The 72089-nt window shown below is 38.5% G+C and overlaps 2 protein-coding genes across 9 annotated transcripts; one reads left to right on the forward strand and one right to left on the reverse strand.

Annotated features, from left to right (window-relative positions):
* The first annotated feature begins 11858 nt into the window (after positions 1–11858).
* On the forward strand, positions 11859–22769 carry Rsph4a (radial spoke head 4 homolog A (Chlamydomonas)). Its single transcript, NM_001162957.1, has 6 exons — positions 11859–12586; positions 14815–15049; positions 15761–16498; positions 18254–18398; positions 19710–19827; positions 21084–22769. The coding sequence occupies exons 1-6, from the start codon at positions 11904–11906 to the stop codon at positions 21313–21315; spliced, it is 2151 nt and encodes a 716-aa protein (NP_001156429.1). The 5' UTR covers positions 11859–11903; the 3' UTR covers positions 21316–22769.
* Positions 22770–25889: 3120 nt separating this feature from the next.
* Zup1 (zinc finger containing ubiquitin peptidase 1) lies at positions 25890–58042 on the reverse strand. 8 transcript variants are annotated; one of them, XM_030245303.1, is made up of 12 exons: positions 57879–58021; positions 56496–56612; positions 55677–56246; positions 54684–54793; positions 50398–50508; positions 46906–47027; positions 41837–42005; positions 36904–37092; positions 36569–36734; positions 34760–34911; positions 34149–34369; positions 25890–26123 (listed from the first exon to the last, which is right to left on the reverse strand). In XM_030245303.1, exons 5-12 carry the CDS (start codon positions 50477–50479, stop codon positions 26076–26078), a joined length of 1149 nt encoding a protein of 382 aa, XP_030101163.1. In that variant the 5' UTR covers positions 50480–50508; positions 54684–54793; positions 55677–56246; positions 56496–56612; positions 57879–58021; the 3' UTR covers positions 25890–26075. The 8 variants fall into 8 exon arrangements, 7 of the variants coding, with proteins under 7 accessions (XP_030101163.1, XP_006512931.1, XP_006512932.1 ...); XM_006512868.4 differs by lacking the exon at positions 54684–54793 and adding an exon at positions 57231–57365; XM_006512869.4 differs by lacking the exon at positions 54684–54793 and adding an exon at positions 57231–57365 and having other exon boundaries at positions 57951–58012.
* Positions 58043–72089: the final 14047 nt, after the last annotated feature.

Genomic DNA, 72089 nt, shown 5'->3' on the forward strand with positions numbered 1-72089 from the left:
TTTAAAATTCAATGATTTTGGAAAAAGAACTGATGTGAAAATTCATTAATGTTCTTAATTTTAATTATTCCTAAATTGGAAGCATCTCATTAGGCCCTCACTTTATCTAGCTAGCTATTTATTTATTTTGTAAGTTCCTGCAGCGCTTTTATTTTTCTTTACACTATGACTTGTTGCTGGGGCCTAAGGTTCTCACTGAACAGTAGAAAACCAAAATTTGTCATTTCTAAAAGAATTGAGTACAAAAAAAAAAACCTTACATAAATTGAAAGGATGGATACATATACAGGTGTCGATGCAAACGTTCTCTACTCAGGGCAAGTAACAACCCATGGCGGTCAGGAGGGAAAAACCAGAACGGAAACTGGTCCTAAGGCTTGGACTTTCCCTCCCTGTTAGACTAGCAAGAAGGAGTGGTAACTGGTTCAGGAGCCCTTGCCAGCCTCGGGAAACCTGGACATCTGCTGTCGGTTAATACCTTGCACAGATCACTATGTGGAGCTCACAGAGATCCACCAAGCTGGGGATTTCTCTTCCACAGTGTGCTCTCCCCAGCCACCAAGTGACCAAGCCACATGAACTAAGGACTAAATCAAGAAATGCACAGGGTATTAAACATATACCAAGGGAGCAGTTAACTTGAATACAAGGTCAAAAATCAGCAACAAGTTCTACGATCCAGTGCTGATATCAGATACAAGCTTCAAGGACAAATTTCTTTTTAAAGGCTTAGTCCAGGTTCATGAGGCTAACATGAGTTGTGTACATTTGCCAGGGCAAATCGATACTTCAGAATCAACTCATACAGCAGATGCCTGGCACCTGCTTAGTCCATCTAGAAGCATTTGCAGTGGATGATGGAGGGTTCCCGACTCATCGTTGTCCTGCTTGCTGATCCTCATTTGCTGGCAAGTGGACAGTGAGGCCAGGATGGAGCCGCCAATCCAGACTGAGTACTTGTGCTCAGGGGGAGCAATGATCTTAATCTTCATTGTGCTGGGTGCCTCCATCAGGCAGCTCATAACTCTTATCCAAGGAGAAAGATGCCGTAGTCATTGTCAATGACAAGTGCAGTGATTTCTTCTTCCATTGTGATCCACGAAGGATAGGGCAACGGAGCAGCGAAAAGAAGTGCAGTGTAAGTAGGCAGCAGAGTGTTGCCCTTCACTTTTTGTATAATCATGAACAAATAAAAACCTATGATCTTTTCCTGATATATTTTCTAAATTTATGCTGTTATATAATAGGCTCATAATGGAGGGAAGCAGGGAGTGATATAAATAATCTAGTCCTATGAGACCACTCTCCATGAAGGAATAACCAGACCAAGCCAAGTTGAATGAATCAATAGTAATATTTAATTCATACCTTTCTACAATGAAGAATTAATTTCTACTGCATAAGATATTAATATGAAGTAACTGGAACCAAAGGGATGAAAAAAGAAACTAGGGAAACAAAAATAAGAATAAGCCCTGGTCATATATCCAGAAAATGTCCCAACCGGTAAGAAGGACACATGCTCCACTATGTTCATAGCAGCCTTATTTATAATAACCAGAAGCTGGAAAGAACCTAGATGTCCCTCAACAGAGGAATGGATACAAAAAATGTGGTACCTAGAATAACACAAGAACTGTGTTCATTCAAATGATGACACCATTGCATACACTAGCAAGCGTTTGCTGAAAGGACCCTGATATAGCTGTCTCTTGTGAGACTAGGCCAGGGCCTAGCAAACACATAAGTGGATGCTCACAGTCAGCTATTGGATGGATCACAGGGCCCCCAATGGAGGAGCTAGAGAAAGTATCCAAGGAGCTAAAGAGATCTGCAACCCTGTAGGTGCAACAACATTATGAACTAACCAGTACCCCAGAGCACTTGTCTCTAGCTGCATATGTATCAAAAGATGTATCAAAAGTCGGCCATCACTGGAAAGAGAGGCCCATTGGACACGCAAACTTTATATGCCCTGATACAGGGGAACACCAGGGCCAAAAAGTGAGAATGGGTGGGTAGGGGAGTGGGGGGGGGGGGTATGGGAGACTTTTGGGATAGCATTGGAAATGTAATTGAGGAAAATCCAAAAAAAAAAAAAAAAAAAAAAAAAAAAAGAATAAGCTCTGGTACTGAAGGCCTTTGAAGAACAGAAACACAGTCACCAAAACACAGAAACACAGTTCTTGTGTTATTCTAGAGTGAGAAACATTTAACTTTCCTAACCAAAGAGGAAATAGTCAGAGTAAAATATGATATCAAGAGTACACTAAGCTGTAGCCTGTGGTATCACACTCACATTTCATTGTAGAAAAGTATGAATTAAATGTTACACTCTGCTGCTGACTTACACTGCCAATCCCAATAACTTAAATTCAATCCTCAAGACATACAGAGTGGATGGAGAGAACTAGCACCTACAAGTTGTCCTCTGGGACAATGTGTTTGTGTGTGATACAAAAATAAACAAATACTATGCATAAATGCATAAAAAATGAAAATAGGTAAAATGTAATGAAGTAATTTTAAAATCTGAAGGTATGACACCAGCAAATGTAACCTTCTACTACAAGACTAGCTGTTCAACAATAGTCTCAGAGTTTGGTGGCTGCAGATAGGATGGATCCCAAGGTGGAGTGGTCTCTGGATGGCCTTTCCTTCAGTCTCTGCTCCATATTATTTTGTCTCTGTGTTTCCATTAAACAGGAACAATTCTGTGTTTAAATTTTTGAGACATGTGGGTTAACCCATCCCTCAATTCAGGGTCACGCCTACCTACTGGAGGTGGTCTCTACAAGTTCTATCTCCCCTTTGTTGGGTATTTCAGCTAATGTTATCCCCACTGAGTCTTGGGAACTTCTAGGTTCCTTGGCATTTGGGACTTTCTAGTGGCTACCGCTAGTTCTCCATCCCCCACTGCTACATATTTTGATTCATTTTCCTGACCCTACATACTTCTCTACTGTTCCTTCCCATACCTAATCCTGCCCCCCTTTCCCCTTTCCCTTCTATCCCTCTCAGGTTCCCCCCCTTCCTAACCCCTGTGATTATTTTGTTCCCTCTTCTAAGTAGAACTGAAATATCTACACGTTGTTCTTCCTTCTTTTTAAGCTCCATATTGTCTGTGAGTTATATCATGGGTATTCTGAGTGTTTGGGCTAATATCCACTTATCAGTGAGTACATACCACATGTGTTGTTTTGTGTCTGGGTTACCTCACTCAGGATGATATTTTCTAGTTCCATCTATTTGCCTGTAAGTTTCATGAAGTCATTGTTTTTAATAGCTGAGTAAGACTCCATTGGGTAAATGTACCACATTTTCTGTATACATTCCTCTGTTGAAGGGCATCTGGGTTGTTTCTAGCTTCTGTCTATTATTTTGAAAGGCTGTCATGAATATAGTACATCATAGATCCTTGTATTTGGAGCATCTTTTCAGTATATGCCCAGTAGTGGTTAGAACTATTTCCAATTGTAGGAGGACGTGTTGATATTAAAGTCTGTTTCCCTAATTGGTTCTTTGTTTGGTCAAAAATAAGACCAGGATCCAATTGCTGGGCAGAAGGGACAGGTAGGACTTCCAGGTCCCGGGAGGAAAAGAAGAGGCAGCAAGAAGAGGGGCTTTTCAGTCAGGCTTTGTAAGAAGCATCACAAACCAATCATTAAGATCTTAGGGAAGCTAGAACCAGTGGCCTCAACCACCAGTGGATATAGTCAAGGAAGTTCAAGGAGGCTAGCTGATAGGAGCCATTAAGCTTAGGGCAGGAAGAGAGATGAGAATAATAAAAGGGCACACATTTCTGGGTGGAGGTATTTTAGCCCAGCAACTGTGTTAGTAGGCCAATTCTAAAGTAATAAAACTGTCTGAGTGTTTTCCATCAGTGAAGCAAAAGTGGGTAGAGAAGCAGGTTTGGAGCTGGAGGCTTGGCAAAGCTAAGCTGGGAGGAACAAACGGGAACCTGGAGGGGCCAGAGCTCAGGCAACAGCTCCAGGGTCAGAGCTCCTAGCAAAGGCAGGAGCATGTTTTTAAAACTACACTCAACATCCAATTTTCTGAGGAACCACCAGATTGTATTCCAAACTGGTTTTACCAGCTTTCAATCCCACCAGCAATGGAGGAGTTTTCCTCTTTCTCTACATCCTTGAAAGCATCTGCTGTTCCCAGAGTTATTGATATGAGGTGGAATCTCACAGTTGTTTTGATTTGCATTTCCCTGATGATTAAAAATGTTGAACATTTCTTTAGGTGCTTCTTGCCCATTTTATATTCCTCACCTAAGAATTCTTTGTTTAGCTCTGTACCCCATTTTTAATAGGGTCATTTGGTCCTCCAATGTTCTTTGTATATTTTGGATATTAGCCCTCTATTGAATATAGGGTTATTAAAGATCTTTCTACAGTCTGTAATTTGCCATTTTGTCCTATTGACAGTGTCCTTTGCCTTATAAAAGCTTTTCAATGAGATCTATTTTTCAATTGTTGATCTTAAAGCCTGAGCCATTCATGTTCTGTTCAGGAAATGTTCCACTGTGCCAATACGTTCAAGGCTTTTTCCCATTTTTCTTCTAATAAATTTAGCATATCTAGTTTTATGTGGAGGTCCTTGATCCACATGGCCTTGAGCAGGAGATAAAAATGGATCTATTTGCATTCTTCTACATACAGACCAGCAGTTGAATTACCACCATTTGTTGAAAATGGCTTTGGTTTCTTTGTCAAAGATCAAGTGACCATAGGTGTCTGGATTCATTTCTGGGTCTTCAATACTATTCCATTGATCTACATGCCTGTCTCTGTTCCAGTATCATGTGGTTTAACATTATTGTTCTGTAGTACAGCTTGAAATCAGAGATGGCGATTTCCCCAGAAGTTCTTTTACTGTTAAGAATAAGGTTTTGTATCCTGGTTTTTTTGTTTTGGCTTTTTGTATTTTGTTTTTTATTTATTTTTATTTGTTTCTTTGTTATTCCAGATGAATTTGAGAATTTCTCTTTCTATCTCTGTTAAGAATTGAGTTGGCTAAAGAAAGACATGCCCATGAACATACAAGAAGCCTACAGAACTCCAAATAGACTGGACCAGAAAAGAAATTCCTCCCAACAAATAATAATCAGAACAACAAATGTACTAAATAAAGATAGAATATTAAAAGCAGTAAGGGAAAAAGATCAAGTAACATTTAAAGACAGGCCTATCAGAATTACACCAGACTTTTTACCAGAGACTATGAAAGCCAGAAGATCCTGGACAGATGTTATACAGACACCAAGAGAACACAAATGCCAGACCAGGCTACTATACCCAGCCAAACTCTCAATTAACATAGATGGAAAAACCAAAGTATTCATCGACAAAACAAAATTCACACATTGTCTTTCCACTTCAACACACCACTTTCATAAATGGACAGATCGTGGAAACAGAAACTACACAGGGACACAGTGAAACTAACAGAAGTTATGAAACAAATGGACTTAACAGATATCTACAGAACATTTTATCCTAAAACAAAGGATATACCTTCTTCTCAGCACCTCATGGTACCTTCTCCAAAATTGACCATATAATCGGTCACAAAACAGGTCTCAACAGATTCAAAAATATTGAAATTGCCCCATGCATCCTATCAGACCATGATGGACTAAGGCTGATCTTCAATAACAACATAAATAATGGAAAGCCAACATTCATGTGGAAAATGAACAACACTCTTCTCAATGATATCTTGGTCAAGGAAGGAATAAAGAAAGAAATTAAAGACTTTTTAGAGTTTAATGAAAATGAAGCCACAACATAACCAAACCTATGGGACACAATGAAATCATTTCTAAGAGGGAAACTCATAGCTCTGAGTGCCTCCAAAAAGAAATTAGAGAGAGCACACACTAGCAGCTTGACAACACACCAAAAAGCTTTAGAAAAAAAGGAAGAAAATTCACCCAAGAAGAGTAGACAGCAGGAAATAAACAAACTCAGGGGCAAAATCAACCAAGTGGAAACAAGAAGAACTATTCAAACAATCAAACAAACGAGGAGCTGGTTCTTTGAGAATAGCAACAAGATAGATAAACCTTTAGCCAGACTCACTAGAGGGCACAAGGACAGCATCCTAATTAACAAAATCAGAAATGCAAAGGGAGACATAACAACAGATCCTGAAGAAATCCAAAACACCATCAGATCCTTCTACAAAAGGCTATACTCAACAAAACTGGAAAACCTGGATGAAATGGACAAATTTCTAGACAGATACCAGGTACCAAAGTTAAATCAGGATCAAGTTAACAATCTAAACAGTCCCATATGCCCCTAAAGAAATAGAAGCAGTCATTAATAGTCTCCCAACCAAAAACAGCCCAAGACCAGATGGGTTTAGTGCAGAGTTCTATCAGACCTTCAGAGAAGATCTAATTCCAGTTCTTCACAAACGATTCCACAAAATAGAAAGGTACTCTACCCAACTCATTCTATGAAGCCACAATTACTCTGACACCTAAACCACAGAAAAATGTAACAAAGATAGAGAACTTCAGACCAATTTCCTTTATGAATATTGATGCAAAAATACTCAATAAAATTCTCGCTAACCGAATCCAAGAACACATAAAAACAATCATCCATCCTGACCAAGTAGGTTTTATTCCAGGGATGCAGGGATGGTTTAATATACGGAAATCCATCAACGTAATCCATTATATAAACAAACTCAAAGACAAAAACCACATGATCATCTTGTTAGATGCAGAAAAAGCATTTGACAAGATCCAACACCCATTCATGATAAAAGTCTTGGAAAGATCAGGAATTCAAGGCCCATACCTAACATGATAAAAGCAATCTACAGCAAACCAGTAGCCAACATCAAAGTAAATGGTGAGAAGCTGGAAGCAATCCTTCTAAAATCAGGGACTAGACAAGGCTGCCCACTTTCTCCCTACCTATTCAACATTGTACGTGAAGTCCTAGCCAGAGCAATTCGACAACAAAAGGAGATCAAGGGGATACAAATTGGAAAGGAAGAAGTCAAAATAGCACTTTTTGCAGATGATATGATAGTATATATAAGTGACCCTAAAAATTCCACCAGAGAACTCCTAAACCTGATAAACAGCTTCAGTGAAGTAGCTGGATATAAAATTAACTCACACAAGTCAATGGCCTTTCTCTACACAAAGAATAAACAGGCTGAGAAAGAAATTAGGGAAACAACACCCTTCCCAATAGTCACAAATAATATAAAATACCTTGGCGTGACTCTAACTAAGGAAGTGAAAGATCTGTATGATAAGAACTTCAAGTCTCTGAAAAAAGAAATTAAAGAAGATCTCAGATGATGGCAAGATCTCCCATGTTCATGGATTGGCAGGATCAACATTGTAAAAATAGCTATCTTGCCAAAAGCAACCTACAGATTCAATGCAATCCCCATCAAAATTCCAACTCAATTCTTCAACGAATTAGAAAGAGCAATCTGCAAATTCATCTGGAATAACAAAAAACCTAGGATAGCAAAAACTCTTCTCAAGGATAAAAGAACCTCTGGTGGAATCACCATGCCTGACCTAAATCTGTACTACAGAGCAATTGTGATGAAAATGACACGGTACTGGTATAGCAACAGACAAGTAGACCAATGGAATAGAATTGAAGACCCAGAAATGAACCCACACACCTATGGTCACTTGATCTTTGACAAGGGAGCTAAAACCATCCAGTGGAAAAAAGACAGCATTTCAACAAATAGTGCTGGCACAACTGGTGGTTATCATGTAGAAGAATGCGAATTGATCCATTCCTATCTCCTTGTACTAAGGTCAAATCTAAGTGGATCAAGGAACTCCATATAAAACCAGAGACACTAAAACTTATGGAGGAGAAAGTAGGGAAAAGCCTCTAAGATATGGGCACAGGGGATAAATTCCTTAATAGAACAGCAATGGCTTGTGCTGTAAGATCAAGAATTGACAAAAGGGACCTCATAAAACTGCAAAGCTTCTGTAAGGCAAAAGACACCGTCAATAAGACAAAAAGGCCACCAACAGATTGGGAAAGGATCTTTACCTATCCTAAATCAGATAGGGGACTAATATCCAATATATATAAAGAACTCAAGAAGGTGGACTCCAGAAAATCAAATAACCCCATTAAAAAGTGGGGCTCACAGCTAAACAAAGAATTCTCACCTGAGGAAAACGGAATCACTGAGAAGCACCTGAAAAAATGTTCAGCATCCTTAATCATCAGGGAAATGTAAATCAAAACAACCCTGAGACTCCATCTTACACCAGTCAGAATGGCTAAGATGAAAAATTCAGGTGACAGCAGATGCTGGCAAGGATGTGGAGAAAGAGGAACACTCCTCCTTTGTTGGTGGGATTGCAAGCTTGTGCAACCACTCTGGAAATCAATCTGGCAGTTCCTCAGAAAATTGGACATAGTACTGAGGATCCTGCAATAACTCTCCTGGGCATATATCCAGAAGATGTTCCAACTGATAAGAAGGACACGTGCTCCACTATGCTCATAGCAGCATTATTTATAATAGCCAGAAGGTAGAAAAACCCAGATGCCCCTCAACAGAGGAATGGATACAAAAAATGTGGTACATTTACACAATGAAGTACTACTCAGCTATTAAAAAGAATGAATTTATGAAATTCCTAGGCAAATGATTGGACCTGGAGGGCATCATCGTGAGTGAGGTAACCCAATCTCAAAAGAACTCAAATGATATGTTCTCACTGATAAGTGGATATTAGCCCAGAAACTTAAAATACCCAAGATATAAGATACAATTTGTGAAACACATGAAACTCAAGAGGAACCAAGACCAATGTGTGGACACTTTGCCCCTTCTTGGAATTAGGAACAAAACACCCATAGAAAAAGTTACAGAGACAAAGTTTGGAGCTGAGACAAAAAATGGACCATCTAGGGACTGCCATATCCAGGGATCCATCCCATAATCAGCCTCCAAACGCTGACACCATTGCAAACAATAGCAAGATTTTGCTGAAAGGACCCGATATAGCTGTTGTATGCTGGTGCCTCGCAAACACAGAAGTGGATGATCACAGTCAGCTATTGGATGGATCACAGGGCCCCCAATGGAGGAGCTAGAGAAGGTACCCAAGGAGCTAAAGGGAACTGCAACCCTATAGGTGGAACAAGAATATGAACTAACCAGTACCCCGGAGCTCTTGTCTCTAGCTGCATATGTATCAAAAGATGGCCTAGTCGGCCCCACTGGAAAGAGAGGCCCATTGGTCATGCAAACTTTATATGCCCCAGTACAGGGGAACGCCAGGGCCAAGAAGTGGGAGTGGGTGGGTAGGGGAGTGGGGGGGAAAGTATGGGGGACTTTTGAGATAGCATTGGAAATGTAAATGAGGAAAATACCTAATAAAAAATATTAAAAAAGAAAAAAAAGAATTGAATTGGAATTTTGATGGGAATTTGAATTGAATCTGTAGATTGCTTTTGGCAAGATGGCCATTTTTACTATATTAATCCTGCCGATCCATGATTATGGGTGATCTCTCTATCTTCTGAGATCTCCTTCTGTTTCTTTCTTCAGAGACTTGAAATTATTGTCATACAGATCTTTCACCTGCTTGGTTAGAGTCACACCATGATATTTTATATTATTTGTGTCTATTGTGGAAGGTGTCATTTCCCCATTTTCTTTCTCAGTCCATTTATCCTCTGAGTAGAGGAAGGCTCCTGATTTGTTGAGTTAATTTTATATCGAGCCACTTTGCTGAAGTTGTTTATCAGCTGCAGGAGTTCTCTGGTAGAATTTTAGGGGTCACCTATCTTATCATGCACAAATAGTAATATCTTGAATTCTTCCTTTCCAATTTGTATCCTTTTGACCTTTTGTTGTCTAAATGTTCTGGCTAAAACTTTGAGTACTGCTATATTAAATAAATAGGAAGAGAGTGGGCAGCCTTGCCTTGTACCTGATTTTATGAGACTGATTCAAGTATCTCTCCATTTAATTTGATGTTGGCTATTGGTTTGTTGTATATTGCTTTTATTTTGCTTAGGTATGTGTCTTGAAATTTTTATCTTTCCCAAACTTTTAACATGAAGGGTTGCTGTATTTTGTCAAAGGCTTTTTCAGCATCTACTGAGATGATCATGTGATTTTTTTTTTTTTGGTTGAATTTGTCTATATAGTGGATTACATTGAGCATTTTCCTTATATTGAACTATCCCTGCATCCCTGGGGTGAAGCCTACTTGACCATGGTGAATGATTGTTTAATGTGTTCTTGGATTAGATTTGCAATAATGTTATTGAGTATTGTTGCATCAATATCCATAAGGGAAATTGGTCTGAAGTTCTCTTTCTTTGTTGGGTCTTTTTGTGGTTTAGGTACCAGCATAACTGTGGCTTCTTACAACAAATTATGTAGTGTTCCTTCTGTTTCTATTTTGTGGATTAGTTTGAAGAGTATTTGTATAAGGTCTTCTTTGACTTTGGCTAATGAAAGCTTGCTTCTTGAAGAGAAGATGGCAACTCCATGGAAGGCTTGAGGGTTTCCTCAAATATATTTATGATACAGAACTAAGAATTTTGTATCTGAATACTTTTTATTTATACACTTGCATTATGTCAAGGTCATATGACATTGAGCTGAAGAGATAAAGCCAAATAAAGAATTTGTTAGAGATTCGCAATATTATATAAAACTTATAAAGTTAAACTTGTAAATGACACTGAAATTAAGGTCTCAGAAACTTATTGAGGGCACCTATAGGGAAATACAGAAAAACAAATGTGCATTTGCATTTAGAGTCATGCTATAGTGTTGAAGAACTCTTAGAACTTAATTTGAAGCATGATGGACTTTAATTTGATCCATGAATTTAGCTCCTCAGAAAAGAAAAGCAAAGCTGCATATTTTGATAGACTAGGTAATCATTTTGGTATGATTAAAGATCACTGGGCTATAAATGTTTGTCTCTACACCTAACATGCCCATCTTTGGAGCATTTGTGAAGCAGGTAATAGCTACACTCTAGTTTAAGTACTGACAACACTGAAATAAAGAAAGCAAACAGCAGAATAGTATGCCAAGCTCTTCCTTGGGTCTTTGGAAGCAAACATGGGTGTGTTTCCAACAGAAAACTATAGTTTCGAATAAAACTATCTTTAAAAAATGTAGAAGGCTATGGCATCATGTCCTAATAGGGAACGTCCCTGGAATGCAGAGGCCTTTGGTTTCATACTTACCACCCAAATAGTAGGGAAAAGAGAATGAAGAAATGCTGTTTGACTTTATGCATTTATTCTCCCATTCTTTTTATTTAAATATTTTATTTATTTTTATGTATATGAGCACTCTATCTGCATGTACAGTTACATGCTGGAATAGGACATCAGATCACATTATAGATGATTTTGAGCCATTATGTGGTTGCTGGGAGTTGAACTCAGGACCTTGGAAGAGCAGTTAGTGCTCTTAACCGCTGAGCCACACTTTATATACATTACTCATACTTCATATCCATAACCTAGATCAAACTGTCAGACCTTTAAAGACCTCCAACACCGGATCACAGTTCCACCTTTGCTCTCATCTTGCAGGTCTTGGTTCCCAAAACAAAATAAAACAAACAAAACGAAAGGTAGGGTTCGGATTGGCTGAGCTAGGAAGAGGGACAGAGACTTCACCAAATCACAAAACTAGTCCCCTCCCTAAAATCCTAGCAACAGGGCTGTTTGATTTTTACACAGAGACTGCCAGCCTGGGGTTGCTATGGAGACCGGACGCTTGCAACCTGTGGAGGCAGGTTGATTAGGAATTGATTACTTAGAAGATCTCAGCAAAGTCCCGTGTTGTTTCCTTCCATATCGTCACGCTCCGTTCACGTGACTTATTTCTTAACTCCTATGGAAAACTCTACCTCTCTGAAACAAGAAAAGGAAAATCAAGAGCCAGGGGAAGCAGAGAGATTATGGCAAGGAGAGTCAGACGTTTCTCCCCAGGAGCCTGGTCCCCCATCACCTGAGTACCGGGAAGAGGAGCAAAGGACAGACACCGAACCCGCACCCAGAATGAGCCCCTCTTGGAGCCACCAGTCTAGAGTCAGCCTGTCTACGGGAGACCTCACCGCTGGACCAGAAGTGTCATCCTCCCCTCCCCCTCCTCCTCTGCAGTTTCATTCCACTCCTCTCAACACTGAAACTACTCAGGATCCTGTAGCTGCATCACCCACAGAGAAGACCGCTAATGGAATCGCTGACACCGGGACACCTTATTCTGATCCTTGGGAATCATCTTCTGCTGCAAAGCAATCAACTTCTCACTACACAAGCCACGCCGAGGAAAGTACTTTCCCGCAGTCTCAGACACCCCAACCTGACCTCTGTGGGCTAAGGGATGCCAGCAGGAACAAGTCCAAGCACAAAGGGCTGAGATTTGACCTTTTACAAGAGGAAGGCTCAGACAGTAACTGTGACCCAGACCAGCCTGAGGTTGGAGCCAGTGAAGCAGCCCAGAGTATGCTTGAGGTGGCCATTCAGAATGCAAAAGCCTACCTGCTGAGTACCAGCAGCAAGTCTGGCTTAAATCTGTAAGTATCACAGTGGGGGTGGGGTGACAACAAAGGGGGTGGGCAGGAGCAGAGTAAGGTATTTCTGTGAAAATTTGTTGGAGGCAAAAAGAGACTAGAATCTGAAAGGATTTCTTTTGAAAAAGAAAGTTACTGGGTGTGGTGGCAGAGGCTTTTAATTCCAGAACATAGATAGGGAGGTAGAGGCTAATAGGCTATAGGCCCACCTATTTGCACAGCAAGTTACAGGTCACCCAGGGCAACACAGTGGGACCCTGTCTAAATGTAAAAAGTTGGTAGACAGACAGACAGACAAAAAGGAGTAAAAATAAAATACAAAGGTAGTAAATTAGTGAGATAAGTGCATTTGACACGTAAAACTGGGCCCCTGGTAATAATTGTTTTAGGTCTTTGAAGACCCTAGACACATAGGTTGGCTGGTTGGTTGGTTGGTTGGTTGGTTGGTTGGAGGGGTGGGGTTGTTCTTGTTTGTTTGTTTTGTTTATTCTTGGCTTAGAAGAGATTGTAAAGTCATGAAATCTAAGCATGTTCCCAGGATGTTTGTAGATTGTATAATTGCCTATAGTGATAGCGTGCATTCTTGTAACCAATTGAAAACTTGTATAGCTTGATTTTATGTTCATTCCCAGGCCAGTGCTATGGTGACCTTCCATCCTCGTTTTCTTAAGATTGTCCTAAGATTTGAGCACAGAAAGTCCTGCATCTTGTATTCTACAAGAAAGCAGAAAACCTGATTACTTTTAAAACATGCTAGGTCTTTCTTTTAAACATGTGGTAACCAAGTATCCAGGTATGGTCTTGATGTCCATTGCAGCTTTAACATGAGAACTCGTAATAGTGTAGCTTTCTAGAAATTCTTGCTTCTAAACAACTGAACTGTGTGTCTAGGGTTTTCAAAGACCTATAAGTCTGGTGCCTGAGAAATACAGATTGCCTCTTGTGAAAAGTACAATTAATTGGTGAGAGGATAAATGAAGTTCTACTAATTTAGTTGTGAAATGGAAAAGAACAAAATGCTACATTCACCACTTCAGAGGAAGATCACACATCTAATAATATTTGTGCGGCACAAATCGGCCTTGGTGGAGGAAAAATAGAAGGACACAAAGTTCGGTGGTAGAGGAGGGCGTGATGGATCTGAAAGAGTTGGGAAAGGGAAGGTGAATACAGTCAAACACATAAAGTTCTCAAAGAACTAACAAAAATAGTTTTAAGAAGGGGGAAAGTAAATAATTTGATGACTTATCTTTTAGTGTATGTGGGTAGAATGGCAATATGAAATGCATTCTTTGGGGTCCTAAAAACATTGTTACTTTCAAAATATGATGTTGGGGTTGGAGATTGGGATCAGTGGTTAAGAGCACTAGTTGTTCTTGCAGATCAAGATTCAGTAGGCAGCACCCAAGGTATGCACAACTATCTGTCAACTCCAGTTCCAGGGGGTACAGAGATACAATAACTTCTGACCTCCTCAGGAACCAACACGCAAATGTTGCACACACATACAAGGAAATGCATAGAAAAACACTCAAATAGATTAAATAAAATAGATTTGTTTTTTTTAATGTAGGAGCTGGAGAAATGGCTCTGCAATAATGAGATTCATGTTCTTTCAGAGGACTAGAGTTTGGTTTCCATCACCCATATCAGGCAGGTCACAAGCAACTATATTGCATATTACAGATCTGACATGTTCTAGTCTCCATGGGCACTTACTTTCACATGCAAATACCCACATGCATAGACATAATTGGAAGAAAAGATTTTAAAATACATAAGATAGTAAGGATATAGCTCTTAAAGAGTTAGTGGGATTTGGATATCTAATTATATTATATTTCACATAAAATATAATATATTTGGATATCTATAGGCAAGGATGGAGAACAAAAAAGAATTTAAGGTAAGAGAGTAAAAACTGTTCATCACTGATGGTATATAGCTTATAGCTAAGAGATTCCATTTTGAGAACTGAAATGTGAAAATAACTGATTTGTACTGTATATCATGCTACTATGTTCTCCTCTACTATCTTAAATATCTACATCATATTAGAGAACTTACTTAAACAAATTCTAGATTCCATCTGGAGTGATAGACAATACCTTCACTTAAATTCTCTTAAGAGTTCAAAATTTTTAACTTCCCTAAAACCCAACTGGATTCGCATCAAATCTTGTTTAAGTGTTCATGATGTATATGTTATCTGGGATTTTCTATTTACATAGATATGACCATCTTTCTAAAGTGTTGACCAAGATACTAGATGAGCGTCCTGCAGATGCTGTTGACATCATTGAAAATATAAGCCAAGATGTGAAAATGGCACATTTTAATAAAAAATTAGATACACTCCACAATGAATATGAGATGCTTCCAGCATATGAAATAGCAGAGACACAAAAGGCACTTTTTCTCCAGGGACATTTGGAAGGTGCTGATTCAGAACTGGAGGAGGAAATGGTAAGTGATTACCAACTATCCCAATACGATTAATGAGCACTAGGACTCAGAGATGAGTGGGGTTCGCTTTATGAACACACCATTCTAATGCTCTCGAATAGTAGTAAATGATGACCAACAAGATGCTACTAATGAACACTGGCATCTCAAGGGCAGGTGAAATTTGCTTTATAAGCACACCAATTAATTGTTTTAAAGCTCTATAAATAGTATTTGAACCCAATTTTTCTGACATCCCTTCAAGCCTTTTATAATCAATGCATTTCACTATAATCATGATGACTTCTCTCTTCTTTCTTTCTTTCTTTCTTTCTTTTTTTTTTTTTTTTTTTTTTTTTTTCCCGATACAGGGTTTCTTTGTATAGCCCTGGCTGTCCTGGACAGGCTGGCCTTGAACTCAGAAATCCGCCTGCCTCTGCCTCCCAAGTGCTGGGATTAAAGGTGCCACCACTGCCTGGCTGCCTGGTTAAATTCTTATCATTAGTAATTATTAAATTCTTTCTAAGAATCCTATAAAAATTGTAATATCAACGAGTATACTACACAATTGTTGTAAGAAGTTATACACTTGAGGGAAGAACTGAAGTTTGGGGATTAACACAATTCAGTAAATATCATGAAAGAAACAATAGAGCTAGAATCAAGACACAGAAAATAGGCAAACATTCGTCTTATGAGTAAAACTTTTACCACAGATATTTGTTTTCCTAGGCAGAAAGTTCTCTGCCCAATGTGATGGAATCAGCTTATTATTTTGAACAAGCTGGAGTTGGTTTGGGGACAGATGAGACTTACCGAGTATTCCTCGCCCTCAAGCAACTTACTGATACACACCCAATCCAAAGATGTCGCTTCTGGGGCAAGATCTTGGGTCTGGAAATGAACTATATTGTTGCTGAAGTGGAATTTCGTGATGGTGAAGATGAAGAGGAGGTGGAAGAAGAAGGGATAGCTGAGGAGAGGGACAATGGAGGAAGTGAGGCCGGTGAAGAGGAGGAGGAGGAATTACCGAAGTCCTTGTATAAGGCCCCACAGGTTATACCTAAGGAAGAAAGTAGAACGGGTGCCAACAAGTATGTCTATTTTGTTTGCAATGTGCCTGGAAGGCCATGGGTAAGGTTACCATCAGTTACACCTGCACAAATTGTCACTGCAAGAAAAATCAAGAAATTTTTCACTGGGCGACTAGATGCAGCTGTCATAAGCTACCCACCCTTCCCAGGAAATGAGAGCAATTACTTAAGAGCACAAATTGCCCGCATTTCAGCAGGGACCCATGTCAGTCCTCTAGGATTCTATCAGTTTGGTGAAGAGGAAGGAGAGGAAGAAGAGGTGGAAGGTGGTCGAGACAGCTATGAGGAAAACCCTGACTTTGAAGGCATCCAAGTGATTGACTTGGTGGAGTCTCTATCCAATTGGGTTCATCACGTGCAGTATATTCTTCCTCAGGTATGGGAGTATTCAGGTAGTACATAGATACAGATTTAAATGGGATCTAAAATTACTCTATTTGTTATATTTTAAATATTGGTGTGTATTAACTTTGTCAATAGTTTTTACTCTACTATATAAAATGTTTATGTAAGAAATACTAAAACATTATGGCAGAAACAAAATCCAGTTTTTTACAGTGGTTATACATTCAGACCTTCTTGTACAAAGTACACTATATGTAATCAGTTATGTATCTAAATACAAGTGATTCATTCCTCACCAAAACCCAGTGAGAGCAGGACTACCTTTATTTTTATACTGAGGGGTTGAGGCAGACTTGTCGGGAGAAATAGTAAAACAATGTTAGCTAATACATTCATTATAGAGTGAGATGTGAGACAAAGGACTCAGAGCCATTACCCTGAAACATCTGCTACACTCCTCCATCACAGGTAGAAAATCTTCATCCTCAATCAATATAGATAAAAGTTGCTTCTGAATATTCCAAGTAAGAGTCACTATTAGAGAAATTAGAACCACAATCTTGTCCCATTGAAAATTTTGTTACTGATAATTAGCATTGGAAAGAAATACAAGAGAAAATAACTGGCTAAATATCATCAAAATGCATTATATAACTGTACGAAAGCTTCGCAATAAACAATATTTTTCAATTATTATATGCTAATAAAAAAACAAATACTAAAAAAGAATACTGTGAAGGCCAGATATGTACCATTCTTAACCATTTAACTGGAGCCATCATGGCAGTGTCTTAAAACTGTTTATATTTTACGAATATTCTATAAATAAGGAAGTATAAGAACTGGACATGAGTGTTCATCTGAGTGTCCTTTCTGATCTTCTTAAACACCCAAGTTTGGTTCCTCGTATCCCTGTCAGATACCTCATTGCTTTAGGCTTGTGATTCCAGCTTCAGGATATCTGATATCTTCTTCTGACCTCCATGAACACCTGCACACATGTGGCACACACACACACACACACACACACACACACACACACACACACACACACAAAAACACCAAACCCTTAAAAAAAGAGGAAATTATAATGATGATTTTTTTTTTGAGACATGGTCTAATTATGTCTCTTTGACTAGACTGGTTCTTGCTATGTAGATCAGACTAACCTTGAACTAAGAGATCTTCCTGCCTCTGCCTCCTGAATACTGGAATTAAGTGTGTACCACAATATCTGACCTTAATGATGGAATTTTAAAATGTTGAGTGGTCTTAAAACCTTTCTGATGATTTCTAATCTAAAATAGCATATCAATCAAATCGATGAGAACATTTTTAAAGAAATTAAAAATGTATGTATTTTTGAAAACCATCATTTATTTCATTCACATAAAGAATTGCAAGCTAGCAAAATGTATTACTATCATTTCCACTCATTTTGTGCCCATATTAAAGCATGCATAGACCTTCTAGTTCTGTAGCTCCAAGAAATAGAAACATTTTGAAATAACTAGTATAGGTTTGTTATGTGCTTCTTGTAGTAATTTAGATGGGATTAATACTTGGCAAAAGTATAGAGAAAGAGTAAACTGTGTGTGATGATGTCAGCAAACCTATCACTCTGAAAGCTGAAGCAGGGAGATCATATAAAGTGACCCTGTGTCAGAATAGTTGATCCATTTCTCCCACAGAAAAGTATCATCTTGATAACTATGAACTAATATGAATATTCTGAGATTTGTAGCATTTTCATTAATACATCAATCCTTGCAACATTCATTGCCAGGGTCGCTGTAATTGGTTCAACCCTATACAAAAAGATGAAGATGAAGAAGAGGAAGAGGAAGAAGATGAAGAAAAGGGGGAAGAACCTGACTACATAGAGCAGGAAGTCGGACCTCCTCTTTTGACACCAATATCTGAAGATTTGGGTAAATTTACATGACTGTTAATGAGGAATTCATAAACTATATGTTACACACATTGTGTAGTAAATATGGCACCATTGGAGACTCAAAAAATGGGCAGGGAGATAGGTCTCATCCCTTCTCTCCTTCCTGGGTTCTGGAATGCTTTCGCTACACTGCTATGCCATGAAAGGAGCTGAAGGGGTCATGCACAGAGCAAACATAAATGGGCGTAACTAACTGGAAAGGTTGGCATCATTCTTTCCTTGTATTCTGTGTATCACACATAGCATAGCTACATTATTATATAAAATAATGTAGGAGGTCTGTACTTGCCTCTTAATCTATACTAGTTTCTGTATTTCTTCCTATATTGTTTTGCTTGAAACTCATTAGTGTCTTCCACAGTAATGAATTGCCTTTCCTTTGGTTATCATACTCTTCCCCCTGACTATACAAACCTTTTCTTTTTCTATTAAACCATTAAAATTTATTTTAAAATATATAACTCAGTATTGACATTTTTAAGTCCTCAAAATAATTTATATAGTTAAATGCCTCTTTAATATACATGATGTCTTCTAAAGCTAAAAGTAGTATGCACTCAACCAGTTTTTAAAATCTATTTGGAATATTAAACATAGAAGTAGAAAAATAATCTCTTATGAGTCCTCTTATGAAAGGAAATTGTAACAGGTTCCTGATTAGACAGAAACCATTTCATCTCCAAGGGAGAATACACAGTGTAACTGTGGCTTCATAAAACGAATTGGGTAGTGTTCCTTCTGTTTCTCTTTTGCGGAATAGTTTGAAGAGTATTGCTATTAGGCTTTCTTTGAAGGTCTGATAGAACTCTACACTAAGCCCATCTGGTCCTGGGCTTTTTTTTTTTTTTTTTTGGTTGGTTGGAAGACTGTTAATGACTGCTTCTATTTCTTTACGGGATATGGGACAGGTTAGATGGTTTATGTGGCCTTGATTTCACTTAGGTATTTGGTATTTGTCTAGAAAATGGTCCATTTCATTCCAGATTTTCCAGTTGTGTTGAATATAAAACCTTTTCTTTAGTAAAGTCTTTGTTGCAAAAATGTTTATGAATATTTTTATACATTTATACATAACATATATGCATGTATATATGTGTACTACATGTGCATGCTTAAAATTATATTGGTCTAGAGTATTCATAAAGTACTCTTGATTTGATATCAAGCTGTTTTTAATTTTGTATAGCAAATGTTGTTGATTGCTTCATATTTATAAAAATCACTTCGGTTACCAGTAGATTCTCATCTGTTTAAGGGTTAAGTTTGTAAATTTCTCATTGGGTTCCAGGGATTCAGAATATACCCTCTTGGACAACACAGCTGTCTTCAAATCTCATTCCACAGTATGCCATTGCTGTCCTTCGCTCCAATCTTTGGCCTGGAGCATATGCTTTTTCCAATGGCAAGTAAGTATCTGGCCACTTACAAGGCCATTTGTAACCAAACTCAACAGCTTATATTTTGGTTGAGTGTAAACCCAGTGCAAGCTTCAGCAGGACATAAGTGGAAAGGGGTTCATTTACCCACAGCAGGTAAGTAGAACATCAAAATCCTTTTCTCTAGTCAAATCTATTGACCACCTCCCTGGTCAAAGGACAGAAGAAAGATAGTTTTGTTCAGGGAGCTCATCTCTTCATCCAGGGCAGGCATACTCCTGAGTGTACTAAGTTGTAAGCAGAATATTCACAACCATATTCAACTTGCAGTCATAATCAAAGAAGCAAAGATAACACATGTTAAGGCAAGTTTAGCAGAAGGTCACAAATTATGTGGTTTATGATTTAAATCCTAGACAGAAATGACTCAGCATGGTCAACTTGGTAAGGAAAGAATATGATGAAATTTATGAAAATTAAAACCCACACAAAGAAATGAAAGCCATGCTTTTATTTATTTACCATGATAGCTTAAGGAAGAGAAAATTTGACTTTTCACCCTCATTGTTCTCTTCCCCGGGTCAGATAGATTTGAAGAAACAGATATGTGGGTCTCATGAGGTCACCTCTTTGAGTGGGAATCCCATGAAAAAGGCTCAGGAACTTTTATGAGGGAGGGGGTTGGGACTGTGTGTAGGAATGGGGTTTTAGCCTGAGATAGAACACTAAGAATAAAGGCGCTTGAGTTAGGAATGCCAATGTTAAGAAGAAAATGACCCACGTTGTGTGCAGACAGAATCCTTGACTGAAATTCCCTTTAGTAAAGCGGGGGAGGAGCTCTGTCATTTGGTTATGCATTATATCTATTGTAGGATGGGGTGAGGCCTACAAGGTGAAGCCTCTGCAATTTCCTATGATCAGGCCTGAAACAATAACACAATTTTTAGCCACACCTCTTATTCTTCACCCAGCCAAGGGATAACAACTTTTGAATTTTTGTGAAAAACCTCTCTAAAAGATTAAATAACTGGAAGCCCATTCTTGAAGGAGTTCTAGATGGAGGGTGTACATCCACCTAAAAAGAAACTGGCCCTTTGTCTTTCATAACCAACTTAGCAATTTAGATCAAATAATTTCATGTAATTAATTTCATGTAGTGCTATTTCACTCTAGCATTTTAAATGCCATTAAAAAATTATGGTTCCAATATATGGAACAACACATTATTACTATAATGGGGTCAACTCTTTGTAAGAGACATAACTTTATTTCCTTTTCCCTTATAGGAAGTTTGAAAACTTCTACATAGGCTGGGGTCATAAGTACTGTGTGGAGAATTACACACCCCCAAGCCCACCACCAGTTTATCAAGAATATCCCAGTGGACCAGAAATTACAGAAATGAATGATCCCAGTGTGGAGGAGGAACAGGCTTTCAGGATGACACAAGAGCCAGTTGCACTTTCAACTGAGGAGAACGAAGGAACTGAAGATGAAGATGAGGACGATGAGGACTAATACAAAACTAGCCCAACCTTTTATGGCACTAACACACACAAATCTTTTATGGGGGACTGATTTTATAGATGCATATATTGAATACACACACACACATATATACACACATGTGTGTCTATGTAACACACACACATACATACTTTGAAGATGATGGTACAAAATATTCCTTTAAAGTTACCAAGTGTGTGGGGGGGCAGGGATGATAAACAGATGTCTCAGTGTTTATAAAAAAATTTTGCTCTGAGGACAGGAATCCAGTTGCTAGGACCTATGTCAGGGGGCTTACCACTACCTGCAACTCCAAGTCTAGGAAATCTAATGCTCTCTTCTATCCTCCACAGGCACAGCACATGTGCATGTTTGCTAACACAAGTAAATCTTCCAAAAAGATTTTAAAAGCTAGATGTGGTGAAATAAACCTTTAACCCCAATACTTGGGAGGCAGAGGGAGGAAGATTTCTATGAGTCCAAAGCCAGCCTGGTCTGGATAGCAAGCTCCAGTGAAGCAAACACACACACACACACACACACACACACACACACACACACACACACACACACACAACACGAATGATATTGGAAACTGTATATAGAACTGCCAGTATTTACAGAAAGTAGCCAGTGGATTTTCCAGAAGCTCACCACATCACCGTTTTAATGAATATAGCTTATGTAATTAACACTTATATAATCATGCTTTGAAAAGATCTCAATTTCTGTTTTCTTTTTCTCCTTGACAGGGTCAAACTATATAATTCTGGCTGTCCTGGAACTCGCTATGCAGACCAGGTTGGCTATAAAATCACATAGAGAGGCCTCTGCCTTTTAAGTGCTAGGATTGAAGGTGTGAATGTTCAAAGTTAATTTCCAACATGGCAAGTATTGATTGCTATAACTCACAATGCTTCTAGGAAAATTCCAGTTTTTGAGTGTCAAGGGATATAGAATGCAAAACTTTGATAACCTGGACTAGAAAGACTCAGTGGTTACCAGTACTTGTTACTCTTGCTGAGGACCTGGGTTCGATTCCCAGCATCCACATGATAGCTTGAAATCATCAGTTCTAAGGGATCTAGTATCCCTTTCTGACATCCATGTGTAACACACACACACATGCAAAATACTCATAAACAAACCTCTAATAACCTAAAGCATTTATTTTAGCCTGTCAGAACTGGATGGAGATGTATTAAATCTGTAGTTGCTTGTGCTGAAGCCAATGAAACTGTGTATAAATACTGTGCATGTGCACGCATTCTCTTTCCTGGGTGAGTGTTCACAATTCCATAAGTGGAATAAAACCTGTAAGGGCATTCAAATGTTTAGAGTTTTTGTTTTTCCCCAACTTCTCCATCAAATTTCTTCTTCATCCTAAATTAGTCAGTGGAAATGAATTACTTAGAGATGGGAGGTAGTGTTATCCAGACACTTTAGACTTACGTTCTCTATCACTCTTAAAAAAAAAAATTCACTAAAAAGGCATTTAGGATTATTACTTTATGCGTATGGATGTTTTGCCTGCATGCATGCAAGTGTACCACATGTGTGCCTGAAACCTAATGAGGTCAGAAGAGGGTGTTGGGTTCCCTGGAACTAGAGTTACAGACGAGCCACCAAGTGGGTGCTGGGAATTGAATCCAGGTATTTTCACAAGAGCAAGTATTCTTACTCACTGAACCAACTCTTCATCCCTGACATTTTAAAATTTACATGTGATTGTGAATAAAAGCTGTGTATTGTTTTTATTAAAAAGGAAATATAGAATTAAAGAGACTACAATTTGGTGAGAGGTGTGATACAACAAAACAAGGGTTCCACAGATCAGCACTTCTCAAACTCTGTACTAAAGAACCAATTAAAAACAACTCAATGGGGTGCAGAACTGGGTCAGAGTAAGAGCACTTATCACTCTTGCAGAGGAGAGTTCAGATATCAGAACTTATATTCAGCAGAATCAACTACCTGTAACTCCAGCTCCCACAGATATGATAACTCTTTTAGCTTCCACAGACTCTGCATGCAAGTGCACATATACCCACAAATAAAAGCAATTCTTAAAAAAATGATTCAATTTTGTAACTTTTAGAAAACAACCATAGCAATTCACAATTTTCCATTTACCTTGTCATAGAATGAAACTTTGTAGATCATTGGTCTACATTTATTAACACTGAGGTAAAGTAATTAGGTGTGTTTGCCCCCATACTTAAGAGCCACCAGATGGACTGCCATGGGGAAAAGGCTCCTAGCAGCAAGGGGTGCATTTTGGCAAGAGACTTTAGGTTGAACACAACTTCCAGTAAAAGGTATAGGGCTAGTTGAACCTATAGAGGCAAGGAGAGACTAGATAGAGTAGGAAGGCCATGACCCCAGAGACTGATCTGACAGAAGTAGGGAATGAAGAGACAATCACAAACACAAAAATGCTGGGATCAGGGAATCTGGACTCTCTAATAGACCCCTCAGCAACCCAGAATCTCGGTGTCTTTATTATACACAGCTGAAGAGAGAGGCAGGTTTTTGCACAGAGCCAGAAAAGGAAGCAAGGTTATTATATACAGCTGAACAAGAGGGCAGGTTTGACTAACCTTAGTGAGCAGAGAAGTCTCTAAAGGGTAGCAGTCTTCAGACATGGGGTGGGAGATGAGAAAGCTACAGTCATATTTTCTGCACTCACTGTCACTATTCTGAGCCTAGGAAGGCTTTGCCATGCCCTTTGAGCTTCATCAGGGCTTTGCACTACACCATGCCTATGGCAACAATACACATCCACTCAGGCTTTCCTACAGAATGGATTTTACAATCCACCAAGAAAAAGTAGTAAACCAGGTCATATAAATACATGTAAAGGTTAGAACATTTAAGTTTTATTATTAAGGGCAAATTATAGAGAATTAAGATTGGGATACTCATTGGGAGGTTGTCTGATAATCTAGGTGATGGAAACACAACTAAACAGTAATATGAAAGAGCCAGTGTTAAATTTTTGTTCTTAGAGCACAAGGTTCAGTCTTTGCTGGATAACTGAACTCCATGTATGTTCAAGCAGGTTCTTACTCTTTTGTAAACATCTTTTTAAATTGCTTAATATCCATTTCCTCTCATTTCCTTCTGAGGACTTCTGTTTCGCGCCAATCATATGTACTCTCTTTGTAAACTGAAATTTGAGCATTCTGCAACTTCTACCTTGATTGTGCTTGCTATAATTGACAAAAAAAAAAAAAAATTGTAGCCCCCAGTTGACTTGTTTCCAATCCATGTAAATTATAGCCCCTTTATCTTCACAATAAATAACATGGAGACTTGGTATTTTTATTAAAAGATTCAGGCACTAAGGTAGGCAGGTTCTGAGCTATTCTAACCCAACTCTACTGGCCTGGCCTACTTCCCAGTCATGTGCCCCATTACGTACCATCTTAGTGTTGCCCTGGCTGCTCCTGTGCCATCAGTGTCCTCGTGGTGAATCTCTATGTCCCTCCTGAGCACCTTTCTTTCTTTCTCTGAGTACAGAAGTTCCACCTTCTCCTCTCCTGCCCAGCTAATAGTCTGATTACTCTTTATTGACCAATCAGAAGATGATGGAGAACAATGTTTTATAAAACACTAAATCAGGAAATGCTTCATAATAATAATAAAATCCAGACTGCACCTAGATCTCCCAGTACTGAAATCAGCATTTGAATACACATAAAAACATTCCTCCCAACAAACCCACTTCTCTTCATTACCCACAGACTGTGAGTTTCTAAGACTCTTTCAATAATAATTCTCTTGCTCATGATTACTTACATACATGGGATATCTGACCACAATCTAGCACTCTTATCTTACAACCAGAAGAGATGTAAAGTAGTGGACATATTGAACAAGAAAGCCCTTGATTTTAGAGTTGTTATGTATTAAAAGTGATTAGTAAGCAGTGAGAAGGGAATGTCAAGACACAGATATTAGAAGTATTCCCCCCCCCCCCCCCCGCAAACTACTCCCTCCGTGTTCAAAGTTTGGATTAGGCTGGTAGATCCAGTTATTGAGTTGATTTTACCTAGTCAGTGGATTAGGCACTGGGTGGATTTATCTGATGTCCCGACTGGAGAACCACTTGGTAGGTCACTGTGGGTGTGCTTCAGAGGGAGCTTGTCCCTGGCCCCTTCTTGCCTCTCCCTCTGCTTTGTAGCCACATAAGTGGCTCTGCTCCAACACCACCACTGCCTAAAGCCATGATATTCTGTCTTACCAGAGTGAGCCTACCAAGCACTGAAACCTTGAAGCAAAATAAACCTTTCCTCCTTTAAACTGGCTCTCTTGTACCTGTCGCAGCTATAAAATCCTGGTTAACACTACAGTGGACAATACAGTGAGACTGCTGTGGGCTCCATCTTGGAGAATAGTTATATTCTCGGAAAAATCACTAATCTCTCAGAGATTCAGCATCCTCATGGAGCTAATCTTGCCTCACACAACCATTCTAAGATAAACATATTAATAAGCAATAACTACTACGTGTAGCTCATACAAGTAACTCAGATTATCTCTATAAAAACAAGTTTCTGAGACATAGACAAGAAACCAAAACCAACAAAGCAAACAAGGAATTTTATTCAACTAATTACTAGACAATGAAATGCTAAGAAGTATAACTTAATAGGCATTATAACTTAAATAACATATCAAGGACTTAAGTGAAATAAATTCTTCAAACTCTATCAGAGTTCATTATCAGGGAAAAAAAGGATAATTACAAAATCATGAAAATATTTGGGTCAAGGAATCTTCTCCGCTGTAAACACTTGCGAAGCTTGTTTCCTGGCCTTGAAAAAGAATTGAGAAGACAAATTATAATCTAGAAATTAATTATTCTATATCATCACTTTACAACATTTAGTATCATTTATTGTCCTCTCTCTCTCTCTCTCTCTCTCTCTCTCTATATATATATATATATATATATATATATATATCTGTGTATGTGTGTATGAGCACACATATACCATAATACACATGCATGGATCTCAGAACACAACTCTGGAAGTCAGTTCTCTTTATACCATGTAGATGCTAAGGATCAAGTTTGTCAGGCTTGGTAAAGTACCTTTGACTGCTGAGCCATCTTGTCAACCCTGCACCTCATTATTTTAATGTGGAAAATAAAACCCAGATATTTTTTCCAACATAACAATGAAAATTCCTAGTGAAAAGTATGACCTAAAACTTAAAAAAAAATTTTTAACTAACCTTCATTAGAAAGTGCTTACACATCTAGACAGGTTCTGGAACAAATAGTAACTCAATGTATTCATGGCAACCATAAAACAGTTTAAAGAACAAAAGCAATTGCAAATACCAACCACTTTGTGTGAATAATAGGTGCACAGTTATTAAAATACCATAATAGGGAGCCAGTGAATGGCTCAGTATGGAAAAGGCACTTCCTGCCAAGCCTGATGAAGTGAGGTTAAGCCCTGGGACTCATATGGTAAAAAGAAAAAAATAACGAGTAACAACTTCTGAATGCTATCCTCTGACATACACATACACAAATGAAAATTTTAAAATGATAAAAAATTTTTAAAAATTTTAAAAATTTAATAATGCAGGATATTGTGGTTCATCATGCTTTAATCTCAGCACTTGGGAAGCAGAGGCAAGCTGATCTTTGTGATTTTTTTTCAACCACCCTGGTTTACATAATGAGTTCTAGGTTACAGTTATGGACTGTAAGACTTGTCTCCAAAAAAATTTTTCTTTTGGAAAAATTAAGAGTGGATTGATAGGGGTGGGAGAGAGGCAGAAAAGGGTAGAGGTAGTGAAACAATCAGAATGTGTTATATACATGTATGGCACAGTTAAAAAAAAGAATAAATTAATAAAACTTATTAAAAAGTATCAGAACTAGGGCTGGAGAGATCCTTAGTTTCCTTCAAGAGGCAACAACAGGGCAAAGCTCTGGATGAAACTGCCTAAAGTGCAGATCCGATTTTTCTACTTTAAAAATTCTTTAAAGACACAGCTACTATCTAACACTCCCTCACCCCAAAGGAACAATGACAAAAGTAAAGAAAAGATGTCTAGTATTCTAACAGCAATAGTGACTCACTTACCAAAATAGAAACATTAAAGTCAAATAGCATTTTGTTCACTCAGAACCCATGACAACATTTTATCACGAGTATACTTTCAAAAGTTACTATGTACTGGTAAGCAAGCATCAATAATTAACAATAATCAAAAATAATTTAAATGAACCCTAATATCATTTGGCCATACTGATAATAGGATTAAAAAGAAGCCAGCAACAGAAGATTCAAGATATTTGTAGAGAAATCTTTTAAAGCGTAACTAAATAGAATAGCCTAGTAGACTACCCTGTCTCTCTATTTCAAGCTGTAGCTCGCTCCCATTTCACACACTGGTTCTTCCCCCCCCTGATTCTGTTATTTCCCATGTTCCTCTCAAGTATTCTATTTCATCTTTAGAGGGAAACAAATATGAGCTACTCAAATAAATAGTCTTTTTTTATTTTCTCATACAATCTCCAGACCTTGGGCTGGAGAAGTGCTTAATGGTTATGAGGGCACAGTGCTCTTAGAGGGCCTAAAGGACTTTCATAGCACCCATATACAGCAGCTCCCAACCACCTGTAACTTCAGTTCCATGAGACCTAATGCCCTTTCTGGCTTCTGTGACCACAGCAGTCACATGCATAACACTAAATATAGACATACACAAATACAGACAATTAAAAATAAAACAAAAATTAAAACTTTAAGATTATACGGTCTTAGGAACTTCCAGGTTTGGAGTGCTATGATGTAACTGCAGCTTGTTACCAGAGTGGAGTTATGCTAATACCCAGAAATTTCTCAGGAAATTGAAACTCATCACTTACGTACAAAGGGTAAAGGAAAAAGCTAAAATATAGCTTGGGAATCACATTTTAATAAGACCGCATGAGCTAGGCTATGAAATGTTTTTATAACCATGTTGTTGTTATTTATCACTCAATATCAAAAAATAATTTAAATTATAAAATTAAATTTTTATGAAGGTAAATTAAACAACTGAGAGGCCATCTAACTTTAAAAATGTCTATTCTAGAAATTCACGGATAATAAAGACAAATATATTTGTCATTTCATGAAATAGAATGAGTTATGAGGAGATAAAGACAAGGCAAAAGCATAAAATATACCTTCAGAATCATATTTTAATACACAATAAGACCCCATGAGTTAGGCTATGAACTGTTTTTATAACCATGTTACTGGTTTTTTGGTGTTTTTTTTAACTTATTTATTATTAGGTATTTTCTTTATTTACATTTCAAATGCTATCCCCTTTCCTAGTTTCCCCTCTGAAAAGCCCCTATCTCCCCCCCCCCCCCCCCCACCGTACCCCTGCTCACCAACAAACCCACTCCTGCTTCCTGGCCCTAGCATTTCCCTATACTGGGCATTGAACCTTCACAGGACCAAGGGCCTCTCATCCCATTGATGACTGACTAGGCCATCCTCTGCTACATATGCAACTAGAGCCATGAGTCCCACTATGTGTTTTCTTTGGTTAGTGGTTTAGTCCAAGGGAGCTCTGGAGGTAAGGGTTAGTTCATATTGTTGTTCCTCCTAAGGGGCTGAAAACCCCTTCAGCTCCTTGGGTACTTTTTCTCTAGCTCCTTCACTGGGGATCCTGTGCTCCATCAAATGGATGACTGTGAGCATCCACTTCTGTACTTGTCAGGCACTGGCATAGCCACTCAGTAGACAGCTATATCAGTCTCCTCTCAGCAAGTTATTTTTGGCATCTGCAATAGTGTCTGGGTTTGGTGGTTGTTTTGGGATGGATCCCCAGGTAGGGCACTTTCTGGATGATCATGCCGTCATTCTCTACTCTGAACTTTGTCTCTGTTAACTCCTTCCATGGGTATTTTGTTGCCCCTTCTAAGAAGGATCGATGTATCGATGCTTTGGTCTTCCTATTTCATGAGTTTCATGTATTTTGTAAATTGTATCTTGGGTATTCCGAGCTTCTGGGCTAATATCCACTTAGCAGTGAGTGCATATCATGTGTGTTCTTTTGTGATTGGGATACCTCACTCAGGATGATATCTGCAAGATCCATCCATATGCCTAAGAATTTCATAAATTCATTGTTTTTAACAGCTGCATAGTACTCCATTGTGTAAATGTACCATATTTTCCATATCAATTCCTCTGTTGATGGACATCTGGGTTCTTTCCAGCTTCTGGCTATTATAAATAAGGCTACTATGAACATAGTGGGCCATGTGTCCTTATTACATGTTGGAGCATTTTCTGGTTATATGCCCAGGAGTGGTATTGTTGAATCCTGGGGTAGTACTATCTCCAATTTTCTGAGGAATGACCAACTGAATACCAGCTTGCAGTTCCACCAGCAATAGAGGAGTGTTCCTCTTTCACCACATCCTTGCCAGCATCTGCTGTCACCTAAGTTTTTTATCTTAGCAATTCTGACTGGTGTGAGGTGGAATCTTAGGATTGTTTTGATTTGTATGTCCCTGATGAGTAAGGATGTTGAACAATTTTCTAGGTGCTTCTCAGCCATTCGGTATTCCTCCATTGAGAATTCTTTGTTTAGCTCTGTACCCCATTTTTTAATAGGGTTATTGAGTTTTCTGGAGTCTAACTTCTCCAGTTCATTGTATATATTGGATATTAGCCAAATAACAGATTTGGGGTTGGAAAAGAAATTTTCCCAATCTGCTGGTTGCCTTTTATCTTATTGACATGGTGTCCCTTGTTTTACAGAAGTGTTGCAATTTTATGAGGTCCCATTTGTTAATTCTTGATCTTACAGTAGAAGCTACTGATGTTTTCTTCTGTGCACATATGTTGGAGGCTCTTCCCCACTTTCTCCTCTATAAGTTTAACTGTATCTAGTTTTATATGGAGTTCCTTGATCCACTTAAGAGTTGAGCTTTGTACAAGGAGATAAGAATGGATCAATTCTCATTCTTCTACATGATAACTGCCAGTTGTGCCAGCATCATTTCTTGAAAATGCTGTCTTCTTTCCACTGGATGGTTTTAGCTTCTTTGTCAAAGATGAAGTGACCACAGGTGTGTGGGTTCATTTCTGGGTCTTCAATTCTATTCCATTGACATACCTGTCTGTCACTGTATCAGTACCAAGCAGTTTTTATCACAATTGCTTGGTAGTACAGCTTGAGGTCAGGGATGGTGATTTCACCAGAGGTTCTTTTATTGTTGAGAAGAGTTTTTGCTATCCTAGTTTTTTTTTTTTTTGTTAATCCAAATGAATTTGAAAATTGTATTTTCTATCTCTGTGAAGAATTTAGTTGGAATTTTGATGGGGATTACACTGAATCTGTAGATTGCTTTTGGCAAGATAGCCATTTTTACTATATTGATCCTGCCAACCCATGAGCATGGGAGATCTTTCCATCTTCTGAGATCTCCTTCGATTTCTTTCTTCAGAGACTTGAAGTTCTTATACAGATCTTTCAATTCCTTAATTGTAGTCACACCAAGGTATTTTATATTATTTGTGACTATTTTGAAGGGTGTTGGTTCCCTAATTTCTTAGCCTGTTTATCCTTTGCGTAGAGAAAGGCCACTGATTTGAGTTAATTTTATATTCAGCTACTTCACCGAAGTTGTTTATCAGGTTTAGGTCTTCTCTGGTGGAATTTGTTAGGGTCACTTATATATGTCATATCATCTGCAAATAGTGATATTTTGACTTCTTCCTTTCCAATTTTATCCTGTTGATCTCCTTTTGTTGTCTACTTGCTCTGACTTGGACTTCAAGTACTATATTGAATAGGTACAGAGAGAGTGGGCAGTCTTGTCTAGTCCCTGATTTGAGTGGGACTGCTTTATGTTTCTCTCCATTTAGTTTGATGTTGGCTACTGGTTTGCTATATATTGCTTTTATTATGTTTAGGTATGGGCCTTGAATTCCTGATCTTTCCAAGACTTTTATCATGAATGGGTGTTGGATTTTGTCAATTGCTCTCTCAGCAGCTAATGAGATGATCATGTGGTTTTTGTCTTTGAGTTTGTTTTTATAGTGGGTTATGCTGATAGATTTCTGAATACTAAACCATCCCTGCATCCCTGGGATGAAACTTACTTGATCATGATGGATGATCATTTAGATGTGTGCTTGAATTCAGTTTGCAAGAATTTTATTGAGTATTTTTATATCGTTATTCATAAGGGAAATTGGTCTGACGTTCTCTTTCTTTGTTTGGTCTTTGTGTGGTTTAGGTATTAGAGTAATTGTAGCTTCATAGAATGAATTGGGTAGAGTACCATTTCAATTTTGTGGAATAGTTTGAAGAGTATTGGAATTAGGTCTTCTTTAAAGGTATGATAGACCTCTGCTCTAGGCTTTTTTTTTTTTTTTTTTTTTTTTGGCTTGGGAGACTATTAATGACTGATTTTATTTCTTTAAGGGATATAAGGCTGTTTAGATGGTTAATCTGATCCTGATTTAACTTTGGTATCTGGTATCTGGTGATTTTTTTGATTTCCTCAGATTCTGTTATGTCTCCCTTTTCTTTTCTGATTTTGTTAATTAGGACACTGTCCCTGTGCCCTCTAGTTAGTCTCACTAAGGGTTTATATATTTTCTCAAAGAACCACCTCCGAGTTTGTTTGATTCTTTGTATAGTTCTTTCTGTTTCTACTTGATTGATTTCAACCCTGAGTTTAATTATTTGCTCGTCTTGGGTGAATTTGTTTCCTTTCGTTCTAGAGCTTTTAAGTGTGTTGTCAAGCTGCTAGTGTATGCTCTCTCCAGTTTCTTTTTGGAGGCACTCAGAGCTATAAGTTTTCCTCTTAATACAGGTTTCATTGTGTCCCAAAAGTTTGGGTATGTTGTGGCTTTATTTTCATTAAACTCTAAAAAGTCTTTAATTTCTTTATTTCTTCCTTGACCAAGTTATCACTGAGTATTGTTTAGCTTCCACATGTATGTGGGCTTTGTATTATTTATGTTGTTATTGAATATCAGCCTTAGTCCATGGGGATCTGATAGGATGCATGGGATTATTTCAACATTTCTATATCAGTTGAAGCCTGCTGATTATATGGTCAATTTTGGAGAATGTACCATGAGGTGCTAAGAAGGTATATCCTTTTGTTTTAGGATAGAATGTTCTATAGATATGTTACATCCATTTGTTTCATAACTTCTGTTAGTGTCATTGTATGTTTGTTGAATTTGTGTTTTCAGGATCTGTCCACTGATGAGAGTGGGGAGTTGAAGGCTCCCACTATTATTGTGAGCAGTGCAATGTGTGTTTTGAGCTTTACTAAAGTTTCTTTAATGAATGTGGATGCCCTTGCATTTGGAGCATATATGTTCAGAACTGAGAGTTCACCTTGGTAGATTTTACCTTTGATGAGTATGAAATGCCTTCCCTGTCCTGTTCCTTTGGTAACTTTAGGTTAAAAGTCAATTTTATTCTATATCTATCTACTCCAGCTTGTTTCTTGGGACCATGTGCTTGGAAAAATGTTTCCCAACCTTTTACTCTAAGGTAGCATTTGTCTTTGACCCTGAGGTAGGTTTCCTGTATGCAGCAAAATGTTGAGTCCTGTTTACAAAGCCAGTCTGTTAGTCTATGTCTTTTTATTGGTGAATTGAATCCATTGATATTGAATGATATTAAAGGAAAGTAATTGTTGCTTCCTGTTATTTTTTGTTGTTAGATTTGAGATTCTGTTCATTTGGCTATCTTCTTTTAGGTTGGTTGAAAAATTATTTTCTTGCTTTTTCTAGGTTGTAGTTTCCCTCCTTGTGCTGTAGTTTCCCTTTATTATCCTTTGATGGGCTGGATTCATGTAAAGATACTGTGTAAATTTGGTTTTGTCATGGAATATTTTGGTTTCTCCATCTATGGTAATTGAGAGTTTTGCTGAGTATAGTAGCCTGGGCTGGCATTTGTATTCTCTTAGGGTATATATGACATCTGTCCAGGATCTTCTGGCTTTTATAGTCTCCGGTGAGAAGTCTGGTATAATTATAATAGGTCTGCCTTCATATCTTACTTGACCTTTTTCCCTTACTGCTTTTAATATTCTTTCTTTGTTGTGTGCATTTTGTATTTTGATTATTATGTGATGGGAAGAATTTTTCTTCCAGTGCAAACTATTTGGAGTTCTGTAGGCTTCTTATATGTTCATGAGAATCTCTTTCTTTAGGTTAGGGAAATTTTTTTCTAGAATTTTGTTGAAGATATTTACTGGTCCTTTAAGGTGAAAATCTTCATTCACCTATTATGCTTAGGTTTGTTCTTTTCATTGTGTCCTGGATTTCCTGAATGTTTTGAGTTAGGATCTTTTTGCATTTTGCATTTTCTTTGATTGTTGTGTCCATATTATCTATGGAATCTTCTACAGCTGATATTCTCTCACTGGAGAGAAAATGATGATCTCATCTGTTTCCCAGTGTTAGAGCACTCCCCAGTGGCAAGCTCTCCTTTGGCAGGGTAAGTGCGCAGAGGACTGAGGATCAGCTCCACCTCTTGGATGCAGATGTAGGCCTGTAAGGGCCTGTCACAGCTGCTCTGCCACTTCTGCGGCCTGTCAACCATATTGTTGTTATTTATCACTCAATATCAAAAATTAATTTAAATTATAAAATTAAAATTTTTATGAAGATGAGTTAAACAACTGAAAGGCCATCTAACTTTAAAAATGTCTATTCTAGAAATTCAATATTAAAGATAAATATATTTGTCATTTCATGAAATAGAATGAGTTATGAGGAGATAAAGACAACACCGATTTTAACTAAAAATTTTAAACTACTTCACCCAATACTTACAACTTTTTCCTCTGGGGAAAGAACACCCTCTACTGCTACTATCTGGTACTGCTTATGTTTTAGATTTCCCACAGATTTCCGAAGTTGTCTAAGACTACTAGCCTCCATATCTTGCTTTAACAGTTTCTGCATTTCTCGAGAAGGACATCCAGGATCAAATACTAGCAAGCATAATGTTCGGTTTTTTTTCTCTTCAATTCCAACAACTGTTCGACTGTGACCTATTCAATGCATAAATAACAGTTAATATGTCACATCCATACACAGATATTACTATATATACATTCGACTTTTTCTTCTATGTGTTTAACACACACACACATGCATGCACGTATACATTCACTTTTAAATAAGTACAGTCTGAAAAGGCTTAGCATAAGTGACAACAGGGCAAAGAATAGAAAAGGACGGGGATGAATAATCAGAGCAGTGAACTAGAAACTGTGCACAGGAAATGCAAAGGCCCAGAATGCTGGGTTCCCCAGGAGGAACCAGAATGAAAAGTAGCTCTGATAATCACCACAGCACCCCCCACCCTCCACCTGTTCATAAGCAAGCATCATCTGCTATTTTAAAAATATCACAGTTGTATGTATGTGAGATCTACTAACCCTGATGCTGGAGATAGATAGGAGGTTTAGATGTACACACGATCTTTGGAGTTCCTTCCGTCTCTGAAGAATAATAGTTCAATATCCATTCAAATAAGCGAGGGTGTGTACCCAAAGGACCAGTTGACTTGTGAAAATCAATAATGCGGCACCTAAACAATTCAAAAAGCAGATAATTTAGAATATTTTACAAATTTTTGCATAAGTGTAATTATTCTAACAAAAATCCTAATCTTAATGTAGAATATATTTGTGTTTCTATTACTTCACTATGAAGAAAAAAGTAAACATAAATTCTTACTCTTAATCTCGAGATCATTTTATGGGGAAAATCGTTATTCAAATCATCATAGCAATTCAAATTATTCAAATCATTTGTAATAAGACTGATAAATGAGCTAAAATTTAAAAAAGATTTCATAACATAAAAAATATCCAAGAATAGCAAATAAAGACTATGCTTGACTTTTAAAACTTATATGCAATAACCTGGGACATTATCACCTTTATTCTAATGTATCTAGGCCTGATGATCAACTAGAAACTCATGGTTCTACGGGCAAGATGGTTCAACGAGTAAAGTTGTTTGCTGTGCAAGCATGGTGACCTGCATTCCATCCCCAGAACCCACATCAAGGTGGAAGAACAGCTCCACAAATTTGTCTTCTGACCTCCACATACTCACTCAAACACACACATAGTAATAAAAAGTTAGGTGCTTAGAGAAATAGCTCAGAAGCTAAAAGCACATACTACTCTCGCAAAAGACCCACATTTAGTCAGAAATGGCTGATAACTCCACCTCCAGGGGATCCAAAGGCATGTGTACTCAGATGTACATATACACAAACATGCATCTATATATATAACAAAAATAGTTAAATATTTTTTAAAGTTTTAAAGAAAACTGACTTCTTGCAGGATTATTCTGCAAACTTATAACAGTATAAACAGAAAAACACATTAAAATTCAATCAGTAAATTTTTGTATATCTTTATTTAAAAGAAAAAAATAAAGAAGCTAAATTCTGGTTTTAATCCCCAGTAGAAGTCATTTGTACTAGTCAAAATTATCTAAATGTTTTCTTCTATAAATAAATAAATAAATAAATAAATGTAAAAAGAAATTCTGAACATGTTCAATTTTCTTTAATTCCATAGGGAAGAACATAGGAAAACATTTCTACATCCATGTCTCTCCTATTTGGCCCCAGACTACAGTGGAGTCATCTTGACTAAATGAGATTGTTGAGGTAAGCTCACTTCTGTGTTACTCCAAAACTATTTTAAAGTATAGCCAGAAGCATTTAGTATCTTGATTATTACAAACTTCTGTGAACACAGACCATCCTCGTCTCTCACAGCAATGAAATATACAAAATATTCTAAACTGTTACAGGTTTCTTCTGTAGTTCAAATGTGAAATGGCCCTCGTAGGCTCACGTTAGACTTGGTAAGCTAGCAGTGCTATTTGGAAAGGTTGTGGAAACTAGAAGTCATCTCACTAGAAGAAGCAGATCCCTGGAGGCAGGCCCTGAACCTTTTCAGCAGGTTTACATTTCCTAAGGCGCTGCTTTCTGACTGCCATTGCACTGTGACAAAAGTCTACATTCTGCCACTATGCCTTCACTGTTTCCTACCATGATGGAATGTATCCTTTGAAATTGTAAGTCAAAGCAAACTCTTTCTCACTGAAATATGAGCATGAAAATATATCTAAGACAGTTGCTAACTTTAGTCATATTAAATTTAATCCTGATAACTTGCAAATGAACACAATAATGTTGGCTGTAGTTTACAGGTGCATACTTTACTCTCAGTGAGGTCAGAAGTGTATAAATCTCACACGCTCCAATCCAGGCCTTTGTTCCCTGTAATTTGTTATTAAGTTGAGAGGCTCCCTGAGGATCAAAACCTTCATTCCATGCATCTTCAATCATGGACTGAATTTTTGGAATACAAGGAACTGCCATACCTGAAATTATGTAAGCAAATAAGTCAGAAGGCAAGATACTAATACACTGAACAATAATATAATTCAATCACATATACTGTACTAGACAAACTCACATGAATTTCTAAGACAGTTATTCCTAATACCTTCTGTATATCATAAACTCAGAGGTTAATAGTACTTTACATACCTTTCAAGCAGTCACCATATACATCACTTTGCAATAATGATGAAAGTAGCATCTGGAAGTTTCTATAACCGCAACCCCAACCTTTGTCCCCAAAAGATGAGTGAAAGTGATCCACCACTGTAGAAAGCCACACACACCTTACATCTGTGGCAGTGTTCTGATAATACCTATGGAGGGCTTCAATAATTCCTAAAATACAAGACATTTAATGCACTTCATTAGAAAGATTCATTTATCATCATTAAATTGATGTTTATACATCCAACATCGACCTCAAGCTCCAAAGAAAAACCCTTGCAACTCAGCTTTAATTTATTCTCATTGTTACAACCTTAGCTCATGTACTGTCCCCACAACCCAAGCTTTCTAACACTAAAATAGTACTACTTGCATTGACGTTTCCGGCATCTTTAAGCTCTTCATCTGCAAAGCCTGAGACACAAAAGTTTACTTACAGAATGAATACTCTTCTTGTCTTTCCATTTATTGCATGCACTACTAGAGCTTGTTCAGTCTTATTCAACCTGCTTTCTTCCACCTTAAAGTACCTGCTGACAGCCTATAGTGTTTCATATTAATCCACAGCATATACAGCCGATTGCAATGTGGCCTCCATCTGACCTTTTAGCATTCTTCTTGACATAAAATTGTTTGATTCAAAAAACAAAGTATGCAATGGGTTTTAATTTTATTTCAGTATTACACTTTGTATACATATCAGGATAGTAAGTTCTAAGCCATAAAAAGATAAATGTGACAACATCCCTGGAAAATGTCACTAGACTAAATGCTAGAATTTGGTTAAGCAAGGGTTTTGTGTATATTTAGTCTTCTTTAAACACTCTGAAGCAGCCCGCTCAGTGCAGCGATGTCTGTTATGTAGTTCATGCTGTCTCCTAGTGTGTGGCAGGAAAAAAGGAGAGTCATTATATGTATTTTATTTGAATAAAATACAAAAAAAAAATGTCTTTAGGGGGACAGATAAAAACAAAACAAACAAACAAACAAAAAAAAAACAATCACGTAACCAATAGCTATAGCTATACCCACTACAGAAGTTAGTTATAAATTAAGGGGGAAAAAAAAACAAATAAGATTCACATTGAAGAAAAAGAGCAATGGAAATGACTTGTTAGTGAGTACTAAGTTCATATATGGAGGAAAAAATGTGAAGTGACATGGAAGAGACTAAGTATCTTAAGTTTATACACAGAACAGGCATCTGGGAAGAGAATGATGAACGTTGTCTTGAATGATAGCAAGATTTAAGACAGTCCTTTAAGAATGAAAGGGGGAAAATCTATAATTGGTATATATTTGAGTATACTCTGCCATGCTTGTTACATATAAGACAGGAATACCTCACTTCCTGGTAACCATCTTAGCAATAATATCACACAACTTTCTTAGAATTACTTTGTATTATTTATTTTTATTTAAATGAGTACGCTGTAGCTGTCTTCAGACACACACCAGAAAAGTGCATCAGACCCCACTACAGATGGTTGTGAGCCACCATGTGGGTGCTGGGAATTGAACTCAGGACCTCTGGAAGAGCAGTCAGTGCTCTTAACCACTGAGCCATCTCTCTGGCCCAGAAGTATTTTTAATTCCTAAATTTCCTTAGATGTTTTCCAAATAAGCTACCTATTACTAAATTATACTTTCCTGTTTAAAATATATTTTATATAAATATATAAAAGAGTGTTAAATGACTATTCTAATAGATACCTGCACACTTAAAAAAAATTAAAATCTTTAAAAAAATTAAAATTTAAAAATTTAAAAGTTGGTGTGATGGCTCAGCAGAAAGGACACTTGCTACTTTTGCAAAGGTCATGAGTTCAGTTCCCAGTGCCCACATTGGGCAACTCAACTCCGACACAAACTCCAGGGCATCTGACACCTTTGCAGATGGAAAGCAAACTCAATAAATGGTGTCAGAAAAAGAACTACATGTATATATATGTAAGTGCATACAAATATAATACTGTTATAAATAAGAACAAAACCCCAGATTCCCTCTTTCCTTCCAATCTCAACCCTACCCTGACCTCATAAACAAAGACATCAAGTAGATTAAAAATAAAATCATAGGGTGGGATGGGGAAAAAAATAAAAATAAAGTAAAAACCTAGGAATACAGGTTCTATTCCCAGCACACATGCAGTGGTTAAAAACATTTGTAACTCCAGGTCTGGAGTATCTAATGCCCAATTTTAGCCTTCATGAGCATCAAGCATGTAAATAGTACACAAACATATATGCAGGTGAAAATATAAAACAGCATACTTACAGAATCATTAAGAAATGCACATTTATGATCTTTAAAAAAAAAACCTTCCATCCAAAACACACACAATAAAAACAAAAATTGAGAGATTTGCTGTGTGTGGTGGCCTAGCACTTAAAGGCTAAGGCAGAGGTCTGCTAAGTGTCTAAAGACAGTCAGTGCTAACCAATCAATTCCAGGTCAGCCTGTGCTACAGAGTCTCAAACTTCCCTCCAAAAAACATGAGACATTTAGAAAATATATTCAAATTTAAAATTTTTATCTAAAGATATCATACACAGGCCTGGCATAGAGGTACATGACTTTAAATCACAGCACTTGAGAGGCAGAGGCATGTAGATCTCTGTGAGTTTAAGACCAGCTCAATCTACAAAGAGAATTATAGGACAACCTGGGCTATACAGTAAGATCATGTCCCCAAAAAAAAAAAAAAGAAGGAGAAGAAGGGGAAGGGGAAGGGAAAGGGGAAGAAGGGGAAGAAGGGGAAGGGGAAGGGGAAGGGGAAGGAGTGGAAGGGGAAAGGGGAAAGGGGAAGGGAAAGGGAAAGGGAAAGGGAAAGGGAAAGGGAAAGGGAAAGGGAAAGGGAAATATGTATGTGTGTGTGTGTGTATTTATATGAATAAATATCCATTTATACCCTGGATCTGGAGTTGCAGACTATGGTGAACTACCAGATTCGTGCTAGTAATTAAACCTCTTCAAGAGCAACAAGTTAATCCTTGTGAGATCATGTCTTAAAAAAAGTCGCTGGGCAGTGGTGGCACACACCTTTAATCCCAGACTTGGGAGGCAGAGGTAGGTGGATTTCTGAATTCAAGGCTAGCCTGTTCTACAGAGTAAGTTCTAGGACAGCCACGGCTATACAGAGAAACCCTGTCTCAGAAAAATAAAAAAATAAAAAATAAAAAGGCTAGTCATAAGAATGCAACTGTTTCCATATAAAATGTATTAGTACCCTAACAGAGATACAAAAACATAATTGGAAAAAAAAAAAACAAGACAAGCAAACAAATAAAACAATAACCAGAAAAAGTGGCATACATTCTTGAGTAAAGCAGATCTGATTATTAATATTAGCTTGCCAACTATGCAAGTCTTAAGAATGTTATATAAACTCTAAGTGTCAAGTACATAACAGTGTTCATTTGGGCCCAGAAGAAACACTGTATATAAAGCTTTTAGTATTCAAAATGAAATGAGTAATACGGTGGCCATTATACTTATGAGGTTATTGAACCTTTGAATTGTAGTGTTTCCATTTGAAATGTCCTGTAAAGTATAAAATAATAACAGAGTTGGTATATTTTACAAAGGATATAAAATATTTCAATTAATAATCCTTGTGAGGGGAACATGCTAACTACAAAACTATGGAAAAACCCCTCTTGATACTGACAACTTTTAAAATGGTACCATAGACACTGCATTTAAATTATTAGAAGAAGAGATTTAGACTCCTGATAGTTCAACACCTGATAGTTCATCAGAAGTTTTATAAATTTTACTGCCAAAGCAATATATTCAACAGAAACCATACTTGACACTGAAGTGTTCCTGAGCTATGGACAGGTATATAATAAGCACAGGCCCCATAGGAAAGCTACTATAGTTTTACCAAATGGACATGATATGCCTGTTAAACTGTCTTCTAAGTGTTTTATTTACATCCATAGATTAGTATGGTTGTACATTTTCATCAGAGATTCTTTGATAGTGGGTGTCAGCAACGACTCAAAGAACTGAGAATAAATGACCATGTGATAGTCTGTCCTAAATGGGTTATCTACATTAATCCCTCCAAGGCTCAGGAAATATCAAGAAAGGGGGCACTGTTAAACAGCAGAGCCTGAGGAAGAAGGAAAATGTAGAATGCTGTCTTATAGGCATGGCATGGCTGCTGGTTTTCAAACTCAGCAGCAATGACTATCTTAACAAGACTAAGTTTGTCACAGAGATGAGAGGTATTCACAAGGACCCACCTATCTCTGTGGATTTACTGACATTAAACCATGATTAGATGAGAGCTAGTAAGGTCCTTCCCCTTCCGTAGAAGCTATCTGAAGTTAATTAACCATTAACTGGGGGTTGGAGATGAAGAAAAATCATTTTTCTTACCCATGCTCCTGTTCATTCATATTCTTGTAATCATCCCTTCACCAAAACCAAATAAACACAAACAAACAAAAAACATGTGGAAATAGGGATGAGATGGGGTCAAGGGGTAATGGTGGATACTAGCTGAGAAAAGGAAATGGGAGCAGCAGAAGTTAGGGAACAAAAGAGGGTAATGGGGTGGTGGTGGTAAATATGACCAAAATATACTACATACATATATGAAAATATCATATTGAAACAATATCATATAAATTAATATATGCTATTAAATTTTTAAAAATCCAGAAGGTTCATTTCCCGTTGTTGTGAGTTAATACAATTTAAGCCAAATTATTTTAAGTGAATTATTTACTATAAAAATAGAAGTTTAGAAGTTTTAAAATGTTTTGTAAAAAATGTGTGTACATACAATTTCACCTCCAACTATATAAACTGTTGACTGAAAATTCAACAAATTCAAGTGGTTTTATTACTCCAGTGATATATGCAATATTAAAACTGTGGCTTGGATTTTTAAGCACTCACCAGAAGTTTTTGTTTTTCCATCATCAATACCAATAGCTATTGATTCCAACATGTCAGCTTTTCTGCTATGAAATTCAGATGGATGCATTCTTCCCCTATTTACTTCTAGCTCCATATGTCGTAGCTGCTGTTGTTTGTATCCTCCAGAATTATCTAAACCATATTGCCGCTATTGAACATAAAAACAAATAACTTATTTTTATGTCCCTGTACTTCAACCACATGGAAACTTTTAACTCTCATTTTTTTTGGAAATGGATGTTGAAATAGTCTGGTTTATGTATTTTTTTCCATACAAGTAAATGTAAAGATTTAGTGAAAATTAAACCATTCATCCATAACTTAATAATTAGTTATTTCTGTAAGCTTCTGTAACTCTTACAAATAATTAGTTGCTTTCCTTATAGTATAGAAATGAAAGATCCGCCTTTCTGTTAAGGTACTGAGAAAGGCAAAATTCCAACAATATTGATGGCTACAAAAGAACTTATGGAAACTTGCTATTTTGTCCCATCACTGACCCAGTAAGACCTACTTAGTTCATACATCACTCCATCTCAATCATGCTTCATCATAAATGAGCTGTTTTTGAAAAACAGACTGAGAGACTCAAACATATAAACTGCCTTTATGGATAAACTTCCTGAGATCTAGACTACTTACAACGTTACATCATTATCATGGTTAATCTTGGTTACCAAGTTGAAACGATTTTAAAATCACCATGAAAACAAACTTTTGGCCATGTCTGTGTGGTTGTGTCTAGACTGGGTTAATAGCGATAGGAAATCTCTCTACCCTAAATATGGCACTATCCCATGCGGTGAGCTGAATAAGAGGATAAAGTTATTCGTCCCCCTGTTTCATGGTCGTGAATACAATATGAGCAGCAACCTACCTTCCTCACTTCCTCACACTGTACATAAACCCTCCTCTCTTAAGGTGCTTCTGCTCAGTTATCTAATAAAAGCAACAAAAAAGATATAAGGAAGCTTACATGGAGTGAGCCTCTACTGTAATAAGCCTGACCATGGAGTTCTTAGGCCTCTGGAACTGGTTTGTGATGAGAATTGTGGAAGTTTCAAACTTCAGGCTCAAAAAGTCCTTGAATATTGTGATCAGGGCTTATAGGGCCAGGCACATAGAGTGGAAAGCCCAGAATGCTAGGAAGAATGTAAACAGTGGAAGTTTGGCTCAGCAGGTGTCAGGAGGCAAGGTGAGTTCCCAGCTCCTGCTCTTAGCACCATGCCTTCCAGCCTGTCTACACATACTCCACCATAATGATAATAGACTAAGGCTCTAAAACTGTAAGCAAGCCCAATTAGTTGCTTCCTTTTTAAAGAGCTGGTATGGTATCTCTTCACAATAATAGAACATTAAGATAATTGTAAAAGAGATATGGACATTAACAGAGAAAGGGGCACTATGCACTGAGATCAGAGGAACCTTTATTCCATCCACTAAAGGCTCCATCTAATAAAAAAGGGCAATTCATTAGAAAGGAGGGGGCCAAAACTGAGACTGCCACTGAAGGGTTCTCTAAAAACAAACAAAAACAAAAGCAAAAAAAAAAAAAAAAACCCTATCATATAGGAAAGTGTTTTCCCATGGTTGGAATACTAGGTTAATTGCAACTGTGCTCCAAGGGGCAAGGCTCTCTCCCAAGATAGTAGCAGAACTTGACTAGTATCTAAGTGGTACTGATTTTGCAAGTAGGAAAGATGCATGATTCATTGGATTTTACACTATGATTCTAGAGAGCCACTGAGGCCATGAATGTGCAGAGTCCTCCAATAGCCGAGTCCCAACAAGGAGGCCCCAAGGTCAGGGAGTAAAGCTGTGAAGGTAAAGCAGAAATTGTAATAGAGATCCTAGGGTACTGGCGATAACAGTAGTCTATGTGCTGAGGAAAGTAGGCACAAAGTAAAAATGGCCCAAAGGAAGGCTATTTGTGCTACAGGCAGCAAAGCAGGAAAGGCAGGACTACCCAAGCTCCCTGGAGCCCTGTTGTTCCATCAAAAGTCGCAGATACCTAACACGGAGCCACAGGGTTTGGTGCTTGTTCAGCTGCACTGTGTTTTTGCATTGGTCTCATATTTCTTTTGCTATGTCATCATTCTTCCTTTTTGGAATCAGGACCCCCACTCTGCACCATCATATAGTAAAAGCACAAAATGTGTTTTGTAATATTATACAGGCTAAGAGATTAGTTAAACCTCACAAGAGACTCTGCACTTATACTGTATTAAAAGACCATGAAATCCTTTGAAGTCATAGAGAATATAAGGTGCATTATGAAATAGTATGCATCTTTTTTTTGGTCTGTTACAGGATATTAATTTATAGTTAAGATAGTGCTCATGTATCAAAAGATACTCTATTTATAATTTTGAATAGTAGTGACACCATTAAAGACTATGGGTAGTTGGACTGAATGACTCTGTCCATGAAGAGATAGCCATGAGTCTATGGAGACAAGTGCTGGAAGACTATAGTTTAAAAGTCGTGAGTTTTGGGGCCAGTAGTTAAAAGCACTGACTACCCTTGCAGAAATCCTGAGTTCAATTCCCAGCAACCACATGGTGGCTCACAACCATCTGTAATTGGATCCAATGCCCTTTTCTGGTGTTTCTGAAGATAGCGACATGTACTTACATGCATAAAACAAGTAAATAAATCTTTTTTTAAAATGTGATGTGTCAAGGTAACAAACAGAGTTGCAATAGTATATTTTGACTGTCAACTTGATGGGTTTTTGAATAAGCTTGGAGATCTGGTGGAATGACTCAGTGTGTAAAAGTGTCTATCATGCAAGGCTAATGTACTGAATTAAATCTCTGAAACCCATAGTAGAAGGGCAGAACCAATTCCCCAATGTTGTTCTCTGATTGCCACATATGCTCTATGGCATTGAGCAAGAAATACACACACACAAGTACACACAAGTAATAAAATAAAATAAAAATCATCATGGAAACAAACTCTGGGAAATTAATATGAGAGAGCTTATAAATCTGGTTAGTTAAAGTGGTAAACCTACTTTGAATATGTACAGGACAATCCCATGGGTTAGCCTTCCAGACTGAATAGAAAGGACAAAGTGTACTGAGACATGTAACCATTCTGTTGTTTCCTTAACTGTGGATGCAGAAAAACCTCCTATTCTCCCTGCCATGCCTTTGGTACTGTGACAGATTGTATCCCCTCTAACTGTAAGCCAAATGAACACTCCCCACTTTATGTTGCTTCTTGTCAGGTATTTGATCACAGCTACACGTATCTACAATAATAATAAACCTTTTTAAATGTCAGGGACTTTCTGTGTTGTTGATACTCAAAAGGCTTCATATATTTTTATGGTGTTGCACTTTGACCATGAAACTACAGACCCTGTTTTGAATACCTGTGTCTCACACAAAGGTGCTATTTTGGGAGGCTTTTATAGAACCTGTAGGAAGTTGTGCTTCCCTGGCAAAAACAGGCCAGTAAAAACCAGGTCCAATTCCTGCCATACCATTGGCTTCCTGTTTGTTCCAGTGTAATGTGAATGGCCTCTCCAAGTGTTTCCCACTATGATAGCCTGAAACTGTGAGTTCAGATAAATAATTCCTCCCTTACATGTTTCTGTAGACAAGTAGGATCACAACACTATAAAAAACTCATATGTATGGCAAAAAAAAAAGACTTAGAAAAAAAACAATTTTTCTTGTCTGAATTCTAATATAAAAAAAATTTGTAAATAAATAAATAATCAATAAATAATGGGGGATGGAGGATCCTAAATTAGATCTTCCAAAACAATTTTCAAGGAAAAACAGTCCTATGTAAGATGTCTGAAAAAAAAAAAAATCAGAAGAAAAGTGTATGTATAGTACACAATACTAAAGGCTTTCAGATGTACATAAATCTGGAAACATTTTTAGGTATGTTCATAAACCCTATATATTAATACTATACTATCCTGTTCACACATACAAATGACATTAAAAACTCTACAAATATTATCAGTACAAAAACCATAGTTCACAAGCCAGAAATGAAAAGGGAGAAACATTAAAATTTGTAATGCATTAAAACCCCTCAGATGCTGCCACTTTAGTCCAGTAGATATTTCCTTCACATAAGGAAAACGTGCCCTCAAACATCATAAACCGCCAAACTCTGAACAGCCACTAAAATAAAAAATGTCTTAATTGTATTCTTTAAAGGAATCTAAGACTAAGGAGAGATACACCATAGCTTTAAGTAAACAGATTCTCAGTACAGTGCATCAACCCATATGAACCTCACATCAACCCAACATCTGCATAGCTTTACAGGCACACTTTACCACCTAATGGTTGTCTAATCCAGGGGAAAAATCACTAAATACTTTATTTTCCTTCTTCATTTAAAGACAAGAAAGAAAAAAACAAAAACAACAAAACCCTGTGGGTTTCCTGTGAAGACATTCACATACTTTATCTGAAATGATTATTCTAATCTGAACGTTGTTTTGGGGATTTTTGTTTGTAATGTGCCCCAGGTTGGTCTCAAACTCAAGAGATTCACCTTCCTCTGTCTCCCTAGTGTTAGAATTAGTCAAGAATCACCACTTTGTTTATTTATTTTTTATTTTACTGTGCATGCCTGTGAGTGTGTGTGTGTGTGTGTGTGTGTGTGTGTGTGTGTGCATGTGCATGTGTGTGTGTGTGTATGTGCATGTGCATGTGTGGGTAACAAGCAAGAATGGGATTGCCTGGAGCTGGAATTATAATTAGTTATAAGCTGCCTGAAGTAGGGGCTAGAAAATGAATCTAGGCCCTTTGCCACAGCAGTAAGCACTCTTAACCACTGAGCCATCTCTCCATCTTTGGAAAAGAGCTACTTTCAAACATACCCTCCACCCCAATAAAATATAACGTACACAGATAAAAATATTTTTTATATAACATGGACAGACTAGTAAAAATTGTTTTGACTGTGAACCTTAGCTTTTAATGGCAGACCCATATTTCTAAACATAGGTAAACATCTCACAATCACATTTAGGGAACAAGAACTCTATTCAATAAAACTAATCCTTGTACCTGCAACTTCTGAAACTCTTCCCTTTCTTGTCTTGATTCTTCAGATTTCCTCTTTCTGTCTTCTTCTTGCTGAAGCCGGTGAGCTAATTCTCTATCACTAGAACACTGGACTCTGTCCATGCCTATTGGAGAGCAACAACCCAGATCCAGTCAGTGCTTATGCGCTAACAAGCATTTCTCCTTAACTAGCGGATGTGAACATCCTAACACCTTTAGGAAGTATCACCTGCTGAGAAAGACAAAAGGTGAGAGGGTGAATGACTCTTGTCATTGGTGTCTCTGAAAACAACTAATGGACAGAATGAAGAAAGTAATAAAGAATATAAAATATATATATATTCCCAACCTCCAACTGTTTCACTACAGTTAAGTTTTCAGCCGAACAAGCTGAATAATTTTATAGCTTAATGCTTCCTCTCTCAGTGAGACTCAGATTCTTTAGTCAAAGGCTTCTGTACTGTATCTTGTTTCCTAGATTCTTTATTGGTTAGTGTCCTCCAGTAAAACAGGACTGAGAGCAAAATAAGAAAACACCACACACAGGTGCATATGCACACTCACACACACACACACACACACACAGAGAGAAAGAGAGAGAGAGAGAAAGAGACAGAAAGATAGAAAACATCATTAAATATAAATCACACAGGAATGAATTACATAATGATACATTCTTTATAGCCTGAGAGGCAGAGAAACCAGTAGTGAGAAAGTTGAAAGTGGCAGAACCAGTTTGGCAACATCAGTGATCCCAGTATGAGGTCAAAGGCTCAAATTCTCTGGTAGGGATTATCAGAAGAGTCCCAGAGTTCAAAAGCCAAATACCCTGGAGTTTAAGGCAAGGAGCAGCTGCAGGAAAAAGAAAAAGTCCCAATCCAGAAGGAAGAGCCAAAGTGAGTTTGCCCCTTCTTCAGATTTCCTGGTCCCTCTAGAATCCTAGTTACATTAGATGCTACCTGCCCACACTGAATGCAGATCTTCATTCTGTTTGCCAACACATGCATCAGTTTTTCTTGGGAACACCCTCAGAGTCACACCCAGAAGAAACAGTTATGGAGTCTTCTAGGTATTCCTCAATTCAGAGACAGTACAATCCACAAAGCTGTTGATTTAATTCTAAAACTGAATATTCTTTCTTACAAACCTCTCAGCTGTTGTTACACTTCCTACTAGGTTCTCCCTTCCATTCTTGGTCATGTAATTCACCAAGTAAATTCATCATGTAAACTGATTTTTAGCATGCCCTGAGACTATTTTCATTGGTTTATAGAATACCAATACAAAGCCTATCCATAAAGTAAGAATTACCAGAGATTCTGCTTTGAAAAGGTTACCCCTTCCACAACATCCTCTTACAATCTTATTCAAAGGAAGACAGCTATGCTGGCTAGTTTTTGTCAACTTGACACAAGCTAGAGTTTACACATAGACAGCCATAGCTACATAGTGAAACTCTCTCAAAAAAAAACCAAACAATAACAATAAGGAAAGATTGGGTGTAGGCAAGTCTGTAGTGTGTTTCATAGTGACTGGTGTTAGAAGGTTCAGCCATTGTGGGTGGTGTCACCCCTGGGCTGATGGTCCTGGGTGCTCTAAGAAAGAAGACTTGAACAAGCCAAGAGAAAACAAGCCAGTCAGAAGCACTTCATGGCCTATGCTCCTGCCTACAGGTTCCTGCCTTAAGTTCCTACCCTGACTTCCCTCAGTGGTAGAAAACATCATTAAATATCATGAATCACACGGTTATCTGAAAATGTTTAGATAAAATAAACCCTTTCCTCCCCAGGCTGCTTATATTGGTAGTGTTTTATTACAGCAACAGGAATCCTAAACAACAACGACATGCCAACTGGAGTAAACAGTAAAAGACTACTGATATGGAATAGTCTTCCATCAATGCTCTAGTGGTTTTTCCTCTTGTGGTTATGAGCAAAGCAGGTACATGATGCAGAGCTCATGATTACTGGCAGTAAGTCACCGGAACACTAAAATCTCCCACTTTACCAGTAGTTGTTTACATACTCCCAAATACTGACAGAGTAATAAAAATATAAACAACTTCTCTTAGAGGTCTCTTATTTTTCAGTGGCCCTAAGAGACTCATACAACACCCTACACCTTTAATACTATCAAAAAGGACAGACAACAGGCCCAGGAGATAGCTCAGTCAGGAAAGGGCTTGCCTCACAGACATAAGAACCTAAGTTCAGTGTCGAGAACCACGTAAAATATGTGGGTGTGGTTGTCCATGATTGTAATTCCAGCATTAGGGAGGTGGAGATAGGAGCAAACCTGGGAACAGGCCTAATTTGTGTGCTCCAAGATAGTAAGAGACCCATCTTAAAGGAGCTGTATAGCATTCCTAAGGATGACATCCAAGGTTGTCATATGGTGTCCACACAGGCACATACCCACTTGCAAGCACTGAGACACACATGAACACACATACAATGTAAGAAGAGAGAAAACAGAAGAAAAATGCTGTAAAGTTATTATTACACTGATTATTTTAGAAGGCAACCAACTGGAAACACATAGTGAGACTTTTAAATTATTATTGTGGAACAATTTCCTTGAGATTGAAACATTTCACCCTGCACAGTAGCTCTTTTAACAGAAAGATACACAAACAAACAAACAAACAAACAAAAAAAAGCTTTAGGAAGTCCCTAAAACTGACTAGATGCACTAGGCTCCTTCCCTGCTAGGGTAAGTAACTAAAGTTGACAGAAGCGAGCCAAGCTGCAGACTCTCAGACAAGCTCCTGTTGAAGAAGAGGTTTAGACCAACTGAGCCACTTGGAAAGAAAACTCCAACCACCTGAGCAGCTTACAGGCTGTGCAGTCTGCTCCAGGTTTCCAAGATTTTGTGAGCAATTCACCCATTACTGAATGGGCCTTGATGATACATCTGTCTTTGAGTCATACGCACAACTGTAAAGTAACCCCTCATCCATACTCCTGTAAGTAATGCAAATAAAACTTATCAGTTCACCAAAGTGGGCTTTGGTAGCACCAGTACTTGGGTCTACCATGGGCTCCCTATCTGCGGTAAGTAGATGTGTGTGTTGTATCTCCCCAGAAATCATATTGTCACACAACAGTTATAAAGTCCACATAAATTCACAGTTTTTAAAATTAGCAGCTTCTTAGCTCAAAAATTTTGATGGCTAAATGTTAAAGTAACTTCACTATTTTAAACCAATGAAAAAACAGCCTCAACTTGTCAATGAAAACTTTAGAAAGGCACACAGTTTAAAAAGTACTACCTTAAACAAGGAGCCCTCCACATAGCAGAGCAAAACCGAGGATCGCCACAATTCATACTTTACAATTTTTCTGCAAAATAACGTCAAGGAAAACAGTGCAGCTACATGAGAATTATCTAAAGAGCAGATTTACGTTTAAATGGTAGAACTTTATTCATGGTATTAACCTGAGAGATGTGTATTCTAGGAAGCAGAAACTGAAATATTTCTAGGCATAAACATACCTTGCTGAAAGCTGCTTTCTTCTAAATGCAAGTCCACATGTTCCTGGAGAATATGGTAATTTGTACAGACAAGCCCACACATGGGACAGTCATAGAGTGGTTGATGACAGTCTGTATTAGATAGAAACAAAGGTAGGATAGTTTAATTTTCTGGATTTTTAGACTTCTCACCCCATGTCAAGGGCTATCAACTTTATGAGTAGAATGCTTTTGTAGTTAGCATTAACATCTCACCAGGCATAGTGGTACACACTTCTAATCATAGCACTCAGGGGGCAGAGACAATCAGATTTCTGTGAGTTAAAGTCAGTCTGGTCCGACATCAACTTGCAGGTCAGCCAAGCCTATACTGAGACCCTGCCTCAATAAATAAATAAACCAAACACATCAAAGACTTTCTAATACATTTTACTCTTGTTTTAAAAAATAAAAGCCCTTTATAATTGGATTTAAAAGCTACTTCTTTGGGGGCCAGTGAGATTGGTGAGTGGATAAAGGTGCTGGCCATTAAGCCTGATAACCTGAGCTTGATATCTGGGACCCACATTGTGACGTAAGCAACTCCCTGACCTCCACATGTGCGCTATGGCAAAAATACAACAGATGCAAAATAAATATATGTAACTTTGAGGTTAATATTTGTACTAATTTCACAATATTGTCTGAACACTATTGGTGCTTATGTCGGCCCTGGATGATGAATACACTGGATGGTGATAGCTAATCTGTGAGACTTTGGGTTTTGGTAATAAAATAGAGTATTAAATGATGTGAGTAAGGCACAATGGGTTAATGTCTAACTTTTTTTTAAACGAATAAAATTACATTTCTTCTTCTATAGACAAAATGAGAGACTGATTAATAGTATAGATCTCTCTTACCACTCCAGAATAAGAAAATAATAAACATTCACAACAGTGGTTTAAGTAAGCCAAGTAAAAAGGAAAACTAAAACAAAGTGGTTACAAGTCTGGATAGAAAGTATGGGAGCTAAATTCCCAGTATTCACCATGCCAGGTAGACAGACACTAAACCCAAGTGCACAAAGTTCAGCTCTGAAGTCATACTGACTGCTTAGGAACAGGAGATTAAAGAGATGACTCCAATAGGCAAGGTCAGAGCCTCGCAATAACAGCTCTAGAAGAGGGGCTCAGAATTATATACAGACACAGAAAGAAAGCACTAAGCAACTTATACATATAAGGCCTAGTCTAACATGAATGCAAAAATGCCATGTTGAAGGAACCATAAAGCTTTAGTGGGAAAGGATAATATTAAAAACTTTCATAATAGATGAATAGTAAGATTTCAATTATGAAACACAGTAGGAGTTCTAGTACCAAGAAAGGCAGTCCAGAACAGACTAAGCACCTGCTGACACAATCCAGCAGCTGCTTGGGAAGCTGAGGCAGGAGATTTAGAGTTCAGTACCAGCTTGAGCTACATAGTCAGACCATATTTCTAAATTAATTTAATAAAAACAGGAAAGCTAATCATATCTACTAAATCTAAAAGGATAAGTGTGCTTTTACTTAGTAATTGCATCTTTGGGAATTTATATAAAAATTATTAAAATATCAATAAGTAGAATTACATGTTAAGAACACATATTATTACTCCTTAATAACACATACACACAGTTCTGAAAATAAGTGCAAACTGAAGACACTAATGGAAAGCTGTAAAGGAATATAACCTAAAGTGTATAAAGTCAATAGAGTACTAAATTACTGAAAGAAAGAAGAGAGCTGAATCTTTGCAAGCATGTTCCAAAACATCACTAAGAGACAAGAGTGGCATCCATAAACAATGCTGTAGGGTATTCGAGGTCCCAGAGCTAGTGGCCAGAACTCTTTGCTTCTCCCTCTGGTCACTATATTACAACAGACCAAGTCCTCATTACTTCCAGTTTGAACTCATCATCAGCCTATTAACAATTAACTCAGGTGCCTCGTTCACATCTGCCTATGCTCTCTTTGGCCGCCAGAAATCTACCAGGTTAGCCATCACTGTTCAATGGACTCATCCAAGGCTGGCATAAGCACCAACAGCATCAATGACTCAGATCATTGGCTACCATCAGTAGTCAACATCTGAGTCTTAGCAGTGTTTAACTGTAGGCATTCCTTTCACTACTCTGATGCAAGCTATCACCCTTTCTCATCCCCCACCTCCTCCTGCCTCAAGCCCTAGAAATCACAGCATGCCACCAGTCAGCTGCAAAGTAGTCTCTGTACACTCCTCTTCCGGTGTTAACAGGCTCTGGTTGGCCCCATTTTCTCACACAGAAAGGATTTCAATTTCGCATTTCATAATCCCAAGAGGAGAACATGTCTCCTTCACTCCCTTTCAAACCACTGTTTTTCCTTCTTCAAAAGCACCACTGCTCTGCAAGTTTCTGTCTCTACACGATGGAACTATAAGCTTCATTAGCTAACCTTCTCTTAAATACTGGATACTTATTTTCCTTTACTTAAAATGTCAGCACCTGGACCAATATCCTGTCCTAGCCTTTTTATGAATTGAAATGGGTGCTTATCTTCACCACACTAATCTTTTCCTTTACTCCAATCTAGCCAACTGTGTAATTATATCCCTGATGTATCATAACCAATGTCTGTCAACCTCTGAAGTCTATTCATAACATCCCTGATCTACTTTTCTCTAGCCTTCTACCTCACCACTCGTGATTCTTCCATTCTGGTCAACTGGCCTGACTACAATCTGCTATATTAAATATATACATAGGCACTATACTTCTCATTATTTATCTCTCACTTTCCTGTGCTGAAAGGTTAATTAAATTGAGCTGACCCAACTCTACTCATGACGAGCAGGTTCTTTTTTCAGAGCAAACCACACTTGGTGGCTGAGAATCAGTGTACCCACACAGCAAATGTCTGCTGTCTTCATCAGGGGTGGCTCCTGTTTTGGCTCATGCAGTTTTCCTGCGTAGTGAGTGGGTAATGAATCATCTACAGAGATTATTGAGCTAAATCAATGGAAAACTATCAAAATAAAAATTGCACAAGACTAAACACCTTAATTATATGTAAAGGTTGACAATGTTTCTATAAACTTGCAAAAGCTAATTAAATAAAAGAACAAGTATAATGAAAAATGTGAGAAAACTTTATATAAGTGAAAACCTGAATTAATGTGAAAATGGACGATAACTTAAGATCAAACAACAGGTCACAGAATTTTCATGAAATTTAACAAAATAGTCCTAAAAATTAAGCAAAAAAATAAAAATAAAAAAAATAATGAACAACTGGAGCGATGTCTCAGCTCCTCCAGAAGACCACAGGAATTCCATGGATATCTGCACACATACACACACACACACACACACACACACCATTAATGAAAAGAAAATCTTAAAAATAAATAATGATACCTAAGGAAATAATAAAGATAAAGGTCAAAAAACTGTTCTCTCTAATATAAATAATGATACAAAATTACAGTTATTAAAATAGCAAAATAGTAAGGAATATCTAAGTATCTGACTCATAAGATACAATAACTTAAAAAGTCATATAAATCAATAATTTTTACATTCCAAATTCTCACGATATACTGTACACACAACATATTCATAACCCAAACATAACAATCTGTAGAAGAAGAATGAATGTAAGTTGATATTTTATGACTTCAGAGGAAAAATTGCCACTGTAGGCAATACAGAGAGAGCAAAGACAGATCAGATTTAAGCCCTACAGAAATAAAAGGGTACGCAATAGGGGTAGATAACCACTTAAGTCAAGAATTACTACTGAGAATATACGTTCAAAGCAACTGAGTAAGATACGTCAACAGATAGATGGAAGTGAATATAAACATAAAATATTTTAAAAATGCACAAAAGAAAAAAGAGAACAAAAAACATATACATTGCAATAGAGAAAGTCAACTAAAATTATTGGCAATCATGGAAATATATTTAAAAAGAATATACATTGACTTTAGGCCTTTTCCAAGGCAATTTGTAAATTTTTTTGCAAAAATTAATTCAAAAAAGTCATAGCTCTAAGTGTGAAATGCAAAACTTTAAAAACTTTTAGAAACTGGCAATGAGTTTTCAAATACAACTGTTAAAGATCTATAAGGAATAAATTAAAAATAAACTTCATTAAAATTAAAATGTTTATTTTGTAAAAAAAAAAAAAAAAAAGGTGGTTAAAATAAAAATACAAGTCATGTACATACACAGGAGAAAATATTTCCAAAGAGCTTATCTGATAAAAGAATTACATCTAGACACGTGTGGTGGCGCACACCTTTAACCGTAGGACTCCAGAGGCAGAGGCAGGTGCGTCTTGTTGAGTTTGACGATATCCTGTCTGCATAGGGAGGAGTTCCAGGCCAGCCAGCGCTACATAGAGAGGCCCTGTATGAAAAACAAAAACCAAACCCTTATATCCAAAATACATGAAGCCCCTAAAGCTTAATAAGAAAATGACTTAATATGCTCAACCTCTGTAGCCAACAACAGAGTCTCAAAACACAAGAAGCTGCTAAGATGGCTCAGCAGTTAAGAGTACTTGCTGCTCTTGCATAGAACCCAGGATCAGTTCCAGTAATTACCGTTCTGGCCTCCCTGGGCAGCAGGCACAAATGCACATAATGGATTCCATATGCAAGTATGTAAGCAAGGCAACAGTCTCGTGTTCATAAAAATAAAGACAAAAATAAAACTGAAAGAGCTGAAAGGAAAAATACACAAAATTCCAACAAGCTCATAAAACCCAGGTGGAAAATAACCCCTGGAAATAGATGTGAAAATTATCACAATCCAAGTGATGGGTACTGAATGATACTCAAGAAAATGGAACATATTTGTCAGAGACTCATGAAACATGAACCAAGATAGTCCGTATCTCTATCTCCAGCTATAAAATAAGTCTCAGCAAGTCCAAAAGGCTCAGTATCAGTGTGTTTTGTTAAATAAACATCATGGAGTGCAAACTAAAATTCATTAACACCAACCCACAGTCTAGGACAATTGAGATGTTCTGGGCTAGTGGTAGTACAAATGCTCTCTAGAAACTAGAAAGTTACCAAAACTGCTCTTACTTTAGCTAAAGCATTCTATATCTGCATCAAACTCTTTATAATTTTTATATTGGAATGATAGCAAATGAAAAATACTATGAACGTAAATTGAATCTAAAAAGCACAATTGTAGCAATTGACAAGCCAACTCATTGGATACCACATATTAAACTGAGACTACCGCTTTTATAACAATTTAAATAAATTGAGTACTTTACCTTTTAATGGACTTTCTAAAAGACTGGCATGCTTTGTTTTCACATGAATTTCCATATCTTGACTACACCCCTCAATTTTTCCACAAAATGGACATTCGGGAGGACTGTATGTTGTTTCATAAATTGATCCTTGGGCCTCAGACAATCCAGGCTTCTTTTCTCTGCTCTTTTGGTACTTTCTAGATTCAGTTATGTTCTCTGTATAAAAAGCTTCATGCTTTACAGTCCTATCTTTAGGAAGGCTTTCAGATGACTCTTTTGGAAAGCTAGATGCACAAGCTGAATGAATGCCTGAAGTAACTTCCGCTGTACTCTGCAGGTTGGTGTTCTTTCGGTCTGAATGTCCATATTGCACTGCAGCTAGCTTCTCAGAGTTTTTTTCTGGTGCATTTTGTTCAAAATGAACAGTTTCGATATGAAAACATATTTCGTTGTAATTTATACCTGACAACTTGCAAAATGGACAGATAATTTCATTTTCCATGTGAACAATTAGGTGAGCTTTCATATCTGGTTCTGAGTTTACAGTTTCACCACATATGTTGCAGGAAAGCATGGCAGAGCATGGGCCTAGAATAGAAGTAAAACAAAATTGTAAATTTGAAAGTCAAAGTTGAAGAAAAGCACATTTCATAAAAATGATTTGGGACTCTTCTGTGGAGTATTTAGAGCTATATTAGCTTTGGCAAAGAAAAATTCACTGTACTTATCATTCCTTAAATAAACACACTTATTTATAATATGTCCTAAGAAAGCCTAGCTACAGGTCAAGCATTCTTAATCCAAAAATTTAAACTCCATATGCTCCAAAATCCAAACCTTCTGAGCTGACATGTCCCAGTGGATCTATGCCTGATCTCAAACCTTCTGAGCAGACAGGTCCCAAGTGGATCTATGCCTGATCACACGATGTAGGACAGTCAAAACACTGGCACACTGAAAATAGAAATACATACAGAGAAATATGTTTTAAAATACAAGCTATATATGACACAAACAAACTTTATGTTTAGTATTGTATTTCTACATATTCTAGATAAAGGATATTGTGCCTGAATGTCAAGATATCAGAGGTAATAATAAGAAAATTTATGAGTAAAACATTTCAACAAGGCATTGGTGATACACCCTTTTAATCTCAGCACTCCTGAGGCAGAGAGCAGGTGGATCTGTTAGTTGGAGGCCAGCCATAGCTGAGTTCCAAACCATTCAGGGCTGCATAGTGAGACTCCATCTCAAAAAACAATAATACAAGGCATTTCGTCCAACAGGTAGAAAAAAAAGTATATTTAATAAGTTGTCCATGTAAAATAAAGTAAAACAGAAGGCTAATGTTGATCAACATATTTACTTGCATGTAGTAGAATGAGGAGGGTAAATCCACCTTAGTTCACTTCAGAGCTTTATATGTGTCAAACTTAATACCACTGCTGTGGTTTTACATACATGGAAACCCTGGACCAGACAGGTCACTACAGTCAGATAACGATGGAAGGTAAACACCGCAGAGCCCAAAGGTAAAAGCTGTGAGCATTGTAGGAAAACAGCACTTACCGCCAAGATCTAGGAAACTGGGGTATAGACGCTGGTTTCATTAGGTTAGCTAACAGCTCAACCCTCGGAAGTTCATTTTCAAACGAGTTATGAGATTGATGGGCTAATGGGAGATGGACTACTTGTAGGGAGGTGCTAAAACAAAACAAAACCTTTTAACGCAATCACAAACCCAGACCTTCCCCTAGACTATCACCTGGCTGTCACGTATTTTAGTAATAGGAAGGAAAAACGAGGGCAACTATTCCCTTCATCTAATTTCAGCTTTACAAAATCTTTCTACATTTTCCTTTTTCTCGTTTCTCTTCAGACAGTAATAAGTTTCTGTTTCTAGAAGGAAGTTCTATCGATACCTAGTTTCGTTTCTTCCAAGGACTGGGGCACTGCAGATAAAGGACACACTACAAGTAAGGGGGGACCTTCGAAGGGCTAGCCTGGGTACGGGATGGCGAAGGTGGTAAGGCCCGAATCTGTCAAAGTTCTGAGCCAACGTCGCACCGGTGGGGCGCAGGGAACCGGACCTGCGGCCACCCGGAGCCGGCCTGCAGACCCGGACCCACGGCTAGACCGCCGCTCCTCCCCACCGCAGGAGCCAGCCACCGCCCGAAAGCGCGCCCCACACAGCCCGCCCGATCGCCAAGGACAGACCTCCCGAGACTGCCGCGCCGCGACCCAAAAGAGAGCCCAGGCCTCCAAGAGTCCTCCGCAGTCACAACAGACCTTCCTCACTGGCCAGAGAGGGTAGAGATCCCAGCATGCCCCGCTGCAGATCCGTCTGAGTTGCGGTGCATTGTGGGACTTGTGAGGGATTTTTGCAACTTTCGCTTGCACATCAGAGCATCACTGCCCCTCCCACCTTCCAGTTGCAGTTTCCACTCCAGATATGCTAAAACCGTAACTAGATTCTGAGTACATTTAAATGTCTGATTCTGCGGCAAACACCTGTTCCTGTTTACACAGTATCTGAGCTCTAAATTATGTTCTGCGGGTTAATTAAGACAAGTTCCTTTGTCAATATTACAAAGTTGCTTATCCAGTGTTAACAGTCTGTTTCTCCCTCTGGGGGATTGATCTACGAGGCAACTACGGACGTGTTTAAATATGAGGATGACATAATCTGACAAGTATAATATTTTTAAATTATTGGGTATCGTTGAACGTGATGCATGGAGGAAATACTATTTCCTTTAGTAGAATTCCTTCTTTTAGTAAAAAAAAAAAAAAATTCGAAGTCATTGTAAGAGTGAAAGTACTCTTACAGAACATTTTCAAGCTAAAAATGAGCACATTAGCAGTTAACCATTAGCTGCGAGGCCAACAACAATGAAATCATTTCTCCAGAGGTATAAAAACGTTCAGAAAACAGAACTTTGTGGAATGTCTAAACAAGGGGCAACTAAAACTCTGCTTCCAGATTTCCTCCTTCATCAGCTTCCCACTTGACTCGTCTTTTCCTCCAAGACAGTATTAGTTAACGAAAAAAGATGAACTGGCCATCTTCTGTAACCAGGTTGTTATGCCCAGTTTGCGGGAACCCCAGGAGACTGCCAGAAATTGGAAGACCAAATGTAATATACAAAGAGTTTTTATTAACCGGGACCCGGTTCGCTATCTTTCCCAATGCACAGTGACCCCTAAATCTAGGGGTTTAAGGTATATATAGGAGGATGCATAAACTGGGGCTCTCAACCCCTGGTGTTACATGATTGGGAAGAGGAAAAGAGAACCGATAGTATTTGTTCAGACAGGGAGGAGGAATTGCGCAGCTGGAACAAGACCTTTTTGACCTGGGAAGACATAACTTATCAAAGACCAGCGTGTTTTTATAACGCAGTCACAGCTGCCTGAGAATGAGTGGACTTTATCACTTCGAGAATACTAACTCCTGTCTCCTTCAAAGGTCGGAGCCATCTGTGCTTGGGAGAGTGCTTTTATGAAGGAAGGATCACAATATTCCGGCGCCAGATTGGGCTCTCTTTTGTCTGCCCTCTTCATAAGGCCTGAAGCATCTATGTTAGGGGAAAGGGGTACTAACTGCTCTGGCTGCATGCAGGGACAGGAGAGTGCAGTATTTGACGCGCAGAGATTGGGGCAGGTTTCCTGTGTTTCTTCACAGGCAAAGCTTCCAGTGGAGGACAGGAACACCAATGCAGCTACAAAACCTGCTACCTACAACCTGCCTGTAAGATGTGCTGGAGCAAAGGTGGCACAGAACTTGAGGGAGTGGCCAACCAATGACTGGTCTAATTTCAGGCCTAGGTCACTAGAGGGAGCAGATTCCCAAAAAAAAAAAAAAAAAAAAAAAAAAAAGATGTTCCAAAAAAATTAAGTTTTGAAACATGTAGTTTGAAGAAATGCTAATTTTTGTATTTAGCTTTTGTGTAGATTTTGACTAAAGGCACATAAATTCGGATCACCAGTATTTATATTGCTTAAGTAAAAGGCTAATGCAAGATTAAAAAAAAAAAAAAAAAAACTTTGCAGAATATCTAAATAAGGGGTAGCTAAAACTCCCCCTCCAGATTTGCTCCATTACCAGTATCCATGAGATTCATCTTTCTCTTCAATCCAGGATTAGTGAGGAAAATGACCCATAAACACAATGTAAATAAATGGGCAAGGCTGGTATCAAGGTGTTGACATGAAAATAGGAAGAAGAAAAACGCAAGTATTTAACTATGAATCAAAGGTGTTGTGTTTGGGGTTAAAGGAGGACTCAGGTAAATTGCCCAGTGATGTAAGAATTATATGCAGCAACAGTAATTCTCTGAGTAAAGTGCAGATCCTTGGGCCAGAACAGGAGTCTCTTATAGGTTTCAAGGAAAGGGTGGTGGGAAGATTTTTTTCTTAAACTTTCTATTGGCCCATGGCTATCCATTTCTAGGGTAACAAGGAGTGGTGAGATGTTTTATTAGGATTTCAATTGCTGTGGGAGGAAAAAAAAACATGAACAAAAACAATTTGGGTAAAAATGTTTATTTCAGCTTATGACTCTTTTTTTTTTTTTTTTTCCCGAGACAGGGTTCCTCTGTATAGCCCTGGGTGTCCTGGAACTCACTCTGTAGAGCAGGCTGGCCTCAAACTCAGAAATCCTCCTGCCTCTGCCTCCCCAGTGCTGGGATTAAAAGTATGCGCTACTACCGCCCACCCAGCTTATGACTCTTATGTCACATTCCATTACTGATGGAAGTCAGAGGCAAAAACCATGAAGTCCTGCTTATGGCTCCTGTGGCTTGCTCAATTTGCTTTCTTGTATGACTAAAGACCACCTGCCCAAGGGTGGCACCACCCACAATAGGCTGGGACCCACCTCACACACTTAAATTGTTAATCAAGAAAATATTCAGTGTCTCACAAGCTTGCCAACGGTGCTGTCTGATGAGGGCATTTTTCTTTCTTTTTTCATATTAAAATTATTGAAAGGACTAGTTTTAATTTTTATTAATTATTTTATTCATTTACATTTCAAATGATATCCCCCATTCCAGGTTACCCCTCTACAGGCCCCCATCTCATTCCCTCTCTACTCCCTCCCCTTTGCCTCTATGAGGGTGCTTTTCCACCCACTCACCCTCACCACTCTAGCATCCCCCTACTCAAGCCTCCCTCTCCTCCCATTGATGTCAGATAAGGCCATCCTCTGCTACATATGTATCTGAAGTCCTGACTCCCTCCCTGTATACTTTTTAGTTGGTGGTTTAGTCCCTGGAAGCTCTGTGTGATCCAGTTCATTGATATTGTTGGTCTTATGGGGTTACAATCCTCTCCAGTTCCCTCAGTCCTTTGCCTAGCTCTTCCATTGAGGTCCCCCAGCTCAGTCCAATGGTTGACTGTGAGTATCTGCATCTGTATTGGTCAGGTGCTGGTAGAACCACCCAGGGAACCACCATATCAGGTTCCTGTCAGCAACCACTTCTTGGCATCAGCAATAGTGTGGGAGTTTGGTGTCTGCAGATGGGATGGATCCCTCTGTACATCTCTCTTGTGCCTTCCAATACCTGTTCCTGACCCCCCTTTTCCCCTCTCCCTCCTCTCTCCCTCCCAGACCCCTCCCTCCCTCTACCTCCTGTGATTATTTTGTTCCCCATTCAATGTAGGATTAAAGCATCTACACTTTGGCCTTCCTTCTTCTTAAGCTCCATATGGATTGTGGGTTGTATCGTGAGTATTCTGAATTTTGGGGCTAAAGTCCACTTATCAGTGAGTGCATGCCATGTGTGTTCTTTTGTGACTGGGTTACCTCACTCAGGATGATATTTTATAGTTTTATCTATTAGCCTGCAAATTTCATGAAGTCATTGTTTTTAATAGCTGAGTAGTACTCCATTGTGTAAATGTACCACAATTTCTGTATCTATTCTTCTTTTGAAGGACATCTGGGTTGTTTCCAGTTTCTGGCCATTATAAATAAGACTGCTATAAACATAATAGAGTGTGTGTCCTTGTTATATGTTGGAGCATCTTTTGGCTATATACCCAGGAGTGGTGTAGCTGGGTCTTCAGGTAGAACTATTTCCAATTTTCTGAGAAACTGCCAGATTGATTTCCAAAGTGATTTTACCAGTTTGCAGTTGCACCAGCAATGGAGGAGTGTTCCTCTTTCTCCACATCCTCAAGACTATCTGCTGTCACCTGAGTTTTTCCATCTTAGCCATTCTGAATGGTGTGAGGGGGAATCTCAGGGTCGTTTTGATTTGCATTTCCCTGATGACTAAGGATGTTGAACATTTCTTTAGGTGCTTCTCAGCTATTTGAGATTCCTCAGTTGAGAATTCTTTGTTTAGCTCTGTACCCCATCATTACTAGGGTTATTTGGTTCTCTGGAGTCTACCTTCTTGAGTTCTTTGTATATTTTTGATATTAGCCCTCTGTAGAACATAGGGTTAATAAAGAACTTTTCTCAATCTATGGGTTGCTATTTTGTCCTATTGACAGTGTCCTTTGCCTTACAGAAGTTTTGCAATTTTATGAGGTCCCATTTGTCAATTGTTGATCTTAGAGCATGAACCATTGGTGTTCTGTTCAGGAAATTTTCTTCTTTGTCAGTACATTCGAGGTTCTTTCCCACTTTCTCTTCTATTAGATTTGGCATATCCAGTTTTATGTGGCAGTCCTTGATCTACTTGGACTTGAGCTTTATACAAGGAGATAAAATGGATCAATTTGCATTCTTCTACATACAGACTGACAGTTGAATCAGCACCATTTGTTGCAAATGCTGTCTTTCTTTCACTGGATGATTTTGGCTCCTTTGTCAAAGATTAAGTGACCATAGATGTTGAAAAAGTATAACCTAAAAACAAAATTCTAGGCCTTTAGGCCCAGGCTTGAGAATGTGACCTTTGTGACTCAATGCTCCAAGGCATGCTAATCATAAAACAGATAGCAACATTCTTCCACCCACCCCCTTCCTGGGTTCAGGAATTGCTCATTCAAAGAAAGTCACCCTGACCCACCCTGACTGTTGCTGGAACCCACTATGCAAAGGAGCTATTGTTAGAGGCTCCTAGAAAACTGTCTTGACTTTCCACTTCCTCGTGACTCTTTACTGGTATTTTGGTGTTTTCCAACAACACCCTCCCTACCTCCTTGAGTTGTGGTTTCTTCCTTTAAATACCCCCTGACCCAGCTACTCAGGGCACCATGGTCCTCTACACCTGCGTGGTGTATGACAGAGCGCTCTTGAATAAAAGTCTTTTTGCAGTTTGCAGCAAGACCGTTTCTTGTGAGTGATTTGGGGTGTCACTTCTCCTGAGTCAGAACGTGGGGGAGTCCTCACGTTGTGGGTCTTTCAGTGTGTGGATTCATTTCTGGGTCTTCAATTCTATTACATTGATCTACCTGCCTGTTTCTGTACCAATGCCATAGTGATTTTTATCACTATTGCTCTGCAATATAGCTTGAGGTCAGGGATGGTGATTCCCCCAGAAATTCTTTTATACTTTTGAGAATAGGATTTTGCTATCCTGGTTTTTTTGTTATTCCAGTGAAAGACTCTGAGAGGAACCCCCTCGCTCGGGCCTTGGGACAATAGCAGACACACAAGAACTCAAGAGAGACCAAGCTTGATGAAAACCACATGAGGCTTTATTTGGGGAAAGCCAGAGCTCTGGGGACGACTCATATCCCACGCAGGGGTAGAGGAGTCAACCACGAGGGAAAAGGGGTCCCAGTTTTAATAGGTCCTCAGGGGGGGAAGGAGAAGGGGAGAGTAGGGGATTTCCAGATCTAAACAATGTCTATTCTCAAGAAATGGGTATGGGAGGGGTACAAGGAAAGAGTCTGGTGCAGGTGTAGCAACTTCGGATTGGCCCGGCTGTGGTTGCTGGGAAGATTTTCTGACTCTATCTTAGCAACCAATATCACAAACACCTGGCAGTGAGGTGCAGCAGTGGGCACACACATGGGTTCAAGTAATGGTCAAAACATTGGCAGACACACAGGTTCAAGGAGTGGCCAGAACATTGTGCACCTCTATTTTTCTAAATCAGTAAAGCTAATTCTGCTAACAATGAAATCTATCTTGCCAATTTCAGGGCTTCTGTGACCTTTTACATTCTGTCAGGATCTTTCACCAGATGAATCTGAAAATTGTTCTTTCTATCTCTGTGAAAAACTGAGTTGGAATTTTGATGAGGATTGCATTGAATCTGTAGATTGTTTTGGTAAGATGGCATTTTTTTAAAATAATTTTAGTATTTAATAAGTTTTAAATAGTTTACAAATGAAGTAATCACAGATAAGTTTATTCAGTTGCATATTTTTAAAACTTTTAATTACTTGTTGCTTGAGAATTTCATACATGCATATAATGCATCCTTATCAAATGAAACCTCTACTCCCTCTAACTCCTCCCATATTCCTCTCCCACCAGTTTTCACTCACAATTGTTTGGCATAAAAGAATATGTAAGGGGCTGGTGAGATGGCTCAGGGGTTAAGAGCACCAACTGCTCTTCCAAAGGTCCTGAGTTCAAATCCCAGCAACCACATGGTGGCTCACAACCATCTGTAATGAAATCGGATGCCCTCTTCTGGAGTGTCTAAGACAGCTACAGTGTACTTACATGTAATAAATAAATAATTAAAAAAAATATGTAAACGCCAATGCATAAGAAAACCTATAATACAGTATGTTTCCCTATGGCTATGCAAATATTCTTATTGTTATTTAGCAATTAGGGAAATGGAGATAAAAAACTGCTCTGAGATTTCATCTTAGCCCAGTCAGAATGGCTAAAATAAAGAAATTAATAATAAAAAAAGAACAGAACACTATTGAGCCTTCAGCAGCTGGGGACTCTTTACAAATGGGGAACCTCTATTTACTGTTACTGGAAGCAGAAATTGCCACAGGCACTGGTAATCAGTGCTAAGAATTTTCTTTTTTTTTTTTCTTTTTTTTTTTTTTTTAGATTTTTATTTATTTATTTATTTAATGTAAGAAGAGGGAGTCAGATCTTGTTATGGATGGTTGTGAGCCACCATGTGGTTGCTGGGATTTGAACTCCGGACCTTCGGAAGAGCAGTCGGGTGCTCTTACCCACTGAGCCATCTCACCAGCCCATCTTTTTTTTTTTATTATTATTAGGTATTTTCCTCGTTTACATTTTCAATGCTATCTCAAATGTCCCCCATACCTACCCCCCCCAACCCCTACTCACCCACTCCCCCTTTTTGGCCCTGGCGTTCCCCTGTACTGGGGCATATAAAGTTTGCAAGTCCAATGGGCCTCTCTTTGCAGTGATGGCCGACTAGGCCATCGTTTGATACATATGCAGCTAGAGACAAGAGCTCCGGGGTACTGGTTAGTTCATATTGTTGTTCCACCTATAGGGTTGCAGTTCCTTTTAGTTCCTTGGGTAATTTCTCTAGCTCCTCCATTGGGGGCCATGTGACCCATCCAATAGCTGACTGTGATCATCCACTTCTGTGTTTGCTAGGCCCCGGCATAGTCTCACATGAGATAGCTATATCTGGGTCCTTTCAGCAAAATCTTGCTAGTGTATGCAATGGTGTCAGCGTTTGGAAGCTGATTATGGGATGGATCCCTGCATATGGCAATCACTAGATGGTCCATCCTTTCGTCACAGCTCCAAATTTTGTCTCTGTAACTCCTTCCATGGGTGTTTTGTTCCGATTTCTAAGAAGGGGCAAAGTGTCCACACTTTGGTCTTCATTCTTCTTGAATTTCATGCGTTTAGCAAATTGTATCTTATATCTTGGGTATCCTAAGTTTCTGGGCTAATATCCACTTATCAGTGAGTACATATTGTGCGAGTTCCTTTGTGATTGGGTTACCTCACTCAGGATGATGCCCTCCAGGTCCATCCATTTGCCTAGGAATTTCATAAATTCACTTTTTTTAATAGCTGAGTAGTATTCCATTGTGTAAATGTACCACATTTGCATTTTTTTTTTACTATGGTAATCCTGCCGATCCACGAGCATGGGAGATTTTCCCATTTTCTGAGGTCTTCTTCCATATTTTTCTTTAGAGACTTGAAATTCTTGTCTTTCTTTCTTCAGAGTTTTGAAAACTTTCACTTCTTTGGTTAGAGTCACACCAAGAAATTTTATATTATTTGGGACTATTGTGAAGGATGTTGTTTCCCTAGTTTATCCTTTGAGTAGAGGAAGGTGTAAGACCCGAAAAGCCTTACGTCTAGGATGTCCCACTCACAGAGATGCAGAGACGGAGATCGATGCAAAAAGCAAGAGGTTTATTGATCCAGCATGCTGGGGTCGTCCTGAAATCAGGATAGAAGCAACCCCGAGTAGCTAAAGCACACACCCTTTAAACATTTTTTAGAGCAGTTTTCTGTCATAGTTTAGGGCTGGCAGTTTATCATTGGTTAACCTTTAATAGCATTTAGGGGGCAGACTTAAGGACATTGTGTGGGCTTTTCTAAACAATCAGACAACCATCTCTCAGCACACCTTGTAGTGAGGCAAATTCTAGGAAAAGAACACATTTACTTAACTTTTTACAACAGTGATCATTTTGAGCTACCACAAATCTTACAACGGCTTCTAATTTGTTTGAGTTAATTTTATATTCAGCCACTTTGCTTAAGTTGTTCATCAGCTATAGGAGCTCTCTGGTGGTTTTTTGGGGGTACCTGTGTACACCATCATATCATCCATAAATAGTGACATCTTGACTAGCCAGAGCAATTGGGCAACAAAAGGAAATCAAAGGGATACAAATTGGAAAGGGAAGCATTTTTTTTAATTGAAGTTCCCCCTTTCATAATAACTCCCTCTTGTATTAAGTTGACATAAAACTAACTAGGATGCCCATGTAAAGCATGACAGTGATGGACAACCATTTTTCCTGTTTAGATACTGTTTTAAGTTCACACAGACATGGCTGGAATCTCAAGAAACGTGTCACTTGGGTTCTGCAAAGCAAACTACTTTAGTTTCTAGAATTGTCACAGTTCAAGCTGAGTGGAGGAACTACAAACTACCATGGTTCTAGCTACCAATGGATGCCATAACCTAACTATCCCTTCTCATCTTAAGGCCTGATGTGTGTCTCCAAGGCAAGAGACTGAAAATTCCTCCCCTACGAAATAGTAAAGGGAAAAGTAAGAAAGGAAGAAAGAAAAGGGAAAAAAGATGGGGAGAAAGGGAGGGAAGGGTGTTGTGTGCAATTTTAAAATCCACGCTACCGCCTTTCCTGGGAGCTCAGCCACATTGGAAAGGAAGATACAGGGAAACAGGGACCTGTCAAATTCTTCTCTGGAGTCCTGACTGGAGGTAGTGTTTAAAGACAAGGCAAGAAGTACTCATGACTCAGCAGTTGAGGCATGGCATGTTCCTTTGCCTTCAATTGTATCAGCTCCAAGTCTCTTCTACAAAATGACCTGACAAGATGTGACTGTTTCTTTATGACACAGGTTTTCCCTCTGGCTTCCCAAATGGCTTCAGCCCAACAGGAGACTACTAGAAAAATTTTAATTTTATGGGCTCTATACTTTTTATAGTCTAATAGACAAAGAACACAAGTGTCTCTTTGGAATGTGTTCATTCTTGGTCAGACAGACTATGGTATTAATATTTGAAAAGTCCTATTCAGGTTCCTTTTGTTAAGCTTCCCTTCTCAGTCTGTTATAGAGTTTGTGATGCTTGAGGAAAGACCATAGACTCAATTTAGTTATAATTAAAAGATTTATTAATTGTTTGCTAGAAGGACAATCTCTGAGCAATGCTTGAGACTGCCACTCAGGAGGGTTATAGGGAAGAAGTTTTAAAGGGGAAAATCACATGGAGACCTTCAACATATAAACAACATGTAAACAAGTAAAAACTGTTCTGTTCTGCCAAGTGATTAAGGCAACTCAAAACAATCTTTGGATATCTACATAAGAAAGTTACAGAAGCAAAAATAAACAAACTAATAAACACCAGTTAGTTATATCATAACAAGTAAAGAATCACACCTGTACGATATTTTGGGTAGGGATCACTGAGTCAGGGTTACTGGGATCATCCAGGGACTGGAGTCAGAGACAAATAGTTGGTGGGTACCAAGATATATATCTCACATAGCATGGAGCTTCTTTAACCATAACATTTCCCACAAGCTCTAGATCATATGAATTAAAGTATGGATTCAGATTTATGTAGAGGTAAAGATAATTTTAATTAACCCATTCAGTCAGATCCCATCACCCATCTTGAGTAACCCTTTCTGTAACTCTCTGATTTTAAAAGGTATTTGTATTACTGAAGGAGCCTACAGGCCTGCATGAGCTTTGGTATGCTAATAAGTGCCCTTTGTTTCTTTCAACAATGATAGGGAAATGGCTTCCTTGGAAGAAGGGAACTGTGTTTCTTTAGACCTAGCAAGTAGCCTTTAGTTAATGATAAGGAGTGATATAGTCTCCTTTTTATCTCCTTCCCATCTAAAATACGATGTTGCCACACCAAGGAAGGCTGGAATTCTGCTTAAAGGCCTGGAGGAGGCAGGTATATCTGGTCAGCTGTCAAGGTTTTGTTGGAACATCTGAAACTAGTGAAATGACAGTAGCTCTGGAGTCTTATGGAATACTGGTCCAAAGCTGAAGCTGGTAGGAAATTTTATCAAAAGCATCTGGTTTATATTGGCTTCAAGTCCAGGGCTTGCTAGTTTTGAAGGGCCAACTGATGGTGTGTTTGGAGCAATTTGCAGTCTTCAGTTGGTCAGAAATCTGCTGGGAGAAATATATAGACTAGGAACGGAAGTTAAAGTTTAGAAATTTAGGGCTGGAGAGATGGCTCAGTGGTTAAGAGCACTGACTGTTCTTCCAGAGGTCCTGAGTTCAATTCCCGGCAACTACATGGTGGCTCATAACCATCTGTAATGGCATTGGATGCCCTCTTCTGGTGTGTCTGAAGACAGCTGCAGTGTACTCATATAACTAAAATAAACAAATCTTGAAAAAAAAAAGTTTAGGAATTTAAAGGACAATCTTACATTTGGAACTTTTAGGCCCATTGTCCTGGTAGTTGGGAGAGGAAAGGAGTCACAAGACCAGGAGGGAGGGAGGGAAAGAGAGCGAGTGAGCGCTCATCCTCAAAGACAGCCAGGTAAGGAAACTTAGACTGCACTTCTAGAGTCCAGTTGACCTTTTAGACTTATGACTCCCTCGATTCCCCATAGCTTACATGACTTTTTTAATCTACAAAAAAAAAAAAAAAAATTTAGCTATATTAGCATTACCACTGTTTGTAATCTGTATCCATGTTGTAGAAAAAAATATATATATATTCCAAGTGCTATAGCCATATATATGGATTGGACAGAGATGTATTTAACCCAATGAGAAATACCTTTAAGTCTGTACTTAGAAGATGACCTGTTGGGATAATATTCTTGTGCACTGGGTAAAGGCTGCCTTTGCATTATTCAAATGTTGATTTCTGTACCAGCAGAGAAGATACTGTCTGAACTTTGGTATAGTTATTCCAATTGCTCAACTTTGGTATAGTTATTCTAATTGCTCAGCACCTTGCATCATATTTTGTAAGCATTCTTCTCCATCACCTTCTAATTGGTTTAATGAAAATGTGATTGCCTATAGCAGGACAGGAGAGGAAAGGTGGGACAGCCAGCCAGGAACAGGAACCATGAGAAGAATTGAGAGGTACAGGATTTGCTAGCCAGACACAGAGGAATTCAGATGTATGGGGACTAAATAAGAGCTAATGGACCACATGACAAATGTGGAGTAGTATAAATGGCTTATTAAGTTATGGGTATTAATTGGGAACAAGCCTAAGCTATAAGTGTTAGCATTTCTTCTAGGCTCTGACCCACAGTTACCTGGCAACAGCCAGGCATGCCTGACTTACTATAAAAGGGACTTTTTGTCCCCTCCTCTCTCTCTCTTACTCTCTTACCCTGTGACTCTGTTTCTCTCTTCTCCTTTTCTCCCCATTTTCCTCTCCCCTCTCTCTCTAGGTATTCCTGGTTGCGCTCTCTCTCTCTCTCTCTCTCTCTCTCTCTCTCTCTCTCTCTCTCTCTCTCTCTCCCCCTTACCCCCCCCCCAACTCCTGCCCCCATGCCTTAAATAAACTCTCTTCCATACTATATCCATTGTATGGCTGGTACCTCAGGAGTAAGGATGCCTCAGCATGGGCCCTCAGAGGTATCCACTCTACCACATCATACATATTCCTGGCTTCCTTTTCTTTTTTATAAAACACAACAATAAGGCCTAAGCTTTTATAGACAACAAAAAGTCTCCATGTCATTATTGGGATCTGGTGGGTCAAGACAGTCTGATAATAACAACGAAAGAAACTAAAATCTTAAGGTTGTTACTGAATAGTAAGTAGTCAGTGCTCTACTAACCAGCTTATCAAAATTTCATTAATCAATGTTAAAACTCTGAACTTTTGAAATCTAGTAAACAATAGCATAAAAGATGGAAAGAAATTTGAAATATTTTCCATTTTTCAAAAGTGTTAAAGCATTTTTAACATTTTTTTAAAGGTTTTTTCAAGACAGGGTTTCTCTGTGTAGTCCTAGCTGTCCTGGAACTCACTCTTTAGACCAGGCTGGCCTCAAACTCAGAAATCCGCCTGCCTCTGCCTCCCAAGTGCTAGAATTAAAGGCGTGCACCACCTTTTTATTAATCGTCTGTAAGTTTCACATCATGTACCCTACTCACACTCATCTCCCTATTCTCTCATATCCACCCTTTGCTTTTGCAAACTCCCCCCTCCCCCCCCCCCAAAACACACACAAACAAACAAAACAAAGCATAGAAAACATCTTATCACGGAAGTTGTATGTCACAGTGTGTCCTACAGCATATCCCTCTGCCAACACATCTTTACATGTAACTGTTCATTGCCGTGAGTCATCGGTGTGGTTTGATGTCTTTGGCTTCTGTGACCCCATCAATATTGAATCCTCATTGTGACTTTTCCTGGTTATCCTGTCTTGTTGCCCTGTGTTATGGAGATCCTGCTGCTTTGGATCAACCAGATTGGCACTTCTGCACATCACAACCATTCACAGGTGATATAGACATTGGGGTGGCCAACTCAGAGCACTAGATCTGGGCCTTGGTGGTAGCTGAGCTAGTCAACATACAAGCTCTCCCTTATCCACACCATCAGGGTGAGCTCTCTAGCACTGCCCTGACTGGCCATCCAATGTCACCATCTGCAGAGGCAGAGTCAGCTGCTCTTCTGCTCTCATATCCTCCCAGCTCACCCACACCCATGCCTCCAGAGCCATTGGCTCTCCACTGTGCTGCCCAGTCAAGGTGTCGGGCTCACCCTCACAAGTGCTGCAGCCTTTGAAGGACAGGGAGAGCTCTCCTGCTCTCACACCTTCAAGGCTGGCTCACTCATACCTTTGTATAGGACTAACTCCACTATGTTGTCCAGAGGAAGTTCAGGCCAGCTCTCCCAAGTGCTATAGCCAGTAAAGGGCCAGGGCTAGCTCTCCCACACTCATGACCCCTGGGCCAACTCTCCCAACTTGCTGCAAGAGGTAAGGGGTTTCTGGGAGGGCATCATCACCCCCACTCCCATGCCACTTCACCATAGATGAGCTCTCACCACTGGGGCTAGCTTATCTGCACCCCCTTGACCAGGGCCAGCTCCACTGTGCTGCCCAGGTGAGGTGCAGGGCCCCCCTCCAGAGTATTACAGCCAGTAAGGAGTAAGGCCAGTTCACCTGCTCTCCTGACTCAGAGGTCAATTCTCCTGACTACCTCCAGTGTCAATGGACAAGGGTACATCCACTCCACCCCTCACCTTACCCACGGTCAGCTTTCCCACACTCATGTCCTCAGGGTGGTCTCATCCACACCACCTCTCCTCCAATCCCCATCCCACCCAATCAGGGGCCAGCTCTACTTTACTGCCTAAGAGAGTTGCAGGGCCCCCAGTCTCCTGAATGCTGCACTAGTGAGAGGTGAGGCCAGCTCTCCAGAGCACCACAACCAGTGAGGGGTGGAGCCATCTCCATGATCCTTTGCAATTTGCATTTGCATATTTTACATTATTTTTTTAGATCCTCAGAATTTACTTAAACTTTTGTATTTTCAGGACTTTATACATCTTAGAACACCCTCTTACACCCTCAGAACTTGCATAGACTTTTTTAACCTCCCCACCCCCATCTAATCATTTTACCAGAGACAACAGTAGTTATTACTGAGAACAGTAATGGCAAAGCAAGTTTTTCTTTTTAAATAATGGAACAATAAAAAGCTATGTGTGAATTCTGTTTATCCTTTAGCATGAAGCCTTTAGCAGGACAAACCTTCAAATGAAGACCTCAACTTAGGGACCAAGTTCTATACACAAGACCCAAGCATGGAAGAAAAGTCAAAGAGTTAGACATCTGTAA

This window comes from Mus musculus, chromosome 10, assembly GCF_000001635.26.
Source record: "Mus musculus strain C57BL/6J chromosome 10, GRCm38.p6 C57BL/6J".
In the NCBI taxonomy this organism is placed as follows: domain Eukaryota; kingdom Metazoa; phylum Chordata; class Mammalia; order Rodentia; family Muridae; genus Mus; species Mus musculus.

What these genes read in the sequence shown, in the direction of transcription:
- Rsph4a (NM_001162957.1), top strand. Translation starts at nt 11,904, where the DNA reads ATGGAAAACTCTACCTCTCTGAAACAAGAAAAGGAAAATCAAGAGCCA. An exon ending in CAGAACTGGAGGAGGAAATG is followed by an intron (nt 15,050 to 15,760) that starts GTAAGTGATTAC and finishes TTGTTTTCCTAG; the next exon opens with GCAGAAAGTTCTCTGCCCAA. An exon ending in ACCAATATCTGAAGATTTGG is followed by an intron (nt 18,399 to 19,709) that starts GTAAATTTACAT and finishes ATTGGGTTCCAG; the next exon opens with GGATTCAGAATATACCCTCT.
- Zup1 (XM_006512870.4), bottom strand. Translation starts at nt 56,232, where the DNA reads ATGCTTTCCTGCAACATATGTGGTGAAACTGTAAACTCAGAACCAGAT. An exon ending in AGAAAGCAGCTTTCAGCAAG is followed by an intron (nt 47,028 to 50,397) that starts GTATGTTTATGC and finishes GCTCTCCAATAG; the next exon opens with GCATGGACAGAGTCCAGTGT. An exon ending in TGGAAAAACAAAAACTTCTG is followed by an intron (nt 37,093 to 41,836) that starts GTGAGTGCTTAA and finishes CTTGTATTTTAG; the next exon opens with GAATTATTGAAGCCCTCCAT.